Below are 64,549 nucleotides of genomic sequence, written 5' to 3'. Positions count from 1 at the left end.
AAGGAGGGCGTGTCACAGTAAGGGAAAGAGGGCGTGTCACAGTAAGGGAAGGAGGGCGTGTCACAGTAAGGGAAGGAGGGCGTGTCACAGTAAGGGAAAAAGGGCGTGTCACAGTAAGGGAAGGAGGGCGTGTCACAGTAAGGGAAGGAGGGCGTGTCACATTAAGGAAAGGAGGGCGTGTCACAGTAAGGGAAGGAGGGCGTGTCACAGTAAGGGAAGGAGGGCGTGTCACATTAAGGAAAGGAGGGCGTGTCACATTAAGGAAAGGAGGGCGTGTCACATCAAGGGAAGGAGGGCGTGTCACATCAAGGAAAGGAGGGCGTGTCACATCAAGGGAAGGAGGGTGTCACAGAGGGCGTGTCACAGTAAGGGAAGGAGGGCGTGTCACATCAAGGGAAGGAGGGCGTGTCACAGTAAGGAAAGGAGGGCGTGTCACATTAAGGAAAGGAGGGCGTGTCACAGTAAGGGAAGGAGGGCGTGTCACAGTAAGGGAAGGAGGGCGTGTCACATCAAGGGAAGGAGGGCGTGTCACAGTAAGGGAAGGAGGGCGTGTCACAGTAAGGAAAGGAGGGCGTGTCACATCAAGGGAAGGAGGGCGTGTCACATTAAGGAAAGGAGGGCGTGTCACATCAAGGAAAGGAGGGCGTGTCACATCAAGGGAAGGAGGGCGTGTCACATCAAGGGAAGGAGGGCGTGTCACATTAAGGGAAGGAGGGCGTGTCACAGTAAGGGAAGGAGGGCGTGTCACATCAAGGGAAGGAGGGCGTGTCACAGTAAGGAAAGGAGGGCGTGTCACATTAAGGAAAGGAGGGCGTGTCACATTAAGGGAAGGAGGGCGTGTCACAGTAAGGGAAGGAGGGCGTGTCACATCAAGGGAAGGAGGGCGTGTCACATCAAGGGAAGGAGGGCGTGTCACATCAAGTAATCAAGGGAAGGAGGGCGTGTCACAGTAAGGGAAGGAGGGCGTGTCACAGTAAGGAAAGGAGGGCGTGTCACATCAAGGGAAGGAGGGCGTGTCACATCAAGGGAAGGAGGGCGTGTCACATCAAGGGAAGGAGGGCGTGTCACAGTAAGGGAAGGAGGGCGTGTCACAGTAAGGGAAGGAGGGCGTGTCACAGTAAGGAAAGGAGGGCGTGTCACATCAAGGGAAGGAGGGCGTGTCACAGTAAGGGAAGGAGGGCGTGTCACAGTAAGGAAAGGAGTCACAGGGAAAGGAGGGCGTGTCACATTAAGGGAAGGAGGGCGTGTCACAGTAAGGGAAGGAGGGCGTGTCACAGTAAGGGAAGGAGGGCGTGTCACAGTAAGGGAAGGAGGGCGTGTCACAGTAAGGAAAGGAGGGCGTGTCACAGTAAGGGAAGGAGGGCGTGTCACAGTAAGGGAAGGAGGGCGTGTCACAGTAAGGAAAGGAGGGCGTGTCACAGTAAGGAAAGGAGGGCGTGTCACAGTAAGGGAAGGAGGGCGTGTCACAGTCAAGGGAAGGAGGGCGTGTCACAGTAAGGGAAGGAGGGCGTGTCACAGTAAGGAAAGGAGGGCGTGTCACAGTCAAGGAAAGGAGGGCGTGTCACAGTAAGGGAAGGAGGGCGTGTCACAGTAAGGGAAGGAGGGCGTGTCACAGTAAGGGAAGGAGGGCGTGTCACAGTAAGGGAAGGAGGGCGTGTCACAGTAAGGAAAGGAGGGCGTGTCACATCAAGGGAAGGAGGGCGTGTCACATCAAGGGAAGGAGGGCGTGTCACAGTAAGGAAAGGAGGGCGTGTCACATCAAGGGAAGGAGGGCGTGTCACAGTAAGGGAAGGAGGGCGTGTCACAGTAAGGGAAGGAGGGCGTGTCACATCAAGGGAAGGAGGGCGTGTCACAGTAAGGGAAGGAGGGCGTGTCACAGTAAGGAAAGGAGGGCGTGTCACAGTAAGGGAAGGAGGGCGTGTCACAGTAAGGGAAGGAGGGCGTGTCACAGTAAGGGAAGGAGGGCGTGTCACAGTAAGGGAAGGAGGGCGTGTCACATCAAGGGAAGGAGGGCGTGTCACAGTAAGGGAAGGAGGGCGTGTCACAGTAAGGGAAGGAGACATTCTTTTGAACCAAGTGCAGGAACGTTTTTATAATGTTGTCCACTGTTGTTTTTGTGAATTCTTTGTTGTATCATAAAATGTAAATGTATTATTGTCAGTATGACAGAAGAATAAATCTAATATATTTTCTGATTGGACTGATGTGTTGTTTTCTGTTTCTAAGCTATTGGCTGGAATAAACTTAAGAAGTCAGTTGAGTTATCTTGAGACTTACATAGATGTCAGTTGAGTTATCTTGAGACTTACATAGATGTCAGTTGAGTTATCTTGAGACTTACATAGATGTCAGTTGAGTTATCTTGAAACTTACATAGATGTCAGTTGAGTGAGTTGCGCAGCAACCTAGAAGAGACAAAACCATGGATGAATATTTCTGCATAATTTTTGGACAGAAAGTTTCTGATTTTTGCAATAGATGGAAAAAAGCTGTCCTTGAAACAGTCTTGATATGTTCGTCAAAAGAGAGATCAGGGTCCAGAGTAACGCCGAGGTCCTTCACAGTTTTATTTGAGACGACTGTACAACCATCAAGATTAATTGTCAGATTCAACAGAAGATCGCTTTGTTTCTTGGGACCTAGAACTAGCATCTCTTTGTTGAGGATCAGCGTGGTGGATGTGTTGTTACCTACCCTCACCACCTGTGAGCGGCCCATCAGGAAGTCTAGAGAGTTGCAGAGGGAGGTGTTTAGTCCCAGAGTCCTTAGCTTAGTGATGAGCTTCGTGGGCACTATGGTGTTGAACGCTGAGCTGTAGTCATTGAGCAGCATTCTTACATAGGTGTCCCTTTTGTCCAAGTGGGAAAGGGGCTGTGTGGAGTGCGATTGAGATTGCGTCATCTGTGGATCTGTTGGGGCGGTATGTGAATTGGAGTGGATCCAGGGAGTCTGGGATGATGGTGTTGATGTGAGCCTTGACCATCCTTTCAAAGCATTTCATGGCTACTGATGTGAGTGCCACGGGGCGGTAATCATTTAGGCAGGTTACCTTCGCTTCCTTGTGCACAGGGACTATGGTGGTCTGCTTGAAACATGTAGGTATTTCAGACTCGGTCAGGGGGAGGTTGAAAATGTCAGTGAAGACACTTGCCAGTTGGTCTGCACATGCTTTGAGTACACGTCCTGGAAATTTGTCTGGCCCAGCGGCTTTGTGAATGTTGAACTGTTTGAAGGTTTTATTCACATCAGCTACCAAGAGCTTTATCACACAGTCATCCAGAACAGCTGGTGCTCTCCTGCATGCTTTAGTGTTGCTTGCCTCGAAGCGAGCATAAAATAAATTTAGCTCATCTGGTAGGCTCGCTTCACTAGGCAGCTTGTGTCTGGGTTTCCCTTTGTAATCCGTAATAGTTTTCATACCCAGCAACATCCGACAAGTGCCAGAGCCGGTGTAGTAGGATTCAATCTTAATCCTGTATAGATGCTTTGCTTGATTGATGGTTCGTCTGAGGGCATAGCGGGATTTTTTATAAGCGTCCGGATTAGTCTCCTGCTCCTTGAAAGCGGCAGTTCTAGCCTTTAGCTCGATACAGGTGTTGCCTGTAATCCATGGCTTCTGGTTGGGATATGTATGTACTGTCACTGTGGGGACGACGTCATCGATGCACTTATTGATGAAGCTGATGACTGAGGTGGTGTATTCCTCAATGCAATTGGATGAATCCCGGAACATATTCCAGTCTGTGCTAGCAAAACAGTCCTTTAGTGTGGCATCCGCGTCATCTGACCACTTCCGTATTGAGCGAGTCACTGGTACTTCCTGTTTTAGTTTGTAAGCAGGAATCAGGAGGATTGAATTATGGTCAAGTTTGCCAAATGGAGGGTGGGAAGGGCTATGATGGTGTCACATTGAAAGTCCCTGAGCTCTTCAGTAAGGCCATTCTACTGCCAATGTTTGTCTATGGAGATTGCATGGCTGTCTGCTCAATTTTATACTCTTGTCAGCAACGGGAAAGGGGGGTCAAATGTACAACTGAATGCATCTTCTGCATTTAACCCAACTCCTCTGAATCAGAGAGGTGCAGGGGGGGGGCTGCCATAACCAACAACCACGGCGCCCGAGGAACAGTGGTATAACTGCCTTGCTCGGGGGCAGAACGACAGATTGTTACCTTGTCAGCTCAGGGATTCGATCCAGCAAGCTGTCAGGCCCAACACTTTAACCACTAGGCTACCTGCGGTGTGGCTAATTTGAAGGGGAGTATACATATTGCTGCATACACAGTGGGGCAAAAAAGTATTTAGTCAGCCACCAATTGTGCAAGTTCTCCCACTTAAAAAGATGAGAGAGGCCTGTAATTTTCATCATAAGTACACTTCAACTATGACAGACAAAATGAGAAAAAAAATCCAGAAAATCACATTGTAGGATTTTTAATGAATTTATTTGCAAATTATGGTGGAAAATAAGTATTTGGTCACCTACAAACAAGCAAGATTTCTGGCTCTCACAGACCTGTAACTTCTTCTTTAAGAAGCTCCTCTGTCCTCCACTCGTTACCTGTATTAATGGCACCTGTTTGAACTTGTTATCAGTATAAAAGACACCTGTCCACAACCTCAAACAGTCACACTCCAAACTCCACTATGGCCAAGACCAAAGAGCTGTCAAAGGACACCAGAAACAAAATTGTAGACCTGCACCAGGCTGGGAAGACTGAATCTGCAATAGGTAAGCAGCTTGGTTTGAAGAAATCAACTGTGGGAGCAACTATTAGGAAATGGAAGACATACAAGACCACTGATAATCTCCCTCGATCTGGGGCTCCACACAAGATCTCACCCCGTGAGTGTCAAAATGATCACAAGAACGGTGAGCAAAAATACCAGAACCACACGGGGGGACCTAGTGAATGACCTGCAGAGAGCTGGGACCAAAGTAACAAAGCCTACCATCAGTAACACACTACGCCGCCAGGGACTCAAATCCTGCAGTGCCAGACGTGTCCCCCTGCTTAAGCCAGTACATATCCAGGTCCGTCTGAAGTTTGCTAGAGAGCATTTGGATGATCCAGAAGAAGATTGGGAGAATGTCATATGGTCAGATGAAACCAAAATACAACTTTTTGGTAAAAACTCAACTCGTCGTGTTTGGAGGACAAAGAATGCTGAGTTGCATCCAAAGAACACCATACCTACTGTGAAGCATGGGGGTGGAAACATCATGCTTTGGGGCTGTTTTTCTGCAAAGGGACCAGGACAACTGATCCGTGTAAAGGAAAGAATGAATCGGGCCATGTATTGTGAGATTTTGAGTGAAAACCTCCTTCCATCAGCAAGGGCATTGAAGATGAAACGTGGCTGGGTCTTTCAGCATGACAATGATCCCAAACACACCGCCTGGGCAACGAAGGAGTGGCTTCGTAAGAAGCATTTCAAGGTCCTGGAGTGGCCTAGCCAGTCTCCAGATCTCAACTCCATAGAAAATCTTTGGAGGGAGTTGAAAGTCCGTGTTGCCCAGCAACAGCCCCAAAACATCACTGTTCTAGAGGAGATCTGCATGGAGGAATGGGCCAAAATACCAGCAACAGTGTGTCTAAAGAAGACCAATTGTATTGCTTCTTTAATCAGAACAACAGTTTTCAGCTGTGCTAACATAATTGCAAAAAGGTTTTCTAATGAATCAATTAGCCTTTTAAAATGATAAACTTGGATTAGTTTAACACAACGTGCCATTGGAACACAGGAGTGATGGTTGCTGATAATGGGGCCTCTGTACTTGGATTAGCTAACACAACGTGCCATTGGAACACAGGAGTGATGGTTGCTGATAATGCGCCTCTGTAACGCCTATGTAGATATTACATTCAAAATCTGCCCTTTCCAGGTACAATAGTCATTTACAACATTAACAATGTCTACACTGTATTTCTGATCAATTTGATGTTATTTTAATGGACAGTGACCCCAAACGTTTTGAATGGTAGTGTACAGTATATGGCATTTAGCAAACGCTTTTATTCAAATCTACTTAGTGCGCAGATTGTTTTACTAATACCACAATATTATATATTATAATATATATTAATATTAATATTCCCATAATGACAGAGCGAAAAGATATTCAGACCATTTGCTAGTAGACTTGAAACTGAGCACAAGTGCATCCTGTTTCCAGTCTACAACTTGATTGGAGTCCACCTGTGGTAAATTAAATTGATTAGACATGATTTGGAAAGACACACACCTGTCTATATAAGGTCCCACAGTTGACAGTGCATGTCAGAGAAAGAGCAGGATTTCAGTCTGAAACGGAAGAAGTTTGGAACCACCAAGACTCTCCCTAGAGATGGCCGCCCGGCCAAACTGTGCAATCGGGGGAGAAGGGCCTTGGTGACCAAGAACCCGATGGTCACTCTGACAGAGTTCCTCTGTGGAGATGGGAGAACCTTCCAGAAGGACAACCATCTCTGCAGCACTCTACCAATCAGGCCATGTTTATTAAGGCCTTTTTTTTTTGCCTTTGAATGAGTAGGTAGCCAAACTGTTTCACTGGTACTGTATATTAAATGCACTATGAACAGACTTGTTGCTCTGTGATCTGAGATAGACAAAATAACAAAATACTAAATTTGCTTTGCTTCTATCAATGGCGTGATCAGGGAACTCTACTAACAAACAACGTGGGTGTTTTCTCATGACATCCTTTCCATTAGGTATCCCTCTGTGGTCTATGTCTAACTGTGCTGAGTAGGTTTACTAATATCTGTGGTCAGGTTCTCATTTCCATTGGCCATGCCTGCTTGGTCTGTGTGGAGGATTCCCTTGGGCTGACCGCACCGTGTGTGTGTTTGTGTGATAACCATGGAGAGGCATCATATGTTTTGCATATGTTTACTAAGCATCTGCCTGAGCGCAGCATTATTCATTCCCTCCAGAATCGCCTCCAGCTGGCCGCATTATCAATGGTGCGACATTATCCCTCTAGAATTCCCTCCAGCTGACCGCATTGTCAGTGGTGCAGCATTATTCCTCCGGAATTCCCTCCAGCTGACCGCATTATCAGTGGTGCAGCATTATCCCTCCAGAATTCTCTCCAACTGACGGCATTATCAGTGGTGCAGCATTGTCCCTCTGGGATTCCATCCAGCTGACTGCATTATCAATGGGGCGGCATTATCCCTCTGGGAATCCCTCCAGCTGACTGCATTATCAATGGGGCAGCATTATCCCTCTGGGATTCCCTCCAGCTGACCGCATTATCAGTGGTGCAGCATTATCCCTCCAGAATTCTCTCCAACTGACGGCATTATCAATGGGTCAGCATTGTCCCTCTGGGATTCCATCCAGCTGACTGCATTATCAATGGGTCAGCATTATCCCTCTGGGATTCCATCCAGCTGACTGCATTATCAATGGGGCAGCATTATCCCTCTGGGATTCCATCCAGCTGACTGCATTATCAATGGTGCAACATTATCCCTCCAGAATTCCCTCCAGCTGACAGCATTATTAGAGGTGCAGCATTATACAGTCCCTCCAGGACTCCGTTGCGTTTTTTAAATAGGTGCAGGCCTATTGCTTGATGTTGCTGCTGTTATTCTGGAGAAAAAAAATTCATGGCAATTTCTGACGATTTTGTTTGAATTTGTCACAAAAATTGCTGACGTGCTGCTTGATTGAAACCTTTAATGACTAATAGCTAGCAAGTTACTGTAGCTAGTAGAGCTAATGCTATTAACATTGTTATGAGTTTAAGTGAAGCAGCTGTTCTGACGAAAGTCATTGCAGTCGTCTCCTGAGTCAGCTGACCCAACGATAGAAAGTAAACCTACATTTAGCGATCGCAGAGAAACATGCTAATCTAAGGACTGGTTTAGGATAACAGTCCCATTTGAATTGTTAGGGCTTTAAAAAAAGACCAAGCATACTTTTTATGGTATGTAAAGGTAGCTATGACAGTAAACTATCTACAATAGTTAGCGAAGAGAATAGGGTGCCATTTGTGCTCCTTTGCAAAAAGAAAACTTAATCTCATTGGGACTCCCTGTTCCAATATTAAAATATATACAAATTGTCCTGGCAGTGACAGCGAGCACAAGGAGTGGAATGTTAATCTGAACAGGTTGTGGATTTCAGGCTAAATTCATCTCTGAACTGAAGTTGGAATATGTATTGATGTGCTTGTTATCCACATAACAATGCAAATATATTGTGGTTAAGCGAGCGCAGATCAGCTGGAACAACGTGGAACTGCTGCTGACGTCACATTGGCTATTTAATAAACGACTTGACGGGCCGAGTCAGGTACACGTTTTCAGGTGCAAGAGGAGTCAGGTACACGTTTTCAGGTGCAAGAGGAGTCAGGTACACGTTTTCAGGTGCAAGAGGAGTCAGGTACACGTTTTCAGGTGCAAGAGGAGTCAGGTACACGTTTTCAGGTGCAAGAGGAGTCAGGTACACGTTTTCAGGTGCAAGAGGAGTCAGGTACACGTTTTCAGGTGGTGCAAGAGGAGTCAGGTACACGTTTTCAGGTGCAAGAGGAGTCAGGTACACGTTTTCAGGTGCAAGAGGAGTCAGGTACACGTTTTCAGGTGCAAGAGACAAGTCTTAATCTGAGTTTCAAGGTAGTAGTAGCAGTAGTAGTAGTAGTAGCAACAGTAGTAGTAGTAGTAGTAGCAACATTAGTACCAGTAGTAGTAGCAGCAGTAGTACCAGTAGTAGTAGTAGTATCTGGACCTACACGTTTCACTGCTTCAGAAGACACTGCTTGAAGCCTCAACATGAAGTTCACCATGACCCTGCTGGTGAGTAAAACTAGTGAAATTAGGCTTTGAATGAACAGGGTTTCTCCCTGACATTCACATTGACATTGTGTGATGCAGATTACAATTTTTGGTGAGGTTACACTTCACAGTTCCTCCTATAGCTGTGGAATTACACGTGACAGGTCATTATATAGCTGTGGAATAACCCTGTAATTACACGTGACAGGTCATTATATAGCTGTGGAATAACCCTGTAATTACACGTGACAGGTCATTATATAGCTGTGTAATAACCCTGTAATTAAACGCGACAGGTCATTATATAGCTGTGTAATAACCCTGTAATTAAACGTGACAGGTCATTATATAGCTGTGTAATAACCCTGTAATTAAACGTGACAGGTCATTATATAGCTGTGTAATAACCCTGTAATTAAACGTGACAGGTCATTATATAGCTGTGTAATAACCCTGTAATTAAACGCGACAGGTCATTATATAGCTGTGGAATAACCCTGTAATTAAACGCGACAGGTCATTATATAGCTGTGGAATAACCCTGTAATTAAACGCGACAGGTCATTATATAGCTGTGTAATAACCCTGTAATTAAACGTGACAGGTCATTATATAGCTGTGTAATAACCCTGTAATTAAACGCGCCAGGTCATTATATAGCTGTGTAATAACACTGTAATTAAACGTGACAGGTCATTATATAGCTGTGTAATAACCCTGTAATTAAACGTGACAGGTCATTATATAGCTGTGTAATAACCCTGTAATTAAACGTGACAGGTCATTATATAGCTGTGTAATTAACACCAATTACATTAGTAATCCTCTGTGTTGACCCTATTGGATTGACCTACTATTATTTAATATGTTACTATTTAATAACAACAATCAAAACCCTTTAAACCAATTAGGTCTATTACTATGCAATTACTATGCAAAAGGGGGCGGCTCTCTAGCCTAGTGGTTAGAGCGTTGGACTAGTAACCGGAAGGTTGCAAGTTCAAACCCCCGAGCTGACAAGATACAAATCTGTCGTTCTGCCCCTGAACAGGCAGTTAACCCACTGTTCCTAGGCCATCATTGAAAATAAGAATTTGTTCTTAACTGACATGCCTGGTCCAAAAAAAATTAAATTGATTACTAAATTCCAGTCAAACTCCAATGCAATAATGTGATTGTAAATCCCCTACGGTGTGAATGGTTTTAGAACTGTCCTATGGCCAGCCTGTTTCTGGATTTGACAATGTTGCCTTGTTCTTGTGAATTTAGGCTTTGCTGCTGTCTAGTCTGGTGAGGAGCGCTCTGTGTACAAGCTCTCATAACCAATGCTGTACTGCCAGTCACAGGTGCACACCGTTGCACAACAGAATGTCACTGAAGCTACTGAATATTCCCGAGCAAAACATTAGTCTTGGGAAAATCTCACTGGCCCCCTGGAATTACACGTGAGTAGCCTGGGGTTTGAATCACAATGGAGCTAGGTGGGCTGAGCACCCCCATAGCAAATCAAGAACCCCCATAAGAATTGCAATATCAATGCCATGCCCCCACCCCCCATCCCCCCCAAAAAGGTTGAATAAGGGCAAGTTGTAGCAGTAGTAGTAGTAGTACTAGTAGAATCAGCAATAGTAGTAGTAGTTGTAGTAGTAGCAGTAGTAGTAGTAGTACTAGTAGAATCAGCAATAGTAGTAGTAGTTGTAGTAGTAGTAGTAGCAGTAGTAGTAGTAGTACTAGTAGAATCAGCAATAGTAGTAGTAGTTGTAGTAGTAGCAGCAGTAGCAGTAGTAGTAGTAGTACTAGTAGAATCAGCAATAGTTGTAGTAGAAACAGCAGTAGTAGCAGCAGTAGTAGTAGTACTAGTAGAATCAGCAATAGTAGTTGTAGTAGAAACAGCAGTAGTAGTAGTAGTAGTATAAGTGGTAGTAGTAGGAGTAGTAGTAGCAGTAGCAGCAGCAGTTGCAGTAGGAGCAACAGGAGGAGTTTTTATTTTTTATTTCACCTTTATTTAACCAGGTAGGCTAGTTGAGAACACCTTTATTTAACCAGGTAGGCCAGTTGAGAACACCTTTATTTAACCAGGTAGGCCAGTTGAGAACACCTTTATTTAACCAGGTAGGCCAGTTGAGAACAAGTTCACATTTGCAATTGCGACCTGGCCAAGATAAAGCGTAGCAATTCGACACATACAACACAGAGTTACACATGGAGTAAACAAAACATACAGTCAATAATACAGTAGAACAAAAGAAAACAAAAAGTATATATACAGTGAGTGCAAATGAGGTAAGTTAAGGAAATAAATAGGCCATGGTGGTGAAGTAATTACAATATAGCAACTAAACACTGGAATGGTAGATGCGCAGAAGATGCATGTGCAAGTAGAGATACTGGGGTGCAAAGGAGCAAGATAAATAAATACCCGTATGGGGATGAGGTAGGTGGATAGATGGGCTGTTTACAGATGGGCTAAGTACAGGTGCAGTGATCTGTAAGCTGCTCTGACAGCTGGTGCTTAAAGCTAGTGAGGGAGATGTGAGTCTCCAGCTTCAGAGATTTTTTGCAATTTGTTCCAGTCATTAGCAGCAGAGAACTGGAAGGAAAGGCGTAGTAGCAGTTGGTGATATTTGTTGTGGTAGCTTATTACCAATTTTTTTTTACTTCCTTCTCTTTAAGAACTGACACGAAAGAAAACAGGACACCACAACAGATCAAGAACGCTACCTGCTTGCCTTGTGTGGACAAGGGGCTGAAGGCAGTGCCCATTCAGTATGAGATTGATTTCATTCACAGAATAAGATGTGTTGATAAATTTGTTCCTTGTATGTGTCCTTGCTGGATTAATGTAGGCTGCACCTGTGTAAGAGAATAAACTGGCGTAGTATTTCTGCTAGGTATCTTCCTGAGTAGATGCTATGTGTGGAGGTCAATTAAGGCAGCCCCCTGCACCTCTCTGATTCGGAGGGGTTGGTTTTGAATACAGAAGACACCTTTCAGTTAATTGCATTCAGTTGCACACCTGACTAAGGTATATCCCCCTTTACCATGTCATGGAAAGAACAAGCGGTTCTTTCTCTTTTCACACTCAGTGTATGGTCATCTGAATTTACTCTACCTCCTTCTTTGGACTTGTGATGTGTGGTTACTTTACCTACCGTAGTTGAATGCACTGACTGTACGTCGCTCTGGACAGGGTGTCACGTTCTGACCCTTAGTTCCTTTGTTTTGTCTTTGTTTTATTATGGTCAGGGAGTGAGTTGGGGTGGGCAGTCTGTTTGTTTTTCTAGGTTGTGTTTATGTGTTTGGCCGGGTGTGGTTCTCAATCAGAGGCAGGTGTCGTTCGTTGTCTCTGATTGAGAATCATACTTAGGTAGCCTTTTCCCACCTGTGTTTCGTGGGTGATTATTTTCTGTTCTGTGTTTTTGTATTTCACCGTTCAGGACTGTTTCGTTTCTTTGTTTTGTGTTCATATAATAAATACAATATGGACACTTACCAAGCTGAGCATTGGTCCTCCGATCCTTCTTACTACTCCTCCTCCTCAGAAGAGGTGGACAAGAATCGGTACACAAGGGCAGCTGCTAAATGACCTAGTGTTGTGTAATGTAATTTAAATATAAAATAACCTAATTTATTTTTTTTGCACTGAATGGAGCAAATTGCCTTAACATTTCCAGCTGCTCTGGTTTTTTAATAGCCTTGACTTCTCTAGAGGGGTTGAAAAACTATTGGTTTAAAAAAGAAAAAACTTGTATTGTGCTATAGATGTTTATCTCTTGTATAGAGTTTCCTGTATCTTGCTTTCGAATGGTATTGTTCTTAAATGTTAGCTATGTCATTTGACTTGTGTGATATAATTATTAAATACCTAGTCCATGTATTTGTTTATTAATCATTTCCATTGGTTTCATTTCTTAAGGAAATATTATCTTATTGTGTATTTGATTGTAAATTCATGCATTTTGTCCAATTTGAATGTCTAACAATGTATTGTGTTTGTCAACAACTGAATGGTTATCTGGTTTAAATGAGATATTCCTGATATAATTGTTTATCGAATCTGTATCAAAAGTTGGGTTGAGAATGAGACATGTTCATTTACTAACCTTCTCTGAAGCGGATTCCAATGGCTCAGCTTCAGATTCTTGCATATTAAATGTTATCATTATATAATTCTATCTGGGATTCACTGCAGGCAAAAGACAACCAGTTGCTCTCAGTAGCTAGGTTTCCATCCAATTGGTGATAGATTTTCATGCAAAAATAAATCCTCAATAATAAAATATCCCAATTTTCCCTACCAGTGGTGTGTTTCCACCAATCTGACTTGTTGCAGATAAACATGCATGATGACGTAGTAAACACAAATGTAACTTTTTACGTTTAAGTTTTCATGTACCGAATAAAAATCTGAAGGTCAATGTGTTTCCATCGCATTTTCAACTCAACCAATAGTTTTGTCACAAAAAACTAAATAACAAATGTCCCTACTCTGGTCTTGACACGTGTGCTCTCTAGCCAACAGCTCTGCAGATACAAGGTTAACTAAATTAAGAGATTATTACGGATTAAGCTGTCAAGCATTGATCATCATGTCACCAGAATAAGACCCTCAATATTTATTGGAAAGGAGCATAAAGCTCGAACGGATGTAGCTGGGATTGCAAACTATCCCGGATTACAAAGGGAAACCCAGCCGTGAGCTTCCCAGTGAAGCAAGCCTACCAGATGAGTTAAATGCCTTCTATGATAGCTTCGAAGCAAGCAACATTGAACCATGCATGAGAGCACCAGCTGTTTCCGGACAACTGTGTGATCACCAGGGGTTGGATCCGGTTCAAGGAACAGAACCTTACTCAGGGCATGACAAGCTGGCAAGTGTCTTCAATTACATTTTCAACCTCTACATGTTTCAAGCAGACCACTATAGTCCCTGTGCCCAAGAACGCCTAGGTAACCTGTCTAAATGACGATCTCCTGTAGCACTCACATCTGTAGTCATAAAATGCTTTGAAAGGCTGGTCATGGCTCACATCAACGACATTATCCCAGACACCCTGGACCCATTCCAATTTGCATACCGCCCAAACAGATCCACAGATGACACAATCTCTAGTGATATTAAAAAATAATAGCTAAAATTAGCGAGCTAGCTAACATTAGCCAACATTTGGCTAGCTTTAGCTAATATTGGTACATCATCAAATGTACTTCTGTTGAAACATGACAAAACGAAGGCTACAAAACATTTCCATACACACAACAGCTGTTAGATACTACTACCTGACAGACAGCGAGAGGGGATGAAACAACGGCTAACGTAACATGTCATTTGCACTGAGAATAAATACTTTTTTTCTTCTGTCAAACAGCAGTTACCTTGCCCGCTAGATCAGTCAACAAAAGAGTAGCCAGTTTCTGCCATGCTTGCTATTACAACTCGGAGAGAAAAAGCGCAGACAGCAGCTGCCTCTGATCATCTTTCCCATGCTGGTCCTATCCGTCAGCCTTTCAGAAGCTTTGCCTTCACACAACCTGCCTGCACAAGATGTGGTGTCCATGTGGTCCTACGTTCTGCCTGCTTAAACCGGAAAACAGCCTACTCGACAACTCTGAGGTGTCCACGTGGTCCTAAAGGACACCGGCCATGTTTATATCACAGTGCAATTCTAAAACTGGGGGGAGGGGGCAAAAATACTGTTTCAGAATGTGGAGGGGTCATGTCCCCCCTGTCCCCAGTGAAAGCTGCGCCCCTGCCAGGCAGTTCTCAGAGGAAGGCCCTAAAAAATGTTTTAAGACTCCAGCCACCCAAGTCATAGACTGTTCTCTCTGCTACTGCATGGCAAGCTGTACTGGTGGAAGTCTGGAACCAACAGGACCCTGAACAGCTTCTTCCCCAAGCCATTAGATGGCTAAATAGTGAGTCCAGGTAACTATTTAACTATCTGCATTAACCCTTTTTACACCAACTCTTTTGTCTCAGCACATACACTGCTGCTACTGTTTATCGGTCACTTTACCAAGTTATCATTACTCATTGTGTATTTATTATGACCGGTTTTACGTTTCAATTATTTCTATATTTTCTTTCTCTCTGCATTATTACGGCCTGTAAGTAAACATTTCATTGTTAGTCTACAGCTGTTGTTAACATGTGACAAATAAAATTAGATTTGAAATGTTTATTTGACCACTCTGTGAAGTTCATCATAACTTGTTTAATCTGTAGCCTAATAAACTGTAGTTTCCCCGAGTCTTAGTGGGAGTACCACACACCATATCATCTCATGACTCCAAATGTACTTTGATATGATGGTTGTATCAATATTTTCGCTTAAATCCGTTTCCACCATCATTTCTAGCGTAATTAATTTTACCATCACAAAAAGATCCCACCATGTCAAACGAACAAATTATCTGTCGGCATTTATAACATTTTACCGAAACTTAATGTTTCCATTACAGCTGTGATTTCTTATATATATGGTATGACTTTACTCGCGTAACGTAGTTTGTGGATCATTGTATTTTTTTGTTGTTGTAACAATATTTGCACAAAAGCCAAGTTTTGGTTTTTAATGTTTCCGTACAGAAGGAATTACTTGCGACACCGGTAGCAGAAGGTTCAACATCCGGTAACGACGTTCTCTCTTTCCTGTCAGCCATTTGTGATAAAAGGTGAGAGAAAGATTTTCTCTGTTTGTACGAATACAAAAATACTGTACTTTCACGAACCATAGCGGCCCAATAGGTAAAAAATGTATATTGCGAAGCATCTCCGCTAACGGTATTGCTTTATTTATTTTGAATGTTGTCGTTATTTTGGCACATTTATGGTGAAAAAAGTCGGCATGCTACCGCTGTGCCCGCCACATGCTGGATGATTCGGCGTCAACGCAAATGTTCACATGGCTTCGTATTTGCTTATGAACGTCTCCCCTCTCCGCCAGAGATTGTTTAATCAATTCTGATATTTAATAAGCGCATTATTTTTCCCAGCCTAACGTTGCCATGCAAACGAGAAATGTTGAGTTTGACTAACTATCTAACACGTTAACACTTTAAGCTAGCTAGCTAATTGCTCTATAATAGTTAATGTAGTAAAAAAAAAATGTTTTTAAAGTTATGTTTAACTAGGCAAGTCAGTTAAGAACATTCTTATTTACAATGACTGCCGAGGAACAGAATTAAGAAATATTAGGTCGAGAAATGTCGCAAGTCCGGTGTCGCAAGTATATATTTGATGGATGTATAGACTATATGGGAAAGGGGGGTGCCTCGTCAGTTCTCCAACTGAAATGTTTCTACCGCGTTTAACCCCGGGGGTGGGGGCTGCCTTAATCGACATCCACCTGCTCCCGGGGAACAGCGGGTTTACCTCGTCAGCTCGGGGATTCTTCCGGTTACTGGCCCAACGCTCTAACCGCTATGTTACCATATGGATAGAATATATACTATATCTGAAGAATGATATCGGTACAGCAATAGTTAAATAGCATAGGCCTTGACTATAATACAGTGTTTACATATGAAGTGGGTTAAACGGTATGTGGTAATTAAAGGGACCAGTGTTCCATGACTTTGTACATCGGGCTGCAGTCGCTAAGGTGGTGTGTGAAAGGGCAGGGTGCTGAACTTCTGTGTGGTGCAAGCTAACTGATTTAATAGCTCAATCTTTTTTCTGCTACTCACAGATCGAGTGACCGATCATCATCACCAAAAAAACAGAATGCAGAACGACGCTGGTGAATTCGTGGACTTGTACGTCCCACGTAAATGGTGAGTACCTCGTAGCGCCACACCTGGAACGAAACAAGCCTACGACAACGAGCAACGTTAGACGTTTGTGTAATGGATAGATAGTTGGTTTCATAGCTAGATACATAATTTAACTTTGTGTTGATGAATGCATTCTAAATAAATTTTGCCCTGTCAACAACATTAGCTAGAGTTCCTGTAATTCTGATTCTATATGCAACTTGCTATGACCCTGTGTCATTCAGCTCTGCAAGCAACAGAATCATTGGAGCCAAGGACCACGCCTCTATCCAGATCAACATTGCTGAGGTAATAACTAGCACAAGCTATAGAACTCTATGACTTCATAATGTACTTTAGTGTCTTTGTCCCAAATGGCACCCTATTAAACACAGGGGACCGTGTTCCATTTGAGCCACATCACAGGAGATTGGTGGAACCTTCATTGGGGAGGACTGGGCTCGTGGCAATGACTGGAGTGGATTCAGTGGAATGGTATCAAATACATCAAACACATTGGTTAGCAGGTGGTTGATGCCATTCCATTTGCTCGGTTCTGACCATTTATGAGCCGTCCTCCCCTCAGCAGCCTCCACGGAAACACACCCAGTAGTCTTTCATTGATCTGGGCCCAGTTTCCCCGAAAGTGGTGGAAGCCGAGCGTACACGCGGTTTAACGATGCGTCTTTCCTACAATGGCCGAAGACACATTTTCCCAAACCGGCACACAGACAACAGCCGCTAAGTGCGTTGTCGGAGCATGTCGATACTGGTAGGATTTCACCTCTACGGGATCTGATAGGATTTAACCTCTACGGGATCTGATAGGATTTAACCTCTACGGGATCTGATAGGATTTAACCTCTACGGGATCTGAAAGGATTTTAATAAGAGACAGCTCTGCTACTCAAATCTTATATTATAATTATTTCACAATACTGACGACTGATCAGCTCCTATAGAGAGAGAACACAGGTAACACAAACTCAGTCCTCGGGACCCCAAAGGGTGCACATTTTGGATTTTCCCCTAGCACTAAACGGCTGATTCAAATAATCAACTAATAGGGCTGTGTAGTGTGAGGGGCTGTGTAGTGTTAGGGCTGTGTAGTGTGAGGGCTGTGTCGTGTGAGGGCTGTGTCGTGTGAGGGCTGTGTCGTGTGAGGGCTGTGTCGTGTGAGGGCTGTGTAGTGTGAGGGCTGTGTAGTGTGAGGGCTGTGTAGTGTGAGGGGCTGTGTAGTGGTAGGGCTGTGTAGTGTGAGGGCTGTGTAGTGTGAGGGCTGTGTAGTGTGAGGGCTGTGTAGTGTGAGGGGCTGTGTAGTGTTAGGGCTGTGTAGTGTGAGGGCTGTGTAGTGTGAGGGGCTGTGTAGTGTGAGGGGCTGTGTAGTGGTAGGGCTGTGTAGTGTGAGGGCTGTGTAGTGTGAGGGCTGTGTAGTGAGGGCTGTGTAGTGTGAGGGCTGTGTAGTGTTAGGGCTGTGTAGTGGTAGGGCTGTGTAGTGGTAGGGCTGTGTAGTGTTAGGGCTGTGTAGTGGTAGGGCTGTGTAGTGTTAGGGCTGTGTAGTGGTAGGGCTGTGTAGTGGTAGGGCTGTGTAGTGTGAGGGCTGTGTAGTGTGAGGGCTGTGTAGTGTGAGGGCTGTGTAGTGTTAGGGGCTGTGTAGTGTTAGGGGCTGTGTAGTGTGAGGGCTGTGTAGTGTGAGGGCTGTGTAGTGTGAGGGCTGTGTAGTGTGAGGGCTGTGTAGTGTGAGGGCTGTGTAGTGTGAGGGCTGTGTAGTGTTAGGGGCTGTGTAGTGGTAGGGCTGTGTAGTGGTAGGGCTGTGTAGTGTTAGGGCTGTGTAGTGTGAGGGCTGTGTAGTGTGAGGGCTGTGTAGTGTGAGGGCTGTGTAGTGTTAGGGGCTGTGTAGTGGTAGGGCTGTGTAGTGTTAGGGCTGTGTAGTGTTAGGGCTGTGTAGTGTTAGGGGCTGTGTAGTGTTAGGGGCTGTGTAGTGGTAGGGCTGTGTAGTGTTAGGGCTGTGTAGTGTTAGGGCTGTGTAGTGTGAGGGCTGTGTAGTGTGAGGGCTGTGTAGTGGTAGGGCTGTGTAGTGGTAGGGCTGTGTAGTGTGAGGGCTGTGTAGTGTGAGGGGCTGTGTTGTAGTGTGAGGGGCTGTGTAGTGTGAGGGGCTGTGTAGTGTTAGGGGCTGTGTAGTGTTAGGGGCTGTGTAGTGAGGGGCTGTGTACTGTGTAGTGTGAGGGGCTGTGTAGTGTGAGGGGCTGTGTAGTGTGAGGGCTGTGTAGTGGTAGGGCTGTGTAGTGGTAGGGCTGTGTAGTGGTAGGGCTGTGTAGTGGTAGGGCTGTGTAGTGTGAGGGGCTGTGTAGTGTTAGAGCTGTGTAGTGTGAGGGCTGTGTAGTGGTAGGGCTGTGTAGTGGTAGGGCTGTGTAGTGTGAGGGCTGTGTAGTGTGAGGGCTGTGTAGTGGTAGGGCTGTGTAGTGGTAGGGCTGTGTAGTGTGAGGGGCTGTGTAGTGGTAGGGCTGTGTAGTGGTAGGGCTGTGTAGTGTGAGGGCTGTGTAGTGGTAGGGCTGTGTAGTGGTAGGGCTGTGTAGTGGTAGGGCTGTGTAGTGTGAGGGGCTGTGTAGTGTTAGGGGCTGTGTAGTGGTAGGGCTGTGTAGTGGTAGGGCTGTGTAGTGGTAGGGCTGTGTCGTGTTAGGGCTGTGTCGTGTGAGGGCTGTGTCGTGGTAGGGCTGTGTAGTGTGAGGGCTGTGTAGTGTGAGGGCTGTGTAGTGTTAGGGCTGTGTAGTGTTAGGGCTGTGTAGTGTTAGGGGCTGTGTAGTGGTAGGGCTGTGTAGTGGTAGGGCTGTGTAGTGTTAGGGCTGTGTAGTGTGAGGGCTGTGTAGTGTGAGGGCTGTGTAGTGTGAGGGCTGTGTAGTGGTAGGGCTGTGTAGTGGTAGGGCTGTGTAGTGTGAGGGCTGTGTAGTGTGAGGGGCTGTGTAGTGTGAGGGGCTGTGTAGTGTGAGGGGCTGTGTAGTGTTAGGGCTGTGTAGTGTGAGGGGCTGTGTAGTGTGAGGGCTGTGTAGTGTTAGGGGCTGTGTAGTGTTAGGGGCTGTGTAGTGTTAGGGGCTGTGTAGTGTTAGGGGCTGTGTAGTGTGAGGGCTGTGTCGTGGGGGCTGTGTCGTGGTAGGGCTGTGTAGTGTGAGGGGCTGTGTAGTGTGAGGGGCTGTGTAGTGGTAGGGCTGTGTAGTGTGAGGGCTGTGTAGTGGTAGGGCTGTGTAGTGGTAGGGCTGTGTAGTGTGAGGGGCTGTGTAGTGTGAGGGGCTGTGTAGTGTTAGAGCTGTGTAGTGGTAGGGCTGTGTAGTGGTAGGGCTGTGTAGTGGTAGGGCTGTGTAGTGTGAGGGCTGTGTAGTGTGAGGGCTGTGTAGTGGAGGGCTGTGTAGTGGTAGGGCTGTGTAGTGGTAGGGCTGTGTAGTGGTAGGGCTGTGTAGTGTGAGGGCTGTGTAGTGTGAGGGCTGTGTAGTGTGAGGGCTGTGTAGTGGTAGGGCTGTGTAGTGGTAGGGCTGTGTAGTGTGAGGGCTGTGTAGTGTGAGGGCTGTGTAGTGGCTGTGTAGTGTGAGGGGCTGTGTAGTGTTAGGGCTGTGTAGTGTGAGGGCTGTGTAGTGTGAGGGGCTGTGTAGTGTGAGGGGCTGTGTAGTGGTAGGGCTGTGTAGTGTGAGGGCTGTGTAGTGTGAGGGCTGTGTAGTGTGAGGGCTGTGTAGTGTGAGGGCTGTGTAGTGTGAGGGCTGTGTAGTGTTAGGGGCTGTGTAGTGGTAGGGCTGTGTAGTGGTAGGGCTGTGTAGTGTTAGGGCTGTGTAGTGGTAGGGCTGTGTAGTGTTAGGGCTGTGTAGTGGTAGGGCTGTGTAGTGGTAGGGCTGTGTAGTGTGAGGGCTGTGTAGTGTGAGGGCTGTGTAGTGTTAGGGGCTGTGTAGTGTTAGGGGCTGTGTAGTGTGAGGGCTGTGTAGTGTGAGGGCTGTGTAGTGTGAGGGCTGTGTAGTGTGAGGGCTGTGTAGTGTGAGGGCTGTGTAGTGTGAGGGCTGTGTAGTGTTAGGGGCTGTGTAGTGGTAGGGCTGTGTAGTGGTAGGGCTGTGTAGTGTGAGGGCTGTGTAGTGTGAGGGCTGTGTAGTGTTAGGGGCTGTGTAGTGGTAGGGCTGTGTAGTGTTAGGGCTGTGTAGTGTGAGGGCTGTGTAGTGTTAGGGCTGTGTAGTGTTAGGGGCTGTGTAGTGTTAGGGGCTGTGTAGTGGTAGGGCTGTGTAGTGTTAGGGCTGTGTAGTGTTAGGGCTGTGTAGTGTGAGGGCTGTGTAGTGTGAGGGCTGTGTAGTGGTAGGGCTGTGTAGTGTGAGGGCTGTGTAGTGTGAGGGGCTGTGTAGTGTTAGGGCTGTGTAGTGTGAGGGGCTGTGTAGTGTGAGGGGCTGTGTAGTGTTAGGGGCTGTGTAGTGTTAGGGGCTGTGTAGTGTGAGGGGCTGTGTCGTGGTAGGGCTGTGTAGTGTGAGGGGCTGTGTAGTGTGAGGGGCTGTGTAGTGTGAGGGCTGTGTAGTGGTAGGGCTGTGTAGTGGTAGGGCTGTGTAGTGGTAGGGCTGTGTAGTGGTAGGGCTGTGTAGTGTGAGGGGCTGTGTAGTGTTAGAGCTGTGTAGTGTGAGGGCTGTGTAGTGGTAGGGCTGTGTAGTGGTAGGGCTGTGTAGTGTGAGGGCTGTGTAGTGTGAGGGCTGTGTAGTGGTAGGGCTGTGTAGTGGTAGGGCTGTGTAGTGGTAGGGCTGTGTAGTGGTAGGGCTGTGTAGTGTGAGGGCTGTGTAGTGGTAGGGCTGTGTAGTGGTAGGGCTGTGTAGTGGTAGGGCTGTGTAGTGTGAGGGGCTGTGTAGTGTTAGGGGCTGTGTAGTGGTAGGGCTGTGTAGTGGTAGGGCTGTGTAGTGGTAGGGCTGTGTCGTGTTAGGGCTGTGTCGTGTGAGGGCTGTGTCGTGGTAGGGCTGTGTAGTGTGAGGGCTGTGTAGTGTGAGGGCTGTGTAGTGTTAGGGCTGTGTAGTGTTAGGGGCTGTGTAGTGTTAGGGGCTGTGTAGTGGTAGGGCTGTGTAGTGGTAGGGCTGTGTAGTGTTAGGGCTGTGTAGTGTGAGGGCTGTGTAGTGTGAGGGCTGTGTAGTGTGAGGGCTGTGTAGTGGTAGGGCTGTGTAGTGTGAGGGCTGTGTAGTGTGAGGGGCTGTGTAGTGTGAGGGGCTGTGTAGTGTGAGGGGCTGTGTAGTGTTAGGGCTGTGTAGTGTGAGGGGCTGTGTAGTGTGAGGGGCTGTGTAGTGTTAGGGGCTGTGTAGTGTTAGGGGCTGTGTAGTGTTAGGGGCTGTGTAGTGTTAGGGCTGTGTAGTGTGAGGGCTGTGTCGTGGTAGGGCTGTGTCGTGGTAGGGCTGTGTAGTGTGAGGGGCTGTGTAGTGTGAGGGGCTGTGTAGTGGTAGGGCTGTGTAGTGTGAGGGCTGTGTAGTGGTAGGGCTGTGTAGTGGTAGGGCTGTGTAGTGGTAGGGCTGTGTAGTGTGAGGGGCTGTGTAGTGTGAGGGGCTGTGTAGTGTTAGAGCTGTGTAGTGGTAGGGCTGTGTAGTGGTAGGGCTGTGTAGTGGTAGGGCTGTGTAGTGTGAGGGCTGTGTAGTGTGAGGGCTGTGTAGTGTGAGGGCTGTGTAGTGGTAGGGCTGTGTAGTGGTAGGGCTGTGTAGTGGTAGGGCTGTGTAGTGTGAGGGCTGTGTAGTGTGAGGGCTGTGTAGTGTGAGGGCTGTGTAGTGGTAGGGCTGTGTAGTGGTAGGGCTGTGTAGTGTGAGGGGCTGTGTAGTGTTAGGGGCTGTGTAGTGGTAGGGCTGTGTAGTGGTAGGGCTGTGTCGTGGTAGGGCTGTGTCGTGTTAGGGCTGTGTCGTGTGAGGGGCTGTGTAGTGTGAGGGGCTGTGTAGTGTTAGGGGCTGTGTAGTGGTAGGGCTGTGTAGTGGTAGGGCTGTGTAGTGTTAGGGGCTGTGTAGTGGTAGGGCTGTGTAGTGGTAGGGCTGTGTAGTGTGAGGGCTGTTCAGTGGTAGGGCTGTGTAGTGTGAGGGGCTGTGTAGTGTGAGGGCTGTGTAGTGTTAGAGCTGTGTAGTGTGAGGGCTGTGTAGTGTGAGGGCTGTGTCGTGGTAGGGCTGTGTCGTGGTAGGGCTGTGTCGTGGTAAGGCTGTGTCGTGGTAGGGCTGTGTAGTGGTAGGGCTGTGTAGTGTGAGGGGCTGTGTAGTGTGAGGGCTGTGTAGTGTGAGGGCTGTGTAGTGTGAGGGCTGTGTAGTGTGAGGGCTGTGTAGTGTGAGGGCTGTGTAGTGGTAGGGCTGTGTAGTGGTAGGGCTGTGTAGTGGTAGGGCTGTGTAGTGGTAGGGCTGTGTAGTGGTAGGGCTGTGTAGTGTGGTAGGGCTGTGTAGTGTGAGGGCTGTGTAGTGTGAGGGCTGTGTAGTGTGAGGGCTGTGTAGTGTGAGGGCTGTGTAGTGGTAGGGGCTGTGTAGTGTGAGGGGCTGTGTAGTGTGAGGGGCTGTGTAGTGTGAGGGGCTGTGTAGTGTTAGGGGCAAAAACCAAAACGAGGACCGGGTTTGGGAAACGCTGGACTACCACCTGTGGCTGCACATTATGAGACCGTCTACAAGGAGGGAGAGAGAAGGGGAAAGGTGGGGAAGGAGGGAGAGAGAAGGGGAAAGGTGGGGAAGGAGGGAGAGAGAAGGGGAAAGGGGGGGAAGGAGGGAGAGAGAAGGGGAAAGGTGGGGAAGGAGGGAGAGAGAAGGGGAAAGGTGGGGAAGGAGGGAGAGAGAAGGGGAAAGGTGGGGAAGGAGGGAGAGAGAAGCCAAAATAGAACTACATTTATTGAACGTAGTATATTTCAAGACAGGGATGCAAACTTTCCAGTGATATTCGCCGGTTGAATTTTAAAACGGGTTATCCACATGAATCGTGTAGGTCCTGGGATGGTGGGGGTACGATCTGATCACTCAGACGACAAGACGCTTGATTACCGGCGTTATTAAATTAAATATTAATTCAATGTTAAAGCTGACGGCACTTTTCATGGGCTACTTAGTATAAGAGAGAGGGCGATTTTTAAAACATGTAGTACAATAGAAAACGAAGCTTAGCGTAGCTAGCTAGCTAAATAAAGAGGTTTCTGGAGAAGTGCTCTTAGCTCGCCGGTGGTGTTGTCATCCATCCATTCCTATGTTTGCAGCCTGCTCATGCTCACTAAATCAGTGACCATGTTCTATACGTTATCTGCCAATAAATGCTGAGATTTAAGGCTAAAACATATTGTAAATAAATCAAATCAAATCAAATTTATTTATATAGCCCTTCGTACATCAGCTGATATCTCAAAGTGCTGTAAAAACAAACAGCAAACAATGCATTGCAGATAAATAACCTGTAACAATGACCCCCCCAAAACAATGTATTGCAGTATTTGGCATGTTCTAGTAGCTTCTCTTTGGCAGTGGGTCAATATTTGGCACTTTTTGGCAGGGGGTCGTTATTTGGCACTTTTTGGCAGGGGGTCGATATTTGGCACTTTTTGGCAGGGGGTTGATATTTGACATGGCAGGCCCTCTTCTCCTTATATAACCTCATTGTACTAATAACTTTTTATTTATTGCAGGTTGACAAGGCAACCGGTCGCTTCAATGGCCAGTTCAAGACCTACGCTATCTGCGGTGCCATCCGTAGAATGGTAGGTGTCTCCGCTTTCGTGAGGAGTGGGTTGCAAATGTACAACCAGGTTTTCTTGGAAACGTTACTGGAATTTTGCGACCTTTACACAAGGCGATGTTGCAGGTCTTTGGCAGCGAGGCTTGGCTCTGTCCTCTTGCGGTGGCTCTGTCCTCTTGCGGTGGCTCTGTCCTCTTGCGGTGGCTCTGCAATCCTGCGGTGGCTCTGTCCTCCTGCGGTGGCTCTGTCCTCCTGCGGTGGCTCTGTTAACAGATAACTGAGATGGTTTGAGGCCATGCTCTCTCCTCCATAGCAAGGTTATAGCTAAACCTCAGACACACCACTGGCATCAACTATCTTTTATCCAGGAATTATAGAGACCTCCAGCCCCCCCCCTATCTAAAGTCTGGTGTTATCAGTGTAGATTCAGGAGAGGAAGCCACTCCCACATTTATCCCTCAAGTCACCATGGCATCATTTGATATTGTGCGTTATCTTCTGTTTGATGGTGTTAACAAATGTGAGGTGTGTGTGTGTGTGTGTGTGTGTGTGAGGTGTGTGTTTAACAGGACAGTAGTTGACTGTAGTGTGTTTAACAGGACAGTAGTTGACTGTAGTGTGTGTGTGTGTTTAACAGGACAGTAGTTGACTGTAGTGTGTTTAACAGGACAGTAGTTGACTGTAGTGTGTTTAACAGGACAGTAGTTGACTGTAGTGTGTTTAACAGGACAGTAGTTGACTGTAGTGTGTTTAACAGGACAGTAGTTGACTGTAGTGTGTGTGTGTGTTTAACAGGACAGTAGTTGACTGTAGTGTGTGTGTGTTTAACAGGACAGTAGTTGACTGTAGTGTGTGTGTGTGTTTAACAGGACAGTAGTTGACTGTAGTGTGTTTAACAGGACAGTAGTTGACTGTAGTGTGTGTGTGTGTTTAACAGGACAGTAGTTGACTGTAGTGTGTTTAACAGGACAGTAGTTGACTGTAGTGTGTTTAACAGGACAGTAGTTGACTGTAGTGTGTTTAACAGGACAGTAGTTGACTGTAGTGTGTTTAACAGGACAGTAGTTGACTGTAGTGTGTTTAACAGGACAGTAGTTGACTGTAGTGTGTGTGTGTGTTTAACAGGACAGTAGTTGACTGTAGTGTGTGTGTGTGTGTGTGTTTAACAGGACAGTAGTTGACTGTAGTGTGTGTGTGTGTGTTTAACAGGACAGTAGTTGACTGTAGTGTGTGTGTGTGTGTTTAACAGGACAGTAGTTGACTATAGTGTGTGTGTGTGTGTTTAACAGGACAGTAGTTGACTGTAGTGTGTGTGTGTTTAACAGGACAGTAGTTGACTGTAGTGTGTGTGTGTGTTTAACAGGACAGTAGTTGACTGTAGTGTGTGTGTGTTTAACAGGACAGTAGTTGACTGTAGTGTGTGTGTGTGTTTAACAGGACAGTAGTTGACTGTAGTGTGTGTGTGTGTGTGTTTAACAGGACAGTAGTTGACTGTAGTGTGTGTGTGTGTGTGTTTAACAGGACAGTAGTTGACTGTAGTGTGTGTGTGTGTGTTTAACAGGACAGTAGTTGACTGTAGTGTGTGTGTGTGTGTTTAACAGGACAGTAGTTGACTGTAGTGTGTTTAACAGGACAGTAGTTGACTGTAGTGTGTGTGTGTGTTTAACAGGACAGTAGTTGACTGTAGTGTGTGTGTGTGTGTTTAACAGGACAGTAGTTGACTGTAGTGTGTGTGTGTGTTTAACAGGACAGTAGTTGACTGTAGTGTGTGTGTGTTTAACAGGACAGTAGTTGACTGTAGTGTGTGTGTGTGAGGAACTGTCTAACGGACCCTCCTGTCCCGTCCTGCAGGGCGAGGCCGACGACTCCCTACTGAGGCTGGCTAAGACCGACAGCATCGTGTCAAAGTAAGTACATCTCTGCTGTTCTGTGTTCAGCCTGGTGTTTTGTCACGATACCAACAAGTTTTGACTTAGATACTCGATACCACAACAAATGAAGAAGGCCTATTAGGCAACGTCACAGAATGGCTATTGATCCAGACAGATTTGTCGAGTTCATAATCATTACATTTTAAATATATGCATTAAATTAATCAATCATACAATATTTATTTAGCAAACTACATAATATTATTGTTAATTTATTTGAATGGTAAATCTCTTTGATAAACTGGGTAAATCGAGATGTAGCCACGGTCTAGTCACAATACAGGTGGTTTCATGTTCAAATAGGAGGGTGTGAATGAATTGAGTTATTGAGCTGGTTTTGGGGCTGATTTCACGGGGCTACAGACGAAAAACAAGCTGCTTCCCTTCCATTTGATACTTATTGTATTGTACTGATCATCAACAATCGCAAAAAAGAGAAGCAATCTGTTATTTTATAAAAGTGTGCCTGTCTCTTTAAGACCCATGATGTCATTCAGGGTCAGTTTGAGCAAAGATAATGTTGACTGGGAGAGATGTGGGCGGGGGGGGGGGAGACTATATAAACTATATAAGTGAATTAATTAATAAAGTTTTTGGTGACAATCTGCTTTGAAATAAGCTGTTTTTTGAGGAGCCAGGCCCAGCCAATCAGAATGAGTTTTTACACACAAAAGTGCTTTATTACAGATGGAGATACTCCTCAGTTGTATTGAGAACGCACATATGGGTATTTGGGCACAGCCAGTGTGTGATTGGTGCCGTTGTTGGCCTAAATTAAACTGATTGGTCAGGCTCTACTAAATTAAACTGTGATTGGTCAGGCTCTACTAAATTAAACTGTGGTTGGTCAGGCTCTACTAAATTAAACTGTGATTGGTCAGGCTCTACTAAATTAAACTGTGATTGGTCAGGCTCTACTAAATTAAACTGATTGGTCAGGCTCTCCTAAATTAAACTGATTGGTCAGGCTCTACTAAATTAAACTGTGATTGGTCAGGCTCTACTAAATTAAACTGTGATTGGTCAGGCTCTACTAAATTAAACTGTGGTTGGTCAGGCTCTACTAAATTAAACTGTGGTTGGTCAGGCTCTACTAAATTAAACTGTGATTGGTCAGGCTCTACTAAATTAAACTGTGATTGGTCAGGCTCTACTAAATTAAACTGTGATTGGTCAGGCTCTACTAAATTAAACTGTGATTGGTCAGGCTCTACTAAATTAAACTGTGATTGGTCAGGCTCTCCTAAATTAAACTGGTTGGTCAGGCTCTACTAAATTAAACTGTGATTGGTCAGGCTCTCCTAAATTAAACTGATTGGTCAGGCTCTACTAAATTAAACTGGTTGGTCAGGCTCTCCTAAATTAAACTGGTTGGTCAGGCTCTCCTAAATTAAACTGATTGGTCAGGCTCTCCTAAATTAAACTGATTGGTCAGGCTCTACTAAATTAAACTGATTGGTCAGGCTCTACTAAATTAAACTGGTTGGTCAGGCTCTACTAAATTAAACTGATTGGTCAGGCTCTCCTAAATTAAACTGGTTGGTCAGGCTCTCCTAAATTAAACTGTGATTGGTCAGGCTCTACTAAATTAAAATGTGATTGGTCAGGCTCTCCTAAATTAAACTGATTGGTCAGGCTCTACTAAATTAAACTGGTTGGTCAGGCTCTACTAAATTAAACTGGTTGGTCAGGCTCTACTAAATTAAACTGTGATTGGTCAGGCTCTACTAAATTAAACTGTGATTGGTCAGGCTCTACTAAATTAAACTGTGATTGGTCAGGCTCTACTAAATTAAACTGTGATTGGTCAGGCTCTACTAAATTAAACTGTGATTGGTCAGGCTCTACTAAATTAAACTGATTGGTCAGGCTCTACTAAATTAAACTGTGATTGGTCAGGCTCTACTAAATTAAACTGTGATTGGTCAGGCTCTACTAAATTAAACTGTGATTGGTCAGGCTCTACTAAATTAAACTGTGATTGGTCAGGCTCTACTAAATTAAACTGTGATTGGTCAGGCTCTACTAAATTAAACTGTGATTGGTCAGGCTCTACTAAATTAAACTGTGATTGGTCAGGCTCTACTAAATTAAACTGTGATTGGTCAGGCTCTACTAAATTAAACTGTGATTGGTCGGGCTCTACTAAATTAAACTGTGATTGGTCGGGCTCTACTAAATTAAACTGTGATTGGTCGGGCTCTACTAAATTAAACTGTGATTGGTCAGGCTCTACTAAATTAAACTGTGATTGGTCAGGCTCTCCTAAATTAAACTGTGATTGGTCAGGCTCTACTAAATTAAACTGATTGGTCAGGCTCTCCTAAATTAAACTGTGATTGGTCAGGCTCTACTAAATTAAACTGTGATTGGTCAGGCTCTACTAAATTAAACTGTGATTGGTCAGGCTCTACTAAATTAAACTGTGATTGGTCAGGCTCTACTAAATTAAACTGTGATTGGTCAGGCTCTACTAAATTAAACTGTGATTGGTCAGGCTCTACTAAATTAAACTGTGATTGGTCAGGCTCTACTAAATTAAACTGTGATTGGTCAGGCTCTACTAAATTAAACTGATTGGTCAGGCTCTACTAAATTAAACTGTGATTGGTCAGGCTCTACTAAATTAAACTGTGATTGGTCAGGCTCTACTAAATTAAACTGTGATTGGTCAGGCTCTACTAAATTAAACTGTGATTGGTCAGGCTCTACTAAATTAAACTGTGATTGGTCAGGCTCTACTAAATTAAACTGTGATTGGTCAGGCTCTACTAAATTAAACTGTGATTGGTCGGGCTCTACTAAATTAAACTGTGATTGGTCAGATCTAACGTTCTCTTCCTCTCTCTTTTCCTAACAGGAACTTCTAGGAGAGGAGCCTCTGGAATCCCTTTGTAAAATAAAAATGAATTAGAACTTGTTTCAAGCGTCATTATTACTCATTGATGATTGGTCTTAACCCCAGTTCATAGTTGCAAACATTTTGGGATAAAAAAATGAAATCAATCTGATTGTCAATGCCTGCTTCCATGCAGGTCGTCAAACACATTTGTGTGTGAAAGATGTCCCATCTCCATGTGAGTGATTTTATAAAAAAAATATTAAAATATTAACGAAACAACATGTCTGGAAGAACGGGGACATTTTATTTTTTTGTGTGTGAATTTTTCTCCCCAATTTCGTGGTAATCTAATTGTTGTAGTAGCTACTATCTTGTCTCATCGCTACAACTCCCGTACGGGCTCGGGAGAGACGAAGGTTGAGAGCCATGCGTCCTCCGATACACAACCCAACTAAGCCACGCTGCTTCTTAACCTCTTGCTTCTACTCGGGACGCTTGCGTCCCAACTAGAGCTCTGGAAATGCAAATGCGCTACGCTAAATGCTAATAGTATTAGTTAAAACTCAAACGTTCATTAAAATACACATGCAGGGTATCGAATTAAAGCTACACTCGTTGTGAATCCAGGCAACAAGTCAGATTTTTAAAATGCTTTTCGGGGACACCATGAGAAGCTATTATCTGATAGCATGCACCAATACACTACAACAGAAAAGCACAGCAGGGGACGTAAACAAAATAATTAGCATTTCGGCGTTACACAAACCGCACAATAAAATAGAAAACATTCATTACCTTTCACCATCTTCTTTGTTGGCACTCCTAGATGTCCCATAAACACTATTGGGTCTTTATTTCGATTAAATCGGTCCATATAAAGCCTAGATATCGTTATATGTAGACTGTGTGATAAACGAAAAAAACATAGTTTCAAAACGTAACGTCATTTTTTAAAATTCAAAAAGTCGACGATAAACTTTCACAAAACACTTCGAAATACTTTTGTAAATGCAACTTTAGGTATTAGTAAACGTTAATAAGCGATAAAATTCATCAGGAGGCGATGTAAAAATCATTAGCTGTCCGTCTGGAAAAATGTCCGGCTAGTAACTCAACCAAAATATCCGGTCCTAGACCTGAAGAAATACGGTGCCTTGCATGTGTTTGGACCAAGAAAAAACTCGTAGGGAAATGACAAGACTCTAGACACCGTGTGGAAGCTGTAGGTACTGCAACCTCAGTCAATTAATTGTGGTTCACCTTTATCAATGGGTTCAAGTCGCGCAGCAATATATTTTTCCATTTTCAGTGATCAGTTTTTCCTGTGCTTTTCGATGTAAATGCCGTTCTGGTAAAGCCACAGCAGTGATTTAACCAGTTTTATAAATGTCTGAGTGTTTTCTATCCACACAGACTAAGCAAATGCATATACTATATTCCTGGCATGAGTAGCAGGGCGCTGAAATGTTGCGCGATTTTTAACAGAATGTTCAAAAAAGTAGAGGGTAGAGGGAAGAGGTTAACACAGCGCGCATCCAACCCGGAAGCCAGCCGCACCAATGTGTCAGAGGAAACACCGTACACTACCTAGCGACCTGGTCAGCATGCACTGTGCCCGGCCCGCCACAGGAGTCGCTGGTGCGCGATGAGACAAGGATATCCCTACCGGCCAAGCCCTCCCTAACCCGGACGACGCTAGGCTAATTGTGCGTCGCCCCATGGACCTCCCGGTCGCGGCCGGTTACGACAGAGCCTGGGCTCGAACCCAGAGTCTCTGGTGGCACAGCTGGCGCTGCAGTACAGCGCCCTTAACCACTGCGCCACCCGGGAGGCCTGAACGGGGTCATTTTCAGCTTCCAGGAAATGTGTCCAGACTGTTTTGACATGATGCTGTGCATTACCATGCTGAAACATGAGGTGATGACGGCGGATGAATGGCACGACAACGAGCCTCAGGATCTCGTCACGATATCTCTGTGTGTTCAAATTGACATAGATAAAAATGCGATTGTGTTCGTTGCCTGTAGCTTATGCCTGCCCCATACCATAACCCCATCACTGCCATGGGGGCCCTCTGTTGACATCAGTAAAGTGCTCCCCCACACGACGCCATACGGCAGGGTAGCGTAGTGGTTAGAGTGTTGGACTAGTAACCGGAAGGTTGCGAGTTCAAACCCCCGAGCTGACAAGGTACAAATCTGTCGTTCTGCCCCTGAACAGGCAGTTAACCCCACTGTTCCTAGGCCGTCATTGAAAATAAGAATTTGTTCTTAACTGACTTGCCTGGTTAAATAAAGGTAAAATAAAAAAATATACACTTGATCTGCCGATTGGACGTACTGCCAAGTTCTCCGAAACGACGTTGGAGGCGGCTTATGGTAGAGAAATGAACATTCAATTAGACGACAACCGCTCTGGTGGACATTCCTGCAGTCAGCGGGACTGAACTAAAATTACCAATGTTTTACTTTTCAAGAGGCATCTTGTAGAATCGTCTGCAGTGCTACATGTTCACCACTAGATGGCACTCCGGGTCAATACATGTTTGCCCGTGAAACGTATTTTTATCCCAATTTAATGTAGTGTTATCAGGAAATAGAAAACATTTGGACAGAACCTGTCAGCGCGGGATTGGTGTATATGTCCCATAGTCAACATTCCACATTTTAAATTAATCTCAAATATAATTGAAAAGGAATGACTGTTTATTTGGTCTCGCGAAGCCATCATTCCAAATCTCGTCTCCTCGCCTCACCTAAAGGGAATCTCAGTGCTAGCTGCTAACCTAACCACTCTGAACAGCTGTTTTAGTGTCATTCTGAATGGTGTGGTCTAACTAACGTTTAGGCTATGTTAAGATAACAGGGAGTATGTAGATAGTCATCACTGTAAACACAGACTTCTACTTAGTCCGGAGTCCCAACAGCTGATAGCAGACTACTTTAAAATCTCTCGCTGAGGTCAAATGGAAGGACTGATTTTAAAATCTCTCGCTGAGGTAAAATTACATTTTAAATTGGTGTCTGTTCGTTTCCCACACTCTTTTCCAAACCTCTCTCTTTCTCTCTCTGTGTCCCCCCCCCCCCCCCCCCCAGGTGAAATGAAATAGCTTAGGTTGGTGAAGCCCTTTAATTATTGAGAATGCTGATTACAGCATTAGTCCCTGTCTCTCAGCCTCCTACATGGGTCTGAGGTCACATGACCTGCAGTCTCACGTGTCATACTTGTCTTTTTATTCAGGGATTTAATTGGTTGGAATCAAGTTCGGCAGAACAGTTTCTGTGTCCCAAATGGGACCCTATTCTCTATTTAGTACACTAATTCTTACCAAGGCCCAAAGGCTTCTGGTCAGAAGTAGCTCACTATGTAAGGAATATTGCCTGTGACATCTTTTAAAGATGTCGGGATAATTCCCCCTGGAATCTCTTGAGGTTTGGTTTAAACAGACTCAATTAGCCATGGAGCTTAGATTCATTTGAGGGTTTTGGTGGTTAAAGTCTTGATCCCAAATGGCTCCCTGTTTAGGGCGCTACTTTTGACCGGATACTTATGGGCCCTGATCAAACACAGTGCACTATATAGGGAATAAGGTGTCATTTGGGAATGACCTGTGTCAGGGATATCAGTGGGGAATGGGGAGAGTAAGAGGCCTCAGTGGGGGAGAGTAAGAGGCCTCAATGGGGAGTGGGGAGGGTAAGAGGCCTCAATGGGGAGTGGGGAGGGTAAGAGGCCTCAATGGGGAGTGGGGAGGGTAAGAGGCCTCAATGGGGAGAGTAAGAGGCCTCAGTGGGGGAGAGTAAGAGGCCTCTGGGGAGTGGGGAGGGTAAGAGGCCTCAGTGGGGAGGGTAAGAGGCCTCAATGGGGAGAGTAAGAGGCCTCAGTGGGGAGAGTAAGAGGCCTCAGTGGGGAGGGTAAGAGGCCTCAGTGGGGGAGGGTAAGAGGCCTCAGTGGGGAGAGTAAGAGGCCTCTGGGGAGAGTAAGAGGCCTCAGTGGGGAGAGTAAGAGGCCTCAGTGGGGAGAGTAAGAGGCCTCTGGGGAGGGTAAGAGGCCTCAGTGGGGAGAGTAAGAGGCCTCAGGGGGGGAGAGTAAGAGGCCTCAGTGGGGAGGGTAAGAGGCCTCAGTGGGGAGGGTAAGAGGCCTCAGTGGGGAGAGTAAGAGGCCTCAGTGGGGAGAGTAAGAGGCCTCTGGGGAGAGTAAGAGGCCTCAGTGGGGAGAGTAAGAGGCCTCAGTGGGGAGAGTAAGAGGCCTCAGTGGGGAGAGTAAGAGGCCTCAGTGGGGGAGAGTAAGAGGCCTCAGTGGGGAGAGTAAGAGGCCTCAGTGGGGGAGAGTAAGAGGCCTCAGTGGGGAGGGTAAGAGGCCTCAGTGGGGAGGGTAATAGGCCTGTGTCAGGGATATCAGTGGGGAATGGGGAGAGTAAGAGGCCTCAGTGGGGGAGAGTAAGAGGCCTCAATGGGGAGTGGGGAGGGTAAGAGGCCTCAATGGGGAGTGGGGAGGGTAAGAGGCCTCAATGGGGAGTGGGGAGGGTAAGAGGCCTCAATGGGGAGAGTAAGAGGCCTCTGGGGAGTGGGGAGGGTAAGAGGCCTCAATGGGGAGGGTAAGAGGCCTCAGTGGGGGAGAGTAAGAGGCCTCTGGGGAGTGGGGAGGGTAAGAGGCCTCAATGGGGAGAGTAAGAGGCCTCAGTGGGGAGAGTAAGAGGCCTCAGTGGGGAGGGTAAGAGGCCTCAGTGGGGGAGGGTAAGAGGCCTCAGTGGGGAGGGTAAGAGGCCTCAGTGGGGAGAGTAAGAGGCCTCAGTGGGGAGGGTAAGAGGCCTCAGTGGGGAGAGTAAGAGGCCTCAGTGGGGAGAGTAAGAGGCCTCTGGGGAGGGTAAGAGGCCTCAGTGGGGAGAGTAAGAGGCCTCAGGGGAGAGTAAGAGGAACAGTGGAAACGTTTCCTATTCCTGTACATACAGCTCTACGCTGCCCATTGTCTACTTACCCTACCTGGACCCCACATACCTGCGTCTGAGGGGCGTCGAGGTTGAAGTGAGCTTCTGGGCGCCAGGTAACAGAGGAAGCGTTGTCTCAGCCAGAGGCTGGTGAAGGGGCGCTAGGGGATATAATGAGACCTAAAAAAAACTACCTTTGATATGTGTGGGATCTTATCCGTCCATACATGCCCCCAGAGCCTTACATAGCGTACTTCCCAAATGCTCCCTAGTTAGTGTATTACTTTTAATTGTGTGGATCCCCCCCCCCGGGCCCTGGTTAAAAGGAGTCCACTATATAGAGCAGTGGTAGGCAACCGTCTTCCTGGAGGCCCCGGGCCCTGGTTAAAAGGAGTTGACTATATAGAACAGTGGTAGGCAACCATCTTCCCGGAGCCCCCCCCCCCCCCCCTGGGCCCTGGTTAAAAGGAGTCCACTATATAGAGCAGTGGTAGGCAACTGTCTTCCTGGAGGCCCCGAGCCCTGGTTAAAAGGAGTCCACTATATAGAGCAGTGGTAGGCAACCGTCTTCCCGGAGCCCCCCGGGCCCTGGTTAAAAGGAGTCCACTATATAGAGCAGTGGTAGGCAACCGTCTTCCCGGAGTGCAGCAGGATTTTGCCCCAACCTGGCACTACAACTGACCAACTGAGTTAATCAATCAGTTCAGTGATTTCCCTCAATTCAACACACCTGATCTTCCAGGTCGGTTAAATAATCAAATGAAACATAGCAAGGGCCTCAGGCTGTGTTAAGATAACAGGTTGTCTCTGCGCAGAGTATATAGATAGATGCAAGGGGCCTTAGGGCAGGGTTGCCTGTCCCTGATATACAGGGCCTTATAGGGCAGGGTTGCCTGTGTCTGATATACAGGGCCTTAGGGCAGGGTTGCCTGTGTCTGATATACAGGGCCTTAGGGCAGGGTTGCCTGTGTCTGATATACAGGGCCTTAGGGCAGGGTTGCCTGTGCCTGATATACAGGGCCTTAGGGCAGGGTTGCCTGTGTCTGATATACAGGGCCTTAGGGCAGGGTTGCCTGTGTCTGATATACAGGGCCTTATAGGGCAGGGTTGCCTGTCCCTGATATACAGGGCCTTAGGGCAGGGTTGCCTGTGTCTGATATGCAGGGCCTTATAGGGCAGGGTTGCCTGTCCCTGATATACAGGGCCTTAGGGCAGGGTTGCCTGTGCCTGATATACAGGGCCTTAGGGCAGGGTTGCCTGTCCCTGATATACAGGGCCTTAGGGCAGGGTTGCCTGTCCCTGATATACAGGGCCGTAGGGCAGGGTTGCCTGTCCCTGATATACAGGGCCTTAGGGCAGGGTTGCCTGTCCCTGATATACAGGGCCTTAGGGCAGGGTTGCCTGTGCCTGATATACAGGGCCTTAGGGCAGGGTTGCCTGTCCCTGATATACAGGGCCGTAGGGCAGGGTTGCCTGTGCCTGATATACACAAAAAGTGCTTTAATGTCAAAGTGGAAGAAAAATGTTAACATTTGAAAATGTTTTATGAAAAATAAAGCACTTATATCTTGATTAGATAAGTATTCAACCCACTGAGTCAATACCTCTCACAAATAGAGAGGCAGAGAGAGAGGCAGAGAGAGAGAGGCAGAGAGAGAGGCAGAGAGAGCGAGGCAGAGAGAGCGAGAGAGAGAGAGGCAGAGAGCGAGGCAGAGAGCGAGGCAGAGAGAGAGGCAGAGAGCGAGGCAGAGAGAGCGAGGCAGAGAGAGCGAGGCAGAGAGAGAGGCAGAGAGAGCGAGCGCGAGGCAGAAAGAGCGCGAGGCAGAGAGAGCGCGAGGCAGAGAGAGAGAGAGCGGCAGAGAGAGAGAGAGAGAGAGGCGGAGAGAGAGGCAGAGAGAGAGCGAGGCAGAGAGAGAGCGAAGCTGCAAGATCGCAGGCACCATGAATGTGGAATAATGTGGTCGGTGGTTGAGGAGCCTCACAGAGACCAAACAGGAACATGTAGGCACCTGCCCTCTCAGTCAATCATCAAAGGTTCCCGCCACTACCCCTCCTTCCCCTCAGCCCTCCCTCCTTCCCCTCACCCCCTCCCTCAGCCCTCCCTCTTTACCCTCACCTGTATGTTTCAGAGACAGACCCCAAGCACCTGTAGGTTTCAGAGACAGGCCCCAAGCACCTGTAGGTTTCAGAGACAGGCCCCAAGCACCTGTAGGTTTCAGAGACAGGCCCCAGGCACCTGTAGGTTTCAGAGACAGGCCCCAGGCACCTGTAGGTTTCAGAGACAGGCCCCAAGCACCTGTAGGTTTCAGAGACAGACCCCAGGCACCTGTAGGTTTCAGAGACAGGCCCCAAGCACCTGTAGGTTTCAGAGACAGACCCCAGGCACCTGTAGGTTTCAGAGACAGGCCCCAAGCACCTGTAGGTTTCAGAGACAGGCCCCAAGCACATGTAGGTTTCAGAGACAGACCCCAGGCACCTGTAGGTTTCAGAGACAGACCCCAGGCACCTGTAGGTTTCAGAGACAGGCCCCAAGCACCTGTAGGTTTCAGAGACAGGCCCCAAGCACCTGTAGGTTTCAGAGACAGACCCCAGGCACCTGTAGGTTTCAGAGACAGGCCTCAGGCACCTGTAGGTTTCAGAGACAGGCCTCAGGCACATGTAGGTTTCAGAGACAGGCCCCAAGCACATGTAGGTTTCAGAGACAGGCCCCAAGCACCTGTAGGTTTCAGAGACAGACCCCAGGCACCTGTAGGTTTCAGAGACAGGCCCCAAGCACCTGTAGGTTTCAGAGACAGGCCCCAAGCACCTGTAGGTTTCAGAGACAGACCCCAGGCACCTGTAGGTTTCAGAGACAGGCCTCAGGCACCTGTAGGTTTCAGAGACAGGCCCCAAGCACCTGTAGGTTTCAGAGACAGGCCTCAGGCACCTGTAGGTTTCAGAGACAGACCTCAGGCACCTGTAGGTTTCAGAGACAGGCCCCAAGCACCTGTAGGTTTCAGAGACAGACCCCAGGCACCTGTAGGTTTCAGAGACAGGCCCCAAGCACCTGTAGGTTTCAGAGACAGGCCCCAAGCACATGTAGGTTTCAGAGACCCCAGGCACCTGTAGGTTTCAGAGACAGACCCCAGGCACCTGTAGGTTTCAGAGACAGGCCCCAAGCACCTGTAGGTTTCAGAGACAGGCCCCAAGCACCTGTAGGTTTCAGAGACAGACCCCAGGCACCTGTAGGTTTCAGAGACAGGCCTCAGGCACCTGTAGGTTTCAGAGACAGGCCTCAGGCACATGTAGGTTTCAGAGACAGGCCCCAAGCACATGTAGGTTTCAGAGACAGGCCCCAAGCACCTGTAGGTTTCAGAGACAGACCCCAGGCACCTGTAGGTTTCAGAGACAGGCCCCAAGCACCTGTAGGTTTCAGAGACAGGCCCCAAGCACCTGTAGGTTTCAGAGACAGACCCCAGGCACCTGTAGGTTTCAGAGACAGGCCTCAGGCACCTGTAGGTTTCAGAGACAGGCCCCAAGCACCTGTAGGTTTCAGAGACAGGCCTCAGGCACCTGTAGGTTTCAGAGACAGACCTCAGGCACCTGTAGGTTTCAGAGACAGGCCCCAAGCACCTGTAGGTTTCAGAGACAGGCCTCAGGCACCTGTAGGTTTCAGAGACAGGCCAGACAGTTGTATTTAGTCTATTCATGATCCAGTTTCTGTTCTGTAGTTTTATTGAGACTGAGGTGTGTGTTACTCGGGCTTGCGTGCTGTCTAACACTCCCAAACTACCCATAGGCATCAGATGAACACCTCCGACTGACTCTATACTACTGGACTCTGACTCTATTCTACTGGGCTCTGACTCTATTCTACTGGACTCTATTCTACTGGGCTCTGACTCTATTCTACTGGACTCTATTCTACTGGGCTCTGACTCTATTCTACTGGACTCTATTCTACTGGGCTCTGACTCTATTCTACTGGACTCTATTCTACTGGACTCTGACTCTATTCTACTGGACTCTATTCTACTGGGCTCTGACTCTATTCTACTGGACTCTATTCTACTGAGCTCTGACTCTATTCTACTGGACTCTATTCTACTGGGCTCTGACTCTATTCTACTGGACTCTGACTCTATTCTACTGGACTCTGACTCTATTCTACTGGACTCTATACTACTGGGGTCTAACTCTATTCTACTGGACTCTATTCTACTGGACTCTGACTCTATTCTACTGGACTCTAACTCTATTCTACTGTACTCTGACTCTATTCTACTGGACTCTATTCTACTGGACTCTGACTCTATTCTACTGGACTCTAACTCTATTCTACTGTACTCTGACTCTATTCTACTGGACTCTATTCTACTGGACTCTAACTCTATTCTACTGGACTCTGACTCTATTCTACTGGACTCTGACTCTATTCTACTGGACTCTGACTCTATTCTACTGGACTCTGACTCTATTCTACCGGACTCTGACTCTATTCTACTGGACTCTATTCTACTGGACTCTGACTCTATTCCACTGGACTCTGACTCTATTCCACTGGACTCTGACTCTATTCCACTGGACTCTGACTCTATTCTACTGGACTCTGACTCTATTCTACTGGACTCGGACTCTATTCTACTGGACTCTGACTCTATTCTACTGGACTCTATTCTACTGGGCTTCACTTTCAGTTCAGTTTTTCATCCTGCCGGTATTACTCATGTGGTCGAGCACCCAGGTGGTGGGTTCAATTCCCCCCAGGGATCACAATACACACAAAAGTGTCTGCTAAGTGGTATACTGTCTGGCAATGTGGTTTGATTCGGGCTTCTATCTAAGCACGTTTCCTACGTCTTGTCTAGTGACTTCATAGCTCTCCACAGGGTTACCCTTATTCTGCTGTCCAAGCTCAAACCATTGTATGACACATGACCGAGTTTGGGTAAAAAACACTGGTTTAAAATAGCTTCTCTATATTAAACAATCTGTCATCTGATAATTGCCATCAGCGTTATTCTCCTGTCAGCAGGAAAGGCTCGGGGTTAAGGAGATGTTGAGGTATGCACTGCCTGAGATGGATGACATCATCCTGTCTTTATTTACGGATGGAAGAGGAGAAGATAGGAGAGAGTTCATGCTGACTGATGTGACAGGATGTTTCCATGGAGCATCGCTCACCACATGATACACCCAGGGAAAGAGAGAGAGAGGGAGAGAGAGAGGCATGCAGAAAGATGGATCTATGGCTCTCTACACACCCCTCTGATACTCCCTCTCTACCTCTTTCTTGACCTCCTTTTCACTCTACTGCTCTTTCATTCTCTCTTTCTCACCCTCTTTTATTCCCTCTCTCTACCTTTACTTCACTCCCTTTCTCTAGAGAGAGAGAGACTGTTGGATCCTTTCTCTAGAGAGAGAGAGACTGTTGGATCCTTTCTCTAGAGAGAGAGAGAGACTGTTGGATCCTTTCTCTAGAGAGAGAGAGATACTGTTGGATCCTTTAGAGAGAGAGAGACTGTTGGATCCTTTCTCTAGAGAGAGAGAGACTGTTGGATCCTTTCTCTAGAGAGAGAGACTGTTGGATCCTTTCTCTAGAGAGAGAGACTGTTGGATCCTTTCTCTAGAGAGAGAGAAACTGTTGGATCCTTTCTCTAGAAAGAGAGAGACTGTTGGATCCTTTCTCTAGAGAGAGAGAGACTGTTGGATCCTTTCTCTAGAGCGAGAGACTGTTGGATCCTTTCTCTAGAGAGAAACTGTTGGATCCTTTCTCTAGAGGTGAGAGACTGTTGGATCCTTTCTCTAGAGAGAGAGACTGTTGGATCCTTTCTCTAGAGAGAAAGAGAGACTGTTGGATCCTTTCTCTAGAGAGAGAGAAACTGTTGGATCCTTTCTCTAGAGAGAGAGACTGTTGGATCCTTTCTCTAGAGAGAGAGAGAGACTGTTGGATCCTTTCTCTAGAGAGAGAGAGAGACTGTTGGATCCTTTCTCTAGAGAGAGAGAGACTGTTGGATCCTTTCTCTAGAGAGAGAGACTGTTGGATCCTTTCTCTAGAGAGAGAGACTGTTGGATCCTTTCTCTAGAGAGAGACTGTTGGATCCTTTCTCTAGAGAGAGAGAGACTGTTGGATCCTTTCTCTAGAGAGAGAGACTGTTGGATCCTTTCTCTAGAGAGAGAGAGAGACTGTTGGATCCTTTCTCTAGAGAGAGAGTTGGATCCTTTCTCTAGAGAGAGAGACTGTTGGATCCTTTCTCTAGAGAGAGAAGAGAGACTGGATCCTTTCTCTAGAGAGAGAGAGACTGTTGGATCCTTTCTCTAGAGAGAGAGACTGTTGGATCCTTTCTCTAGAGAGAGAGACTGTTGGATCCTTTCTCTAGAGAGAGAGACTGTTGGATCCTTTCTCTAGAGAGAGAGAGACTGATTGGGATCCTTTCTCTAGAGAGAGAGAGACTGTTGGATCCTTTCTCTAGAGAGAGACTGTTGGATCCTTTCTCTAGAGAGAGAGAGAGAGACTGTTGGATCCTTTCTCTAGAGAGAGACTGTTGGATCCTTTCTCTAGAGAGAGAGACTGTTGGATCCTTTCTCTAGAGAGAGAGACTGTTGGATCCTTTCTCTAGAGAGAGACTGTTGGATCCTTTCTGTTGGATCCTTTCTCTAGAGAGAGAGACTGTTGGATCCTTTCTCTAGAGAGAGAGACTGTTGGATCCTTTCTCTAGAGAGAGAGACTGTTGGATCCTTTCTCTAGAGAGAGACTGTTGGATCCTTTCTCTGAGAGAGAGAGACTGTTGGATCCTTTCTCTAGAGAGAGACTGAGAGACTGGATCCTTTCTCTAGAGAGAGAGACTGTTGGATCCTTTCTCTAGAGAGAGAGACTGTTGGATCCTTTCTCTAGAGAGAGAGACTGTTGGATCCTTTCTCTAGAGAGAGAGAGACTGTTGGATCCTTTCTCTAGAGAGAGAGACTGTTGGATCCTTTCTCTAGAGAGAGAGAGAGACTGTTGGATCCTTTCTCTGGAGAGAGAGAGAGACTGTTGGATCCTTTCTCTAGAGAGAGAGACTGTTGGATCCTTTCTCTAGAGAGAGACTGTTGATCCTTTCTCTAGAGAGAGAGACTGGGAGAGAGAGACTGTTGGATCCTTTCTCTAGAGAGAGAGATCCTTTCTCTAGACTGTTGGATCCTTTCTCTAGAGAGAGAGACTGTTGGATCCTTTCTCTAGAGAGAGACTGTTGGATCCTTTCTCTAGAGAGAGAGACTGTTGGATCCTTTCTCTAGAGAGAGACTGTTGGATCCTTTCTCTAGAGAGAGAGAGACTGTTGGATCCTTTCTCTAGAGAGAGACTGTTGGATCCTTTCTCTAGAGAAAGAGAGACTGTTGGATCCTTTCTCTAGAGAGAGACTGTTGGATCCTTTCTCTAGAGAGAGAGACTGAGAGAGAGAGACTGTTGGATCCTTTCTCTAGAGAGAGAGACTGTTGGATCCTTTCTCTAGAGAGAGAGACTGTTGGATCCTTTCTCTAGAGAGAGACTGTTGGATCCTTTCTCTAGAGAGAGAGACTGTTGGATCCTTTCTTCTCTAGAGAGAGAGACTGTTGGATCCTTTCTCTAGAGAGACTGTTGGATCCTTTCTCTAGAGAGACTGTTGGATCCTTTCTCTAGAGAGAGAGACTGTTGGATCCTTTCTCTAGAGAGAGAGAAACTGTTGGATCCTTTCTCTAGAGAGAGAGACTGTTGGATCCTTTCTCTAGAGAGAGAGAGACTGTTGGATCCTTTCTCTAGAGAGAGAGAGACTGTTGGATCCTTTCTCTAGAGAGAGAGACTGTTGGATCCTTTCTCTAGAGAGAGAGACTGTTGGATCCTTTCTCTAGAGAGAAAGAGAGACTGTTGGATCCTTTCTCTAGAGAGAGAGACTGTTGGATCCTTTCTCTAGAGAGAGAGACTGTTGGATCCTTTCTCTAGAGAGAGTTGGAGAGAGAGAGACTGTTGGATCCTTTCTCTAGAGAGAGAGATCTGAGAGAGAGACTTGGATCCTTTCTCTAGAGAGAGAGACTGTTGGATCCTTTCTCTAGAGAGAGAGAGACTGTTGGATCCTTTCTCTAGAGAGAGAGAGACTGTTGGATCCTTTCTCTAGAGAGAGAGACTGTTGGATCCTTTCTCTAGAGAGAGAGAGAGACTGTTGGATCCTTTCTCTAGAGAGAGAGAAACTGTTGGATCCTTTCTCTAGAGAGAGAGACCTTTCTCTAGAGAGAGAATCCTTTAGAGAGACTGTTGGATCCTTTCTCTAGAGAGAGACTGTTGGATCCTTTCTCTAGAGAGAGAGAGACTGTTGGATCCTTTCTCTTTCTCTAGAGAGAGAGACTGTTGGATCCTTTCTCTAGAGAGAGACTGTTGGATCCTTTCTCTAGAGAGAGAGAGACTGTTGGATCCTTTCTCTAGAGAGAGAGACTGTTGGATCCTTTCTCTAGAGAGAGAGAGAGACTGTTGGATCCTTTCTCTAGAGAGAGAGACTGTTGGATCCTTTCTCTAGAGAGAGAGACTGAGAGAGAGACTGTGGATCCTTTCTCTAGAGAGAGAGACTGTTGATCCTTTCTCTAGAGAGAGAGACTGTTGGATCCTTTCTCTAGAGAGAGAGAGACTGTTGGATCCTTTCTCTAGAGAGAGAGATCCTTTCTCTAGAGAGAGACTGTTGGATCCTTTCTCTAGAGAGAGAGACTGTTGGATCCTTTCTCTAGAGAGAGAGAGACTGTTGGATCCTTTCTCTAGAGAGAGAGAGAGAGAGAGACTGTTGGATCCTTTCTCTAGAGAGAGAGACTGTTGGATCCTTTCTCTAGAGAGAGACTGTTGGATCCTTTCTCTAGAGAGAGAGACTGTTGGATCCTTTCTCTAGAGAGAGAGACTGTTGGATCCTTTCTCTAGAGAGAGAGACTGTTGGATCCTTTCTCTGTTGATCCTTTCTCTAGAGAGAGAGACTGTTGGATCCTTTCTCTAGAGAGAGAGACTGTTGGATCCTTTCTCTAGAGAGAGAGACTGTTGGATCATTTCTCTAGAGAGAAAGAGAGACTGTTGGATCCTTTCTCTAGAGAGAGACTGTTGGATCCTTTCTCTAGAGAGAGAGAGACTGTTGGATCCTTTAGAGAGAGACTGTTGGATCCTTTCTCTATAGAGAGAGAGACTGTGGATCCTTTCTCTAGAGAGAGAGAGAGACTGTTGGATCCTTTCTCTAGAGAGAGAGACTGTTGGATCCTTTCTCTAGAGAGAGAGAGACTGTTGGATCCTTTCTCTAGAGAGAGAGACTGTTGGATCCTTTCTCTAGAGAGAGAGACTGTTGGATCCTTTCTCTAGAGAGAGAGAGAGAGACTGTTGGATCCTTTCTCTAGAGAGAGAGACTGTTGGATCCTTTCTCTAGAGAGAGACTGTTGGATCCTTTCTCTAGAGAGAGAGAGACTGTTGGATCCTTTAGAGAGACTGTTGGATCCTTTCTCTAGAGAGAGACTGTTGGATCCTTTCTCTAGAGAGAGACTGTTGGATCCTTTCTCTAGAGAGAGAGAGACTGTTGGATCCTTTCTCTAGAGAGAGACTGTTGGATCCTTTCTCTAGAGAGAGAGACTGTTGGATCCTTTCTCTAGAGAGAGAGACTGTTGGATCCTTTCTCTAGAGAGAGAGACTGTTGGATCCTTTCTCTAGAGAGAGAGACTTTCTGTGTGGATCCTTTCTCTAGAGAGAGAGACTGTTGGATCCTTTCTCTAGAGAGAGAGACTGTTGGATCCTTTCTCTAGAGAGAGAGACTGTTGGATCCTTTCTCTAGAGAGAGAGAGACTGTTGGATCCTTTCTCTAGAGAGAGACTGACCTTTCTTTGTTGATCCTTTCTCTAGAGAGAGAGACTGTTGGATCCTTTCTCTAGAGAGAGAGACTGTTGGATCCTTTCTCTAGAGAGAGAGACTGTTGGATCCTTTCTCTAGAGAGAGACTGTTGGATCCTTTCTCTAGAGAGAGAGACTGTTGGATCCTTTCTCTAGAGAGAGACTGTTGGATCCTTTCTCTAGAGAGAGAGACTGTTGGATCCTTTCTCTAGAGAGAAAGAGAGACTGTTGGATCCTTTCTCTAGAGAGAGAGAAACTGTTGGATCCTTTCTCTAGAGAGAGAGAGACTGTTGGATCCTTTCTCTAGAGAGAGAGACTGTTGGATCCTTTCTCTAGAGAGAGAGACTGTTGGATCCTTTCTCTAGAGAGAGAGAGGATCTTTCTCTAGTTGGATCCTTTCTCTAGAGAGAGAGAGAGACTGTTGGATCCTTTCTCTAGAGAGAGACTGTTGGATCCTTTCTCTAGAGAGAGACTGTTGGATCCTTTCTCTAGAGAGAGACTGTTGGATCCTTTCTCTAGAGAGAGACTGTTGGATCCTTTCTCTAGAGAGAGAGAGACTGTTGGATCCTTTCTCTAGAGAGAGACTGTTGGATCCTTTCTCTAGAGAGAGAGAGACTGTTGGATCCTTTCTCTAGAGAGAGAGAGACTGTTGGATCCTTTCTCTAGAGAGAGAGAGAGACTGTTGGATCCTTTCTCTAGAGAGAGAGACTGTTGGATCCTTTCTCTAGAGAGAGACTGTTGGATCCTTTCTCTAGAGAGAGAGAAACTGTTGGATCCTTTCTCTAGAGAGAGAGACTGTTGGATCCTTTCTCTAGAGAGAGAGACTGTTGGATCCTTTCTCTAGAGAGAGAGAGACTGTTGGATCCTTTCTCTAGAGAGAGAGACTGTTGGATCCTTTCTCTAGAGAGAGAGACTGTTGGATCCTTTCTCTAGAGAGAGAGAGACTGTTGGATCCTTTCTCTAGAGAGAGAGAGAGACTGTTGGATCCTTTCTCTAGAGAGAGAGACTGTTGGATCCTTTCTCTAGAGAGAGAGACTGTTGGATCCTTTCTCTGTTGAGAGAGAGAGACTGTTGGATCCTTTCTCTAGAGAGAGAGAGAGACTGTTGGATCCTTTCTCTAGAGAGAGAGACTGTTGGATCCTTTCTCTAGAGAGAGACTGTTGGATCCTTTCTCTAGAGAGAGAGACTGTTGGATCCTTTCTCTAGAGAGACTGAGACTGTGTGGATCCTTTCTCTAGAGAGAGAGACTGATCTGTTGAGAGAGACTGTTGGATCCTTTCTCTAGAGAGAGAGACTGTTGGATCCTTTCTCTAGAGAGAGAGACTGTTGGATCCTTTCTCTAGAGAGAGAGACTGTTCCTCTAGAGAGAGACTGTTGGATCCTTTCTCTAGAGAGAGAGAGACTGTTGGATCCTTTCTCTAGAGAAAGAGAGACTGTTGGATCCTTTCTCTAGAGAGAGACTGATCCTTTCTCTAGAGAGAGACTGTTGGATCCTTTCTCTAGAGAGAAAGAGACTGTTGGATCCTTTCTCTAGAGAGAGACTGTTGGATCCTTTCTCTAGAGAGAGAGAGACTGTTGGATCCTTTAGAGAGAGACTGTTGGATCCTTTCTCTATAGAGAGAGAGACTGTTGGATCCTTTCTCTAGAGAGAGAGACTGTTGGATCCTTTCTCTAGAGAGAGAGAGACTGTTGGATCCTTTCTCTAGAGAGAGAGACTGTTGGATCCTTTCTCTAGAGAGAGAGACTGTTGGATCCTTTCTCTAGAGAGAGACTGTTGGATCCTTTCTCTAGAGAGAGAGACTGTTGGATCCTTTCTCTAGAGAGAGAGACTGTTGGATCCTTTCTCTAGAGAGAGAGACTGTTGGATCATTTCTCTAGAGAGAAAGAGAGACTGTTGGATCCTTTCTCTAGAGAGAGACTGTTGGATCCTTTCTCTAGAGAGAGAGACTGTTGGATCCTTTCTCTAGAGAGAGAGAGACTGTTGGATCCTTTCTCTAGAGAGAGAGACTGTTGGATCCTTTCTCTAGAGAGAGAGACTGTTGGATCCTTTCTCTAGAGAGAGAGACTGTTGGATCCTTTCTCTAGAGAGAGAGAGAGACTGTTGGATCCTTTCTCTAGAGAGAGAGACTGTTGGATCCTTTCTCTAGAGAGAGAGACTGTTGGATCCTTTCTCTAGAGAGAGAGACTGTTGGATCATTTCTCTAGAGAGAGAGAGAGACTGTTGGATCCTTTCTCTAGAGAGAGAGAGACTGTTGGATCCTTTCTCTAGAGAGAGAGACTGTTGGATCCTTTCTCTAGAGAGAGACTGATCCTTTCTCTACTGTTGATCCTTTCTCTAGAGAGAGACTGTTGGATCCTTTCTCTAGAGAGAGAGAGACTGGATCCTTTCTCTAGAGAGAGAGAGACTGTTGGATCCTTTCTCTAGAGAGAGACTGTTGGATCCTCTCTAGAGAGAGACTGTTGGATCCTTTCTCTAGAGAGAGAAGACTGTTGGATCCTTTCTCTAGAGAGAGAGACTGTTGGATCCTTTCTCTAGAGAGAGACTGTTGGATCCTTTCTCTAGAGAGAGAGACTGTTGGATCCTTTCTCTAGAGAGAGACTGTTGGATCCTTTCTCTAGAGAGAGAGACTGTTGGATCCTTTCTCTAGAGAGAGAGACTGTTGGATCCTTTCTCTAGAGAGAGAGAGAGACTGTTGGATCCTTTCTCTAGAGAGAGACTGTTGGATCCTTTCTCTAGAGAGAGAGAGACTGTTGGATCCTTTCTCTAGAGAGAGAGACTGTTGGATCCTTTCTCTAGAGAGAGAGACTGTTGGATCCTTTCTCTAGAGAGAAAGAGAGACTGTTGGATCCTTTCTCTAGAGAGAGAGAGAGACTGTTGGATCCTTTCTCTAGAGAGAGAGAGACTGTTGGATCCTTTCTCTAGAGAGAGAGAGACTGTTGGATCCTTTCTCTAGAGAGAGAGAGACTGTTGGATCCTTTCTCTAGAGGTGAGAGACTGTTGGATCCTTTCTCTAGAGAGAGAGACTGTTGGATCCTTTCTCTAGAGAGAGAGAGACTGTTGGATCCTTTCTCTAGAGAGAGAGACTGTTGGATCCTTTCTCTAGAGAGAGACTGTTGGATCCTTTCTCTAGAGAGAGAGAAACTGTTGGATCCTTTCTCTAGAGAGAGACTGTTGGATCCTTTCTCTAGAGAGAGAGAGAGACTGTTGGATCCTTTCTCTAGAGAGAGAGAGACTGTTGGATCCTTTCTCTAGAGAGAGAGACTGTTGGATCCTTTCTCTAGAGAGAGACTGTTGGATCCTTTCTCTAGAGAGAGAGACTGTTGGATCCTTTCTCTAGAGAGAGAGAGACTGTTGGATCCTTTCTCTAGAGAGAGAGAGAGACTGTTGGATCCTTTCTCTAGAGAGAGAGACTGTTGGATCCTTTCTCTAGAGAGACTGTTGGATCCTTTCTCTAGAGAGAGACTGTTGGATCCTTTCTCTAGAGAGAGAGACTGTTGGATCCTTTCTCTAGAGAGAGAGACTGTTGGATCCTTTCTCTAGAGAGAGACTGTTGGATCCTTTCTCTAGAGAGAGAGACTGTTGGATCCTTTCTCTAGAGAGAGAGACTGTTGGATCCTTTCTCTAGAGAGAGAGAGACTGTTGGATCCTTTCTCTAGAGAGAGAGACTGTTGGATCCTTTCTCTAGAGAGAGAGAGACTGTTGGATCCTTTCTCTAGAGAGAGAGAGACTGTTGGATCCTTTCTCTAGAGAGAGAGACTGTTGGATCCTTTCTCTAGAGAGAGAGAGAGACTGTTGGATCCTTTCTCTAGAGAGAGACTGTTGGATCCTTTCTCTAGAGAGAGAGACTGTTGGATCCTTTCTCTAGAGAGAGAGACTGTTGGATCCTTTCTCTAGAGAGAGAGACTGTTGGATCCTTTCTCTAGAGAGAGAGACTGTTGGATCCTTTCTCTAGAGAGAGACTGTTGGATCCTTTCTCTAGAGAGAGAGACTGTTGGATCCTTTCTCTAGAGAGAGAGACTGTTGGATCCTTTCTCTAGAGAAAGAGAGACTTGGATCCTTTCTCTAGAGAGAGAGACTGTTGGATCCTTTCTCTAGGAGAGAGACTGTTGGATCTTTCTCTAGAGAGAGAGACTGTTGGATCCTTTCTCTAGAGAGAGAGAGACTGTTGGATCCTTTCTCTAGAGAGAGACTGTTGGATCCTTTCTCTAGAGAGAGAGACTGTTGGATCCTTTCTCTAGAGAGAGAGACTGTTGGATCCTTTCTCTAGAGAGAGAGAGAGACTGTTGGATCCTTTCTCTAGAGAGAGACTGTTGGATCCTTTCTCTAGAGAGAGAGACTGTTGGATCATTTCTCTAGAGAGAAAGAGAGACTGTTGGATCCTTTCTCTAGAGAGAGAGAGACTGTTGGATCCTTTCTCTAGAGAGAGAGAGAGAGAGAGACTGTTGGATCCTTTCTCTAGAGAGAGACTGTTGGATCCTTTCTCTAGAGAGAGAGACTGTTGGATCCTTTCTCTAGAGAGAGACTGTTGGATCCTTTCTCTAGAGAGAGAGACTGTTGGATCCTTTCTCTAGAGAGAGAGATCTGTTGGATCCTTTCTCTCTAGAGAGAGAGAGACTGTTGGATCCTTTCTCTAGAGAGAGAGACTGTTGGATCCTTTCTCTAGAGAGAGAGACTGTTGGATCCTTTCTCTAGAGAGAGAGACTGTTGGATCCTTTCTCTAGAGAGAGAGACTGTTGGATCCTTTCTCTAGAGAGAGAGACTGTTGGATCCTTTCTCTAGAGAGAGAGAGAGACTGTTGGATCCTTTCTCTAGAGAGAGAGACTGTTGGATCCTTTCTCTAGAGAGAGAGACTGTTGGATCCTTTCTCTAGAGAGAGAGACTGTTGGATCCTTTCTCTAGAGAGAGACTGTTGGATCCTTTCTCTAGAGAGAGAGAGACTGTTGGATCCTTTCTCTAGAGAGAGAGAGACTGTTGGATCCTTTCTCTAGAGAGAGAGACTGTTGGATCCTTTCTCTAGAGAGAGACTGTTGGATCCTTTCTCTAGAGAGAGAGACTGTTGGATCCTTTCTCTAGAGAGAGAGACTGTTGGATCCTTTCTCTAGAGAGAGAGAGACTGTTGGATCCTTTCTCTAGAGAGAGAGAGACTGTTGGATCCTTTCTCTAGAGAGAGAGAGAGACTGTTGGATCCTTTCTCTAGAGAGAGAGAGAGACTGTTGGATCCTTTCTCTAGAGAGAGAGAGACTGTTGGATCCTTTCTCTAGAGAGAGAGACTGTTGGATCCTTTCTCTAGAGAGAGAGACTGTTGGATCCTTTCTCTAGAGAGAGAGAGAGACTGTTGGATCCTTTCTCTAGAGAGAGAGAGAGAGACTGTTGGATCCTTTCTCTAGAGAGAGACTGTTGGATCCTTTCTCTAGAGAGAGAGACTGTTGGATCCTTTCTCTAGAGAGAGAGACTGTTGGATCCTTTCTCTTTCTCTAGAGAGAGAGACTGTTGGATCCTTTCTCTAGAGAGAGAGAGACTGTTGGATCCTTTCTTTCTCTAGAGAGAGAGACTGTTGGATCCTTTCTCTAGAGAGAGAGAGACTGTTGGATCCTTTCTCTAGAGAGAGAGACTGTTGGATCCTTTCTCTAGAGAGAGACTGTTGGATCCTTTCTCTAGAGAGAGAGACTGTTGGATCATTTCTCTAGAGAGAAAGAGAGACTGTTGGATCCTTTCTCTAGAGAGAGAGACTGTTGGATCCTTTCTCTAGAGAGAGAGAGAGACTGTTGGATCCTTTCTCTAGAGAGAGACTGTTGGATCCTTTCTCTAGAGAGAGACTGTTGGATCCTTTCTCTAGAGAGAGTTGGATCCTTTCTCTAGAGAGAGAGAGACTGTTGGATCCTTTCTCTAGAGAGAGAGACTGTTGGATCCTTTCTCTAGAGAGAGAGACTGTTGGATCCTTTCTCTAGAGAGAGAGACTGTTGGATCCTTTCTCTAGAGAGAGAGACTGTTGGATCCTTTCTCTAGAGAGAGAGAGACTGTTGGATCCTTTCTCTAGAGAGAGAGACTGTTGGATCCTTTCTCTAGAGAGAGACTGTTGGATCCTTTCTCTAGAGAGAGAGAGTTGGATCCTTTCTCTAGAGAGAGAGACTGTTGGATCCTTTCTCTAGAGAGAGAGACTGTTGGATCCTTTCTCTAGAGAGAGAGAGAGACTGTGGATCCTTTCTCTAGAGAGAAAGAGAGACTGTTGGATCTTTCTCTAGAGAGAGAGACTGTTGGATCCTTTCTCTAGAGAGAGAGACTGTTGGATCCTTTCTCTAGAGAGAGAGACTGTTGGATCCTTTCTCTAGAGAGAGAGACTGTTGGATCCTTTCTCTAGAGAGAGAGACTGTTGGATCCTTTCTCTAGAGAGAGAGACTGTTGGATCCTTTCTCTAGAGAGAGAGACTGTTGGATCCTTTCTCTAGAGAGAGAGACTGTTGGATCCTTTCTCTAGAGAGAGACTGTTGGATCCTTTCTCTAGAGAGAGACTGACTGTTGGATCCTTTCTCTAGAGAGAGAGAGACTGTTGGATCCTTTCTCTAGAGAGAGAGAACTGTTGGATCCTTTCTCTAGAGAGATCCTTTCTCTAGAGAGACTGTTGGATCCTTTCTCTAGAGAGAGAGACTGTTGGATCCTTTCTCTAGAGAGAGAGAGACTGTGGATCCTTTCTCTAGAGAGAGAGACTGTTGGATCCTTTCTCTAGAGAGAGAGACTGTTGGATCCTTTCTCTAGAGAGAGAGACTGTTGGATCCTTTCTCTAGAGAGAGAGAGAGAGACTGTTGGATCCTTTCTCTAGAGAGATCCTTTCTCTAGAGAGAGACTGAGAGAGACTGTTGGATCCTTTCTCTAGAGAGAGAGACTGTTGGATCCTTTCTCTAGAGAGAGAGAGACTTTCTCTAGTTGGATCCTTTCTCTAGAGAGAGAGACTGTTGGATCCTTTCTCTAGAGAGAGACTGTTGGATCCTTTCTCTAGAGAGAGAGACTGTTGGATCTTTCTCTAGAGACTGTTGGATCCTTTCTCTAGAGAGAGATCCTTTCTTTCTCTAGAGAGAGAGAGACTGTTGGATCCTTTCTAGAGAGAGAGACTGTTGGATCCTTTCTCTAGAGAGAGAGAGAGACTGTTGGATCCTTTCTCTAGAGAGAGACTGTTGGATCCTTTCTCTAGAGAGAGACTGTTGGATCCTTTCTCTAGAGAGAGAGACTGTTGGATCATTTCTCTAGAGAGAGAGTTGGACTGTTGGATCCTTTCTCTAGAGAGAGAGACTGTTGGATCCTTTCTCTAGAGAGAGAGACTGTTGGATCCTTTCTCTAGAGAGAGAGAGACTGTTGGATCCTTTCTCTAGAGAGAGAGACTGTTGGATCCTTTCTCTAGAGAGAGACTGTTGGATCCTTTCTCTAGAGAGAGAGAGACTGTTGGATCCTTTCTCTAGAGAGAGAGAGACTGTTGGATCCTTTCTCTAGAGAGAGAGACTGTTGGATCCTTTCTCTAGAGAGAGAGACTGTTGGATCCTTTCTCTAGAGAGAGAGACTGTTGGATCCTTTCTCTAGAGAGAGAGACTGTTGGATCCTTTCTCTAGAGAGAGAGAGACTGTTGGATCCTTTCTCTAGAGAGAGAGACTGTTGGATCCTTTCTCTAGAGAGAGAGACTGTTGGATCCTTTCTCTAGAGAGAGACTGTTGGATCCTTTCTCTAGAGAGAGAGAGAGACTGTTGGATCCTTTCTCTAGAGAGAGAGACTGTTGGATCCTTTCTCTAGAGAGAGAGAGAGACTGTTGGATCCTTTCTCTAGAGAGAGAGACTGTTGGATCCTTTCTCTAGAGAGAGAGACTGTTGGATCCTTTCTCTAGAGAGAGAGACTGTTGGATCCTTTCTCTAGAGAGAAAGAGAGACTGTTGGATCCTTTCTCTAGAGAGAGAGAAACTGTTGGATCCTTTCTCTAGAGAGAGAGACTGTTGGATCCTTTCTCTAGAGAGAGAGAGAGACTGTTGGATCCTTTCTCTAGAGAGAGAGACTGTTGGATCCTTTCTCTAGAGAGAGAGAGACTGTTGGATCCTTTCTCTAGAGAGAGAGAGACTGTTGGATCCTTTCTCTAGAGAGAGAGACTGTTGGATCCTTTCTCTAGAGAGAGAGAGAGAGACTGTTGGATCCTTTCTCTAGAGAGAGAGACTGTTGGATCATTTCTCTAGAGAGAAAGAGAGACTGTTGGATCCTTTCTCTAGAGAGAGAAACTGTTGGATCCTTTCTCTAGAGAGAGAGACTGTTGGATCCTTTCTCTAGAGAGAGAGACTGTTGGATCATTTCTCTAGAGAGAAAGAGAGACTGTTGGATCCTTTAGAGAGAGACTGTTGGATCCTTTCTCTATAGAGAGAGAGACTGTTGGATCCTTTCTCTAGAGAGAGACTGTTGGATCCTTTCTCTAGAGAGAGAGACTGTTGGATCCTTTCTCTAGAGAGAGAGACTGTTGGATCCTTTCTCTAGAGAGAGACTGTTGGATCCTTTCTCTAGAGAGAGAGACTGTTGGATCCTTTCTCTAGAGAGAGAGACTGTTGGATCCTTTCTCTAGAGAGAGAGAGAGACTGTTGGATCCTTTCTCTAGAGAGAGAGACTGTTGGATCCTTTCTCTAGAGAGAGAGACTGTTGGATCATTTCTCTAGAGAGAGAGACTGTTGGATCCTTTCTCTAGAGAGAGAGACTGTTGGATCCTTTCTCTAGAGAGAGAGATCTTTCTGTTGGATCCTTTCTCTAGAGAGAGAGAGACTGTTGGATCCTTTCTCTAGAGAGAGAGACTGTTGGATCCTTTCTCTAGAGAGAGACTGTTGGATCCTTTCTCTCTAGAGAGAGAGAGATCTTTCTGTTGGATCCTTTCTCTAGAGAGAGACTGTTGGATCCTTTCTCTAGAGAGAGAGACTGTTGGATCCTTTCTCTAGAGAGAGAGAGACTGTTGGATCCTTTCTCTAGAGAGAGACTGTTGGATCCTTTCTCTAGAGAGAGACTGTTGGATCCTTTCTCTAGAGAGAGAGAGACTGTTGGATCCTTTCTCTAGAGAGAGAGATCCTTTGATGTTGGATCCTTTCTCTAGAGAGAGACTGTTGGATCCTTTCTCTAGAGAGAGAGAGAGACTGTTGGATCCTTTCTCTAGAGAGAGAGAGACTGTTGGATCCTTTCTCTAGAGAGAGAGAGACTGTTGGATCCTTTCTCTAGAGAGAGAGATCCTTTCTCTAGACTGTTGGATCCTTTCTCTAGAGAGAGAGACTGTTGGATCCTTTCTCTAGAGAGAGAGACTGTTGGATCCTTTCTCTAGAGAGAGAGACTGTTGGATCCTTTCTCTAGAGAGAGAGACTGTTGGATCCTTTCTAGAGAGAGAGACTGTTGGATCCTTTCTCTAGAGAGAGAGACTGTTGGATCATTTCTCTAGAGAGAGACTGTTGGATCCTTTCTCTAGAGAGAGAGACTGTTGGATCCTTTCTCTAGAGAGAGACTGAGGATCCTTTCTCTAGAGAGAGACTGTTGGATCCTTTCTCTAGAGAGAGAGACTGTTGGATCCTTTCTCTAGAGAGAGAGACTGTTGGATCCTTTCTCTAGAGAGAGAGACTGTTGGATCCTTTCTCTAGAGAGAGAGACTGTTGGATCCTTTCTCTAGAGAGAGAGAGAGACTGTTGGATCCTTTCTCTAGAGAGAGACTGTTGGATCCTTTCTCTAGAGAGAGACTGTTGGATCCTTTCTCTAGAGAGAGAGAGACTGTTGGATCCTTTCTCTAGAGAGAGAGACTGTTGGATCCTTTCTCTAGAGAGAGAGACTGTTGGATCCTTTCTCTAGAGAGAGAGACTGTTGGATCCTTTCTCTAGAGAGAGAGACTGTTGGATCCTTTCTCTAGAGAGAGAGATCCTTTCTCTAGAGAGAGTTGGATCCTTTCTCTAGAGAGAGAGACTGTTGGATCCTTTCTCTAGAGAGAGAGACTGTTGGATCCTTTCTCTAGAGAGAGACTGTTGGATCCTTTCTCTAGAGAGACTGTTGGATCCTTTCTCTAGAGAGAGAGACTGTTGGATCCTTTCTCTAGAGAGAGAGACTGTTGGATCCTTTCTCTAGAGAGAGAGAGACTGTTGGATCCTTTCTCTAGAGAGAGAGAAACTGTTGGATCCTTTCTCTAGAGAGAGAGAGAGACTGTTGGATCCTTTCTCTAGAGAGAGACTGTTGGATCCTTTCTCTAGAGAGAGAGACTGTTGGATCCTTTCTCTAGAGAGAGACTGTTGGATCCTTTCTGTTGGATCCTTTCTCTAGAGAGAGAGACTGTTGGATCCTTTCTCTAGAGAGAGAGACTGTTGGATCCTTTCTCTAGAGAGAGAGAGACTGTTGGATCCTTCCTTTCTCTAGAGAGAGAGAGACTGTTGGATCCTTTCTCTAGAGAGAGAGACTGTTGGATCCTTTCTCTAGAGAGAGACTGTTGGATCCTTTCTCTAGAGAGAGAGGATCATTTCTCTAGACTGTTGGATCCTTTCTCTAGAGAGAGAGACTGTTGGATCCTTTCTCTAGAGAGAGAGACTGTTGGATCCTTTCTCTAGAGAGAGAGACTGTTGGATCCTTTCTCTAGAGAGAGACTGTTGGATCCTTTCTCTAGAGAGAGAGACTGTTGGATCCTTTCTCTAGAGAGACTGTTGGATCCTTTCTAGAGAGAGAGACTGTTGGATCCTTTCTCTAGAGAGAGAGTTGGAGAGAGAGAGACTGTTGGATCCTTTCTCTAGAGAGAGAGAGACTGTTGGATCCTTTCTCTAGAGAGAGAGACTGTTGGATCCTTTCTCTAGAGAGAGAGAGACTGTTGGATCCTTTCTCTAGAGAGAGAGAGACTGTTGGATCCTTTCTCTAGAGAGAGAGAGAGAGACTGTTGGATCCTTTCTCTAGAGAGAGAGAGACTGTTGGATCCTTTCTCTAGAGAGAGAGACTGTTGGATCCTTTCTCTAGAGAGAGAGACTGTTGGATCCTTTCTCTAGAGAGAGAGACTGTTGGATCCTTTCTCTAGAGAGAGACTGTTGGATCCTTTCTCTAGAGAGAGAGACTGTTGGATCATTTCTCTAGAGAGAGAGAGGATCTGAGACTGGGATCCTTTCTCTAGAGAGAGAGACTGTTGGATCCTTTCTCTAGAGAGAGAGACTGTTGGATCCTTTCTCTAGAGAGAGAGAGAGAGACTGTTGGATCCTTTCTCTAGAGAGAGAGACTGTTGGATCCTTTCTCTAGAGAGAGACTGTTGGATCCTTTCTCTAGAGAGAGAGACTGTTGGATCCTTTCTCTAGAGAGAGACTGTTGGATCCTTTCTCTAGAGAGAGAGACTGTTGGATCCTTTCTCTAGAGAGAGAGACTGTTGGATCCTTTCTCTAGAGAGAGAGACTGTTGGATCCTTTCTCTAGAGAGAGAGACTGTTGGATCCTTTCTCTAGAGAGAGAGACTGTTGGATCCTTTCTCTAGAGAGAGAGACTGTTGGATCCTTTCTCTAGAGAGAGACTGTTGGATCCTTTCTCTAGAGAGAGACTTTCTCTAGAGAGGAGACTGGATCCTTTCTCTAGAGAGAGAGACTGTTGGATCCTTTCTCTAGAGAGAGAGACTGTTGGATCCTTTCTCTAGAGAGAGAGACTGTTGGATCCTTTGGATCCTTTCTAGAGAGAGAGACTGTTGGATCCTTTCTCTAGAGAGAGACTGAGGATCTTTCTCTAGAGAGACTGTTGGATCCTTTCTCTAGAGAGAGAGAGACTGTTGGATCCTTTCTCTAGAAAGAGAGAGACTGTTGGATCCTTTCTCTAGAGAGAGAGAGACTGTTGGATCCTTTCTCTAGAGAGAGAGAGACTGTTGGATCCTTTCTCTAGAGAGAGAGAGACTGTTGGATCCTTTCTCTAGAGAGAGAGACTGTTGGATCCTTTCTCTAGAGAGAGAGACTGTTGGATCCTTTCTCTAGAGAGAGAGAGACTGTTGGATCCTTTCTCTAGAGAGAGAGAGACTGTTGGATCCTTTCTCTAGAGAGAGAGACTGTTGGATCCTTTCTCTAGAGAGAAAGAGAGACTGTTGGATCCTTTCTCTAGAGAGAGAGAAACTGTTGGATCCTTTCTCTAGAGAGAGAGAAACTGTTGGATCCTTTCTCTAGAGAGAGACTGTTGGATCCTTTCTCTAGAGAGAGACCTTTCTGTTGATCCTGTCTGAGAGAGAGACTGTTGGATCCTCTCTAGAGAGAGAGACTGTTGGATCCTTTCTCTAGAGAGAGAGAGACTGTTGGATCCTTTCTCTAGAGAGAGAGACTGTTGGATCCTTTCTCTAGAGAGACTGTTGGATCCTTTCTCTAGAGAGAGAGAGACTGTTGGATCCTTTCTCTAGAGAGAGAGACTGTTGGATCCTTTCTCTAGAGAGAGACTGTTGGATCCTTTCTCTAGAGAGAGACTGTTGGATCCTTTCTCTAGAGAGAAGAGAGACTGTTGGATCCTTTCTCTAGAGAGAGAGAGACTGTTGGATCCTTTCTCTAGAGAGAGACTGTTGGATCCTTTCTCTAGAGAGAGAGTTGGATCCTTTCTCTAGAGAGAAACTGTTGGATCCTTTCTCTAGAGAGAGACTGTTGGATCCTTTCTCTAGAGAGAGAGAGACTGTTGGATCCTTTCTCTAGAGAGAGAGAGAGACTGTTGGATCCTTTCTCTAGAGAGAGAGACTGTTGGATCCTTTCTCTAGAGAGAGACTGTTGGATCCTTTCTCTAGAGAGAGACTGTTGGATCCTTTCTCTAGTTGAGAGACTGTTGGATCCTTTCTCTAGAGAGAGACTGTTGGATCCTTTCTCTAGAGAGAGAGACTGTTGGATCCTTTCTCTAGAGAGAGACTGTTGGATCCTTTCTCTAGAGAGAGACTGTTGGATCCTTTCTCTAGAGAGAGAGACTGTTGGATCCTTTCTCTAGAGAGAGAGAGACTGTTGGATCCTTTCTCTAGAGAGAGACTGTTGATCCTTTCTCTAGAGAGAGACTGTTGGATCCTTTCTCTAGAGAGAGAGAGACTGTTGGATCCTTTCTCTAGAGAGAGACTGTTGGATCCTTTCTCTAGAGAGAGACTGTTGGATCCTTTCTCTAGAGAGAGAGACTGTCTGGATCCTTTCTCTAGAGAGAGAGACTGTTGGATCCTTTCTCTAGAGGATGTTGGATCCTTTCTCTAGAGAGAGACTGTTGGATCCTTTCTCTAGAGAGAGAGACTGTTGGATCCTTTCTCTAGAGAGAGAGACTGTTGGATCCTTTCTCTAGAGAGAGAGACTGTTGGATCCTTTCTCTAGAGAGAGAGAGAGACTGTTGGATCCTTTCTCTAGAGAGAGACTGTTGGATCCTTTCTCTAGAGAGAGAGACTGTTGGATCCTTTCTCTAGAGAGAGAGACTGTTGGATCCTTTCTCTAGAGAGAGAGAGAGACTGTTGGATCCTTTCTCTAGAGAGAGAGAGACTGTTGGATCCTTTCTCTAGAGAGAGAGACTGTTGGATCCTTTCTCTAGAGAGAGAGACTGTTGGATCCTTTCTCTAGAGAGAGAGAGACTGTTGGATCCTTTCTCTAGAGAGAGAGACTGTTGGATCCTTTCTCTAGAGAGAGACTGTTGGATCCTTTCTTTCTCTAGAGAGAGAGACTGTTGGATCCTTTCTCTAGAGAGAGACTGTTGGATCCTTTCTCTAGAGAGAGACTGTTGGATCCTTTCTCTAGAGAGAGAGACTGTTGGATCCTTTCTCTAGAGAGAGAGACTGTTGGATCCTTTCTCTAGAGAGAGAGACTGTTGAGAGAGACTGTTGGATCCTTTCTCTAGAGAGAGACTGTTGGATCCTTTCTCTAGAGAGAGAGACTGTTGGATCCTTTCTCTAGAGAGAGAGACTGTTGGATCCTTTCTCTAGAGAGAGAGAGACTGTTGGATCCTTTCTCTAGAGAGAGAGAGATCCTTTCTCTAGGATGTTGGATCCTTTCTCTAGAGAGAGAGAGACTGTTGGATCCTTTCTCTGCTGGAGAGACTGTTGGATCCTTTCTCTAGAGAGAGAGACTGTTGGATCCTTTCTCTAGAGAGAGAGAGACTGTTGGATCCTTTCTCTAGAGAGAGAGACTGTTGGATCCTTTCTCTAGAGAGAGACTGACTTTGGATCCTTTCTCTAGAGAGAGAGACTGAGAGACTGTTGGATCCTTTCTCTAGAGAGAGACTGTTGGATCCTTTCTCTAGAGAGAGAGACTGTTGGATCATTTCTCTAGAGAGAAAGAGAGACTGTTGGATCCTTTCTCTAGAGAGAGACTGTTGGATCCTTTCTCTAGAGAGAGAGACTGTTGGATCCTTTCTCTAGAGAGAGAGAGATCCTTTCTCTAGAGACTGTTGGATCCTTTCTCTAGAGAGAGACTGTTGATCCTTTCTCTAGAGAGAGACTGTTGGATCCTTTCTCTAGAGAGAGACTGTTGGATCCTTTCTCTAGAGAGAGACTGTTGGATCCTTTCTCTAGAGAGAGAGACTGTTGGATCCTTTCTCTAGAGAGAGAGACTGTTGGATCCTTTCTCTAGAGAGAGACTGTTGGATCCTTTCTCTAGAGAGAGACTGTTGATCCTTTCTCCTTTCTCTAGAGAGAGAGACTGTTGGATCCTTTCTCTAGAGAGAGAGACTGTTGGATCCTTTCTCTAGAGAGAGAGAGAGACTGTTGGATCCTTTCTCTAGAGAGAGAGACTGTTGGATCCTTTCTCTAGAGAGAGACTGTTGGATCCTTTCTCTAGAGAGAGAGACTGTTGGATCATTTCTCTAGAGAGACTGTTGGAAGAGAGAGACTCTGGATCCTTTTCTCTAGAGAGAGACTGTTGGATCCTTTCTCTAGAGAGAGAGACTGTTGGATCCTTTCTCTAGAGAGAGAGAGACTGTTGGATCCTTTCTCTAGAGAGAGACTGTTGGATCCTTTCTCTAGAGAGAGAGACTGTTGGATCCTTTCTCTAGAGAGAGAGACTGTTGGATCCTTTCTCTAGAGAGAGAGACTGTTGGATCCTTTCTCTAGAGAGAGAGAGACTGTTGGATCCTTTCTCTAGAGAGAGACTGTTGGATCCTTTCTCTAGAGAGAGACTGTTGGATCCTTTCTCTAGAGAGAGAGACTGTTGGATCATTTCTCTAGAGAGAGAGACTGTTGGATCATTTCTCTAGAGAGAAAGAGAGACTGTTGGATCCTTTCTCTAGAGAGAGAGACTGTTGGATCCTTTCTCTAGAGAGAGAGAAACTGTTGGATCCTTTCTCTAGAAAGAGAGAGACTGTTGGATCCTTTCTCTAGAGAGAGAGAGACTGTTGGATCCTTTCTCTAGAGAGAGAGAGACTGTTGGATCCTTTCTCTAGAGAGAGAGACTGTTGGATCCTTTCTCTAGAGAGAGAGAGACTGTTGGATCCTTTCTCTAGAGAGAACTGTTGAGAGAGACTGTTGGATCCTTTCTCTCTAGAGAGAGACTGTTGGATCTTTCTCTAGAGAGAGAGACTGTGGATCCTTTCTCTAGAGAGAGAGACTGTTGGATCCTTTCTCTAGAGAGAGAGAGACTGTTGGATCCTTTCTCTAGAGAGAGAGAGACTGTTGGATCCTTTCTCTAGAGAGAGAGACTGTTGGATCCTTTCTCTAGAGAGAGAGACTGTTGGATCCTTTCTCTAGAGAGAGAGACTGTTGGATCCTTTCTCTAGAGAGAGACTGTTGGATCCTTTCTCTAGAGAGAGAGAGAGACTTTCTGTTGGATCCTTTCTCTAGAGAGAGAAATCTGTTGGATCCTTTCTCTAGAGAGAGAGACTGTTGGATCCTTTCTCTAGAGAGAGAGAGACTGTTGGATCCTTTCTCTAGAGAGAGAGGATCCTTTCTCTAGAGAGAGACTGTTGGATCCTTTCTCTAGAGAGAGAGACTGTTGGATCCTTTCTCTAGAGAGAGACTGTTGGATCCTTTCTCTAGAGAGAGAGACTGTTGGATCATTTCTCTAGAGAGATCCTTTCTCTAGAGAGACTGTTGGATCCTTTCTCTAGAGAGAGAGACTGTTGGATCCTTTCTCTAGTAGAGAGAGACTGTTGGATCCTTTCTCTAGAGAGAGAGACTGTTGGATCCTTTCTCTAGAGAGAGAGAGACTGTTGGATCCTTTCTCTAGAGAGAGAGAAACTGTGGATCCTTTCTCTAGAGAGAGAGACTGTTGGATCCTTTCTCTAGAGAGAGAGACTGTTGGATCCTTTCTCTAGAGAGAGAGAGAGACTGTTGGATCCTTTCTCTAGAGAGAGACTGTTGGATCCTTTCTCTAGAGAGAGAGACTGTTGGATCCTTTCTCTAGAGAGAGAGAGAGAGACTGTTGGATCCTTTCTCTAGAGAGAGACTGTTGGATCCTTTCTCTAGAGAGAGAGACTGTTGGATCATTTCTCTAGAGAGAAAGAGAGACTGTTGGATCCTTTCTCTAGAGAGAGACTGTTGGATCCTTTCTGTTGGATCCTTTCTCTAGAGAGAGAGACTGTTGGATCCTTTCTCTAGAGAGAGAGACTGTTGGATCCTTTCTCTAGAGAGAGAGACTGTTGGATCCTTTCTCTAGAGAGAGAGAGAGACTGTTGGATCCTTTCTCTAGAGAGAGACTGTTGGATCCTTTCTCTAGAGAGAGAGACTGTTGGATCCTTTCTCTAGAGAGAGAGACTGTTGGATCCTTTCTCTAGAGAGAGAGACTGTTGGATCCTTTCTCTAGAGAGAAAGAGAGACTGTTGGATCCTTTCTCTAGAGAGAGAGAAACTGTTGGATCCTTTCTCTAGAGAGAGAGACTGTTGGATCCTTTCTCTAGAGAGAGATAGACTGTTGGATCCTTTCTCTAGAGAGAGAGAGACTGTTGGATCCTTTCTCTAGAGAGAGAGACTGTTGGATCCTTTCTCTAGAGAGAGAGAGACTGTTGGATCCTTTCTCTAGAGAGAGAGAGAGACTGTTGGATCCTTTCTCTAGAGAGAGAGACTGTTGGATCCTTTCTCTAGAGAGAGACTGTTGGATCCTTTCTCTAGAGAGAGAGACTGTTGGATCATTTCTCTAGAGAGAGAGAGAGACTGTTGGATCCTTTCTCTAGTTAGAGAGAGACTGTTGGATCCTTTCTCTAGAGAGAGAGACTGTTGGATCCTTTCTCTAGAGAGAGACTGTTGGATCCTTTCTGTTGGATCCTTTCTCTAGAGAGAGAGACTGTTGGATCCTTTAGAGAGAGACTGTTGGATCCTTTCTCTATAGAGAGAGAGACTGTTGGATCCTTTCTCTAGAGAGAGACTGTTGGATCCTTTCTCTAGAGAGAGAGACTGTTGGATCCTTTCTCTAGAGAGAGACTGTTGGATCCTTTCTCTAGAGAGAGAGACTGTTGGATCCTTTCTCTAGAGAGTTGGATCCTTTCTCTAGAGACTGTTGGATCATTTCTCTAGAGAGAGAGAGACTGTTGGATCCTTTCTCTAGAGAGAGAGAGACTGTTGGATCCTTTCTCTAGAGAGAGAGAGAGACTGATCCTTTCTCTAGAGAGAGAGACTGTTGGATCCTTTCTCTAGAGAGAGACTGTTGGATCCTTTAGAGAGAGAGACTGTTGGATCCTTTCTAGAGAGAGAGACTGTTGGATCATTTCTCTAGAGAGAAAGAGAGACTGTTGGATCCTTTCTCTAGAGACTGTTGGAGAGAGAGAGACTGTTGGATCCTTTCTCTAGAGAGAGACTGTTGGATCCTTTCTCTAGAGAGAGAGAGACTGTTGGATCCTTTGATCCTTTCTCTAGAGAGAGAGACTGTTGGATCCTTTCTCTAGAGAGAGACTGTTGGATCCTTTCTCTAGAGAGAGAGACTGTTGGATCCTTTCTCTAGAGAGAGAGAGACTGTTGGATCCTTTCTCTAGAGAGAGAGACTGTTGGATCATTTCTCTAGAGAGAGAGAGAGAGACTGTTGGATCCTTTCTCTAGTTAGAGAGAGACTGTTGGATCCTTTCTCTAGAGAGAGAGACTGTTGGATCCTTTCTCTAGAGAGAGACTGTTGGATCCTTTCTGTTGGATCCTTTCTCTAGAGAGAGAGACTGTTGGATCCTTTAGAGAGAGACTGTTGGATCCTTTCTCTATAGAGAGAGAGACTGTTGGATCCTTTCTCTAGAGAGAGACTGTTGGATCCTTTCTCTAGAGAGAGAGACTGTTGGATCCTTTCTCTAGAGAGAGACTGTTGGATGCTTTCTCTAGAGAGAGAGACTGTTGGATCCTTTCTCTAGAGAGAGAGACTGTTGGATCCTTTCTCTAGAGAGAGAGAGACTGTTGGATCCTTTCTCTAGAGAGAGAGAGAGACTGTTGGATCCTTTCTCTAGAGAGAGAGACTGTTGGATCCTTTCTCTAGAGAGAGACTGTTGGATCCTTTCTCTAGAGAGAGAGACTGTTGGATCATTTCTCTAGAGAGAAAGAGAGACTGTTGGATCCTTTCTCTAGAGACTGTTGGATCCTTTCTCTAGAGAGAGAGACTGTTGGATCCTTTCTCTAGAGAGAGAGAGACTGTTGGATCCTTTCTCTAGAGAGACTGTTGGATCCTTTCTCTATAGAGAGAGACTGTTGGATCCTTTCTCTAGAGAGAGACTGTTGGATCCTTTCTCTAGAGAGAGAGACTGTTGGATCCTTTCTCTAGAGAGAGACTGTTGGATCCTTTCTCTAGAGAGACTGTTGGATCCTTTCTCTAGAGAGAGAGACTGTTGGATCCTTTCTCTAGAGAGAGAGACTGTTGGATCCTTTCTCTAGAGAGAGAGAGAGACTGTTGGATCCTTTCTCTAGAGAGAGAGAGACTGTTGGATCCTTTCTCTAGAGAGGATCCTCTTTCTCTCTAGAGAGAGAGAGACTGTTGGATCCTTTCTCTAGAGAGAGAGACTGTTGGATCCTTTCTCTAGAGAGAGAGAGACTGTTGGATCCTTTCTCTAGAGAGAGAGAGACTGAGAGAGACTTGGATCCTTTCTCTAGAGAGAGAGAAACTGTTGGATCCTTTCTCTAGAGAGAGAGACTGTTGGATCCTTTCTCTAGAGAGAGATAGACTGTTGGATCCTTTCTCTAGAGAGAGAGACTGTTGGATCCTTTCTCTAGAGAGAGACTGTTGGATCATTTCTCTAGAGAGAGAGAGACTGTTGGATCATTTCTCTAGAGAGAGAGAGAGACTGTTGGATCCTTTCTCTAGAGAGAGAGACTGTTATATCCTTTCTCTAGAGAGAGAGAGACTGTTGGATCCTTTCTCTAGAGAGAGAGACTGTTGGATCATTTCTCTAGAGAGAGAGAGAGACTGTTGGATCCTTTCTCTAGTTAGAGAGAGACTGTTGGATCCTTTCTCTAGAGAGAGAGACTGTTGGATCCTTTCTCTAGAGAGAGACTGTTGGATCCTTTCTGTTGGATCCTTTCTCTAGAGAGAGAGACTGTTGGATCCTTTCTCTAGAGAGAGAGAGACTGTTGGATCCTTTCTCTAGAGAGAGAGAGACTGTTGGATCCTTTCTCTAGAGAGAGAGACTGTTGGATCCTTTCTCTAGAGAGAGAGAGACTGTTGGATCCTTTCTCTAGAGAGAGAGACTGTTGGATCCTTTCTCTAGAGAGAGACTGTTGGATCCTTTCTCTAGAGAGAGAGACTGTTGGATCCTTTCTCTAGAGAGAGACTGTTGGATCCTTTCTCTAGAGAGAGACTGTTGGATCCTTTCTCTTTGATCTCTAGAGAGAGAGACTGTTGGATCCTTTCTCTAGAGAGAGAGACTGTTGGATCATTTCTCTAGAGAGAGAGACTGTTGGATCCTTTCTCTAGAGAGAGAGACTGTTGGATCCTTTCTCTAGAGAGAGAGACTGTTGGATCCTTTCTCTAGAGAGAGAGACTGTTGGATCCTTTCTCTAGAGAGAGAGACTGTTGGATCCTTTCTCTAGAGAGAGAGACTGTTGGATCCTTTCTCTAGAGAGAGAGACTGTTGGATCCTTTCTCTAGAGAGAGACTGTTGGATCCTTTCTCTAGAGAGAGAGACTGTTGGATCATTTCTCTAGAGAGAGAGACTGTTGGATCCTTTCTCTAGAGAGAGACTGTTGGATCCTTTCTCTAGAGAGAGAGAGACTGTTGGATCCTTTCTCTAGAGAGAGACTGTTGGATCCTTTCTCTAGAGAGAGACTGTTGGATCCTTTCTCTAGAGAGAGAGACTGTTGGATCCTTTCTCTAGAGAGAGACTGTTGGATCCTTTCTCTAGAGAGAGAGACTGTTGGATCCTTTCTCTAGAGAGAGAGAGACTGTTGGATCCTTTCTCTAGAGAGAGACTGTTGGATCATTTCTCTAGAGAGAGACTGTTGGATCCTTTCTCTAGAGAGAGACTGTTGGATCCTTTCTGTTGGATCCTTTCTCTAGAGAGAGAGAGAAACTGTTGGATCCTTTCTCTAGAGAGAGAGAGAGACTGTTGGACCCTGTACTATCCCCTGACTCCTGACCCCCTCACCCCTTTACATTGCTCTCTCTTACTCTTTTTCAAACTCTGTCTCAGCTTTTCTTTCACTCTGTTTCATTCTCTCTCCTTCTCTACCTCTTTTCTCACTCTGTCATGGAGGAGAGGAGAGGGGAGGGCGACTGGAGAGGAGAGGAGAGGAGATGGGAGGGCGACTGGAGAGGAGAGGGAAGGGCGACTGGAGAGGAGAGGGGAGGGGAGGGCGACTGGAGAGGAGAGGGGAGGGCGAAATGAGAGGAGAGGGGGGGCGACTGGAGAGGAGAGGGGAGGGCGAAATGAGAGGAGAGGGGGGCGACTGGAGAGGAGAGGAGAGGGGAGGACGACTGGAGAGGAGAGGAGAGGG

The 64,549-nt window shown here is 45.9% G+C and overlaps 1 protein-coding gene across 1 annotated transcript; it reads left to right on the top strand.

Annotated features, from left to right (window-relative positions):
* The first annotated feature begins 15,375 nt into the window (after nt 1–15,375).
* On the top strand, nt 15,376–29,060 carry LOC115132563 (small ribosomal subunit protein eS21). Its single transcript, XM_065020964.1, has 6 exons — nt 15,376–15,461; nt 16,478–16,562; nt 16,787–16,850; nt 24,160–24,231; nt 26,061–26,116; nt 29,001–29,060. The coding sequence occupies exons 2-6, from the start codon at nt 16,513–16,515 to the stop codon at nt 29,008–29,010; spliced, it is 252 nt and encodes an 83-aa protein (XP_064877036.1). The 5' UTR covers nt 15,376–15,461; nt 16,478–16,512; the 3' UTR covers nt 29,011–29,060.
* The last annotated feature ends 35,489 nt before the right edge of the window (nt 29,061–64,549 follow it).

The sequence above is a fragment of the Oncorhynchus nerka genome, linkage group LG7 (genome assembly GCF_034236695.1).
Source record: "Oncorhynchus nerka isolate Pitt River linkage group LG7, Oner_Uvic_2.0, whole genome shotgun sequence".
NCBI lineage: Eukaryota > Metazoa > Chordata > Actinopteri > Salmoniformes > Salmonidae > Oncorhynchus > Oncorhynchus nerka.
Note: the sequence above shows the minus strand (reverse complement) of the source record. Positions and strands in the feature narration are given on the sequence as shown.

Coding starts and splice junctions, on each gene's coding strand:
- LOC115132563 (XM_065020964.1), top strand. CDS start 16,513: ATGCAGAACGACGCTGGTGAATTCGTGGACTTGTACGTCCCACGTAAA. Junction 16,563..16,786: donor TTGTACGTCCCACGTAAATG/GTGAGTACCTCG, acceptor TGTGTCATTCAG/CTCTGCAAGCAACAGAATCA. Junction 24,232..26,060: donor GCGGTGCCATCCGTAGAATG/GTAGGTGTCTCC, acceptor CCCGTCCTGCAG/GGCGAGGCCGACGACTCCCT.